The sequence below is a fragment of the Elgaria multicarinata genome, chromosome 3, assembly GCF_023053635.1.
Source record: "Elgaria multicarinata webbii isolate HBS135686 ecotype San Diego chromosome 3, rElgMul1.1.pri, whole genome shotgun sequence".
NCBI lineage: Eukaryota > Metazoa > Chordata > Lepidosauria > Squamata > Anguidae > Elgaria > Elgaria multicarinata.
The window spans coordinates 14,038,956-14,110,487 of record NC_086173.1 but is presented as its reverse complement, the minus strand read 5'-3'; the positions used below and the strand labels follow the sequence as shown (position 1 = coordinate 14,110,487).

At 47.5% G+C, this 71,532-nt stretch overlaps 1 protein-coding gene across 2 annotated transcripts; it reads right to left on the bottom strand.

Moving 5' to 3' along the window:
- Window positions 1-21,021: 21,021 nt before the first annotated feature.
- ZSWIM4 (zinc finger SWIM-type containing 4) lies at window positions 21,022-69,176 on the bottom strand. 2 transcript variants are annotated; one of them, XM_063119330.1, is made up of 14 exons: window positions 68,912-69,176; window positions 60,038-60,239; window positions 41,903-42,259; window positions 40,109-40,257; window positions 37,944-38,094; window positions 34,623-34,802; window positions 33,549-33,863; window positions 32,736-32,873; window positions 32,070-32,324; window positions 31,283-31,418; window positions 30,431-30,588; window positions 30,097-30,260; window positions 22,130-22,211; window positions 21,022-21,908 (listed from the first exon to the last, which is right to left on the bottom strand). In XM_063119330.1, exons 1-14 carry the CDS (start codon window positions 69,092-69,094, stop codon window positions 21,022-21,024), a joined length of 3,357 nt encoding a protein of 1,118 aa, XP_062975400.1. In that variant the 5' UTR covers window positions 69,095-69,176. The 2 variants fall into 2 exon arrangements, with proteins under 2 accessions (XP_062975400.1, XP_062975401.1); XM_063119331.1 differs by having other exon boundaries at window positions 34,689-34,802.
- Between the last annotated feature and the right edge of the window lie 2,356 nt (window positions 69,177-71,532).

The following is a 71,532-nucleotide window of genomic DNA, read 5'->3' as shown; positions in this document are numbered from 1 at the left end:
CTAGCAATCAGAACAAACAGGGTCTGGGACCAAATCCGGAGGGACACTGTCTGGTGCTAAAAATAACCCAGACAGTTCAACAACTCTCCTTCCCTTGTTCTGAATGAAGTCGTGCCAGATGAGAGACAGAACACCAAAGTTGCCATTGTAACTCCTGGCTGTGTGGATGAGGCCTAAGAGGCAGAAACGCAGGGTTGGTTTTGCTAGGGACCAGCTGACTGCACAGATAGAGAGCAAAAGGGTTTGGGTGAACTAGTTCCAGTGTTTCACATGAGCCCTGGCAACTGTAGTCCACGCCCTGGAATAAATACATGCCACAATTTTATTTAATAACCTTAACGGCATCCTAATCTTCCTCCAAGGCCCTCAGGATGGTGCTTCTTTTATCCTCACAATAATTGTGAGCTGATGTAAAGTAGCCAACAAGGTTGACGGCAGAGCAGAGATTCGAACCCAAGTCCCTCACCATCCAAGTCCAACATACTCTCCGCTGCACCACACTGGCACAACACTTTTAGATTGATCAGGAGACGTTCACTCTGCTGTCACTAAGGGCTTATGCATCATATACATCACATATGATTGGTGGTGTGCCAATTCAGCTGCCATGGCTTTCCCCATAGAATGCTGGGAACGGCTGTTTAGTCAACGCCCCGCAAACCGCAGATGCCAGAGTTCCCTGTGGAGACCAATTGGAGGCGAGGCCTGTAGTCATGATATTTAAACTACAGGTAGGCAGGTGGGGGCCCTCCAGTTGTTTTGGACTATCTGTTAGCTGGGGTTTATGGGAGTTGTAGTTCAAAACATAACTGGTGAGCATCGAGACACTTATCCCTGGTTTAAACCCTGACCGGCATCTCTCTTTTTATAAGTTACGCACAGATACTTCTCAACTTCCTCTAGCGCAGACCAGTCCCCTCACCCCCATTATGGAATACCTGGGCAGGATCTGTACTACTGCTTTAAAGCGCGTTATAACAGTTTTGACAACTCTTGGGGCCCAGGACACTCCGTAGACAGTTTTTAAAACGTTTGCAAAGTGTTTTATCCTGCTTGGTGTAGATCTGGCTCTCGTTGGTCATTCAACCAGGGCCAGGGCCAGACTATTTTGCGCCCTAGGCAAGGCGAACTACTTGCACCCCCACCCACCCCAAATTGCGTGGAAGTCCGAGCGTGTGCGCTGAGTGGAGAGCTGGGACTGGCTCACTTCGATTTGGGACCGAGCCGTCTGGAATTCACCGGGACTTACTTCCGTGTGAACGCAACCCGCTATGCAGCCTGGCGTCCCGATCCCCTCCGCACGTTTACTCGGGGGAATAAGGCTTCCGAGTAAGGAGGCATAGGCGGTTGGGGCCGCACTGGTGCCTCCCAGTGCAACGCTTTCTCGGATGCAAGTCCCGTTGATTGCGCACGCGCACAGGATCGGGAAGCAGGAGAGTTTGCCTTGCGAGGAGTCCACAAGTCCCTAGCTTTCCTGGGGGAAGGGAAAGGGAGTCCCGCTTGCCCGCCTGCCTGGACATCGCGGCCTGTTTGAGGAGAGAGGCGAGGCGACCCGGTGCCCTTTCCTCGGGAGTAAGGCAGAGGCTGGCTTGAACCAGGGTCGAGCTCACCACATGCTTTTTCTTCTTCTTCTGGTGGTGTCCTCCCGGTTCTGGGAGGGCAGCTTCCTGGTGGCTAGAGTGGCTCTGGGAGGGCAGCTTCCGGGTGGAAGTCCAAACGTGGAGCCGCCGCACCACCCCAGTGTCCCTGGCTTCACTTTGGCTGGACAGGCGCGGGGTGCCATCTCGCCCGCCCAGGCCCAGCTGAATCCTCGGCCTGGGCCGGCCCGGCTCACAACCAACAACGCGTGTGAGTGCTGCGCTGCATGGCGCCCCACTTAGCTTGGCGCTCTAGGCGGCCACCTGAGTGGCCTCTATGGTAGCACCGGCCCTGCCTTCAACAATGCCCCACCCACCCAGCCCAAAGGCCAAACTGCACATCACACTGTCAGGTTAGCCTTAATCCAATAGCCCTGTCATTGCAAAGCACCCTTGAGAGGGGACACTTCAAAGGGAGGAGGAATGCTTAGCCAGTTATCATCAGCACATACACACACACCAGAACTTCCCTCCAGCCAATTTCCTGTTCTAGCTCCACATTTGTGAATGAACGCAGGAGGAGGTGGGTGAGGGGAGGGGCAACCGGCACGGGAAGGACTGAGCACCCGCAATGCCCTACCAAGAACACGCTGCAACAAGGATGGGGCCCTTGGACTCTGCACACGGCTGCTTCCAGACAGATGATTCTTAGGGCATCTATTCCACCTTTTCCTCCTTAGCAGATATTTTTGTGGAAACTAAACTGACAAAAGTAGTGGTGGGGAAAGATAGGAAGGCTACAAACTAAGACAATGTTTTAGGCACACACACACACACACACACACACACACACACACACAATTCCATGAATGAGGCAAGGTGATGACACAATAAAAACCTCATCTGGAAGCACCCCAGGTCTTTTCTGCTGGAGCAAATAAACACACGAAGTACAGAACATTCTCTTTAGTACCCCAGACATTTAAAAAGACCACTGAAGTTTAAGCCAGCAGCACTCCCAGCCCTGTTAGAGAAGATGGACTTGATCAGAAAGCACAGTGTAAATGGTCTCTCCTGTGAGGTCAAGAACCAAGCCCAAGGTCACACAAGGAAGTCTAGGGAAGTCTGAGCAAGTGCACGGCTGAAGAGAAGCACACTCCATCCGCTAGGAATTTGGGGGATTGTGAATATGTATCATTATAATCATTCTTCACCCAGTGCCTAGTTAATACTATGGAATCCACTAATTTGATGGCTTTTAAAGGGGGGGTTAGACAAATTCCTGGAGGAGGTTATGAATGGCTAACTAGTCCTGATGGGTCTCTGCTGCCTTCAGTATCAGAGGCAGTAAGCCTAAGTACATCAGTTGCTGGGGAACATGGGCGGGAGGGTGCTGTTGCTCTCATGCCCTGCTCGTGGGGTTTCCCCGTGGGGTGCCTGCTGCTGCCTATCAAATGCCATTCCAGTTCCTCTGGCCTGTGAACCGCCCAGAGAGCCCTGGCTATTGGGCGGTATAGAAATGTAATAAATAAATAAATAAATAAATAAAAAAGAGGTTTTCTTCCCCGGCAGATGAACTGTGGTTGGTAAGTCGGTCACACACACACACACACACACACACACACACAGGCACAGCTGAGTAGCGGCTACTTTTTTTAAAAAAGATGTTATTTAATACTTCATACATCAATACAAATAAAACAATACTACATAATACACAAAATATAAGATAACATTTGATAACATATATCTTAGGTTAATTCTATTAACATAATCATACTTAACATAAAAGTGCTCCCCCCAACCACGGGATCTTATTCATGTTTCCAAAATCTCATTGCTTCCTCTGGAGGTGTTTTCCCACTCCCCTTTGATAATACAAATTCTAGAAACTGTATCCATATTCCCTCAAAATCATTTGTTTTTATCATTCCTCGTCTAACTTTTATATTACATATTAATTTATCATTAATAGCAATATCCCATATTTCTTTATACCAATCTTCTATATGATAATCCCCTTGAACCTTCCAGTTCCTAGATATCACTAATCTTGCTGCTGTTAACAAATTCGTTATCAATTCTTTTGTCTCTTTACTACAATTTAATTCTCCATATAATGATAACAATGCCACTATAGGTGTCTCTTCAATCTCCATTCCTAAAATTTCTTTTATCTCATTAAACACCATTTTCCATAATTTTTGTACAAATTCGCATTCCCACCACATATGTAAATACGTTCTTTTCTTTTGACAACCTCTCCAGCAGTTTGCTGAATTCAACTTTATTTTATTTAATCTCACCGGAGTTAGGTACCACCTCCATACAATCTTATAATAATTTTCTTTTATCCTCACAGACATATTTCTCAACACTCTTTGTTTCCATATCCCTTCCCAACTCTGTTGCCCTATTTGTTCCTTCAAGTCAGTTTCCCAAACCACCTTGCCTGCACTTACCGTCTCCCCCTTTTCCACCAATATTCTATATATTTCACTCGTTAACCCTTTTATTAATTTATTTTCCCTTTTCTCCGTTTCTTTTTTTAAGATCAGCTCCTCAAATTTCGTAATCGCTCGACACTCTCCGTTATCCTTTAGCCATTTCTTCGTCCATTGTTCTAATTGAAGATAGTTTAACCACGTTAAATTTCCCTCTTTTTGCAAAGCCCAATTTTTCAACTTCTCTGCTGTGGCACCCCGGTTGTGGAACGAGCTCCCCAGAGCGGTCCGCCTGGCGCCTATTCCTTCCGTCGCCAGTTGAAGACCTTTTTATTTTCTCGGTATATTAAACACCTAATTTCACTTACATTTAAATTTTGCCGTCTTCATCTCCTATTTTAACTTATATTCATCTTTGCGGTGTGGTTTTCTTCTGGTTGCGCTTTTTTTTATTGCATTTTGTATTTGGGGTTTTAAATCTGTTGGTTGTTTTTATGCTCTTCGTGGTTTTTAACTTTTGTGAGACGCCCAGAGAGCTTTGGCTATTGGGCGGTATAAACATGAAATAAATAAATAAAATAAAATAAAATAAAATAAAATAGTGAGCCCAGGGGCGCCTTTCTACCATTCACCCCAACCCAGCCCAGGAGCTGCTTGTGCAGCAGCAAGCAGTCATAGCAACAACCGCCACCCTTGCGTGCAACTCCGGCTCCCCCACCCCAGCGGCGCGGCGGATGAGCCGAGCCCAAGCGTGGGCTGCGGGAGAGCGAAGCAGCAGCGGCGGCGGCGGCGGCGGCGGCTCCTCTAGAACAGCCCCGGGCGAAAGCAGCGCCCGCCGCACGTAGCACACGGCCCGGGGATGCGTGTGGGCGCGGCGCCCTCTGCTGGCAAAGGATGGCCATTGCTGCCCCCAATGTCCCGGGCGAGACAAAGCGCCGCCCCAACACCTCTGCGCTGCTGCCGCCGCTGCCGCCGAGATCATCAAAGGGAGGAGGGCGGCGCCGTGGAGAGACGCCCGGCCGCTGTCAACGTCAAAGGAAAACCCGCCCCCTCCCCACGGACGGAGGGATCATGGGCAGGAGAAAGACCCCCCAGGGGAGGCTGGTGGCTCCGGTTTCGGTGGGGCTGTGAATCTATTCTGCGTTTCAGCCAGAACTCTAAAGCAGCTACCTCAGGTGTTACACCTATTTGGGGGATAGGGTTCACCGCACCTTTAGCGTGCTGGCTGGTTCTGACTGAAACCTGGAATGGATGCACGGCCCCGCCAAAATCGGAGCCACCAGCCTCCACTGAATATCCCTCCTCGGCTTTCACTTTGGTTGTCATCTAAATCAGTGATTCCATGATTTCAATATGTGGTGGACTTGTGAAGATATTCAGAGGTTTTGGCAAATGCTTTTCAAAGAGATAAATGATATAATGGGATGGAAGGTTAAGTTAGGTCCAAGGACAGCACTGTTATCAATACATGAAGGGGTTAAATGTACATTTATTAGATTGTAATTTATTAGATTGTAAGCCTATGCGGCAGGGCCTTGCTATTTACTGTTTTACTCTGTACAGCACCATGTACATTGATGGTGCTATATAAATAAATAATAATAATAATACACAAAATAGTAAAGAATTAATAAACAATTTATTAACTGCAGCTAGATTAATAATTGCCAGGAATTGGAAGGAACAAAGGGATTATCAAATAGAAGAATGGTACAAAGAAGTCTGGGATATAGCTATTAATGACAAACTTACATGTAGTATTAAAGTTAAGAGAGGATTATTGAAACGAAATGACTTTGATGAGGTCTGGAGTCCGTTTGTTAAATTTGTACTGGAAAAAGGGAAAGGGAGTAAACTGGTGCAGGATACATTACAATTTTGGAAAGGAGAATAAGGGTCCCAGGGGGTGGGGTGCATGAGATAGTTCTATATTACTTTATCTAGTTTTTTAATTTTATTATTGTGGTATATTGTTGATGTAACGTGATTATTGTATGTGTAATAAAATTCAAATAAAAACTATTTTTTAAAAAAACTCAGGGGTTCCCAATTGGTGGTCCGTCGACCCCAAGGGGTCCATGTAACCCACCAGGGGGTCCATGGCACCATTCACATATTAACTCTGCAAGGTCCGCATTTTAATAAAAGAAAATACGCCGTCTCCCACGCTCTGTTTGCTTCGACGGTAACGTCATGCGCCAAAGCACATGCATGGTTTAGCGACTAGCTTCAGAGATTACTTCCCTGCACCTAATCCTGAAAACTCATGGAGAAGGAATCCTTTTGAATGCGGTGATGTACAACTAACTATTCTATCTGCGGAAGAGCAAGATGCACTTGTTGACGTGACTTCTGATGGATCATTGAAATCATTTTTCAAAGAATGTAGACTGGACCAATTCTGGGTGAAGGTTTTTCCTGATTATAAGAAGTTAGGTGAAAAAGCTTTGAAACATCTAGTTCCCTTTTGTTCCACATATCTTTGTGAACAAACATTTTCGACATTTTGTTATATGAAGAAGAAGCATAGAAATCGGCTCGATGGTGATCCAGATTTGAGATTAAAAGTAGGAAATTCTGAACCGGATGTGGAAGGGATTGTTCAGGATAAAAAGAGGCATGATTTCTCCCATCACATTTAGGTTTAGTAGCTGCTAGACATGTCATAATTTGTTCAATTGTAAACTAGATGTTAGTAAAATTTAGTCTTTATATTACTAACTAAATCATTGTAATTTTTGCATGGCAATATCACAAATTTTATGGTCTGTTTTTTAGTGTGCCTAAAATCTTTTGCTTATTAGGGGCTACCCTTTATTTTCTCCAAAAAATTGCTTCGCACTGGTAACTACCATAGAGATAACAAATTTTTCAAAAGTAGGGGGTCCATGGCTTGGCATTTGAAAAACAAGGGGTCCACAGTACTTAGCTAATTGGGAACTACTGATCTAAATCGTGAGCCCAGGAAAGCAGCTCAGGGGAGCAAAGCATCCTTCTTGACATCAGCAGGGAGGAACTGCCAAACTCCCAGGCACCTCTTCCCATTTCACAGCTGGGAAAGGACAGAGTCAGCCAGGGCCAGAATGATGTCCCCAGGTATAGTTATGTGCCAGAGATTAGTTATGTGTCAGACACCCCTAGTTCAGCCTTCCCCAACCTGGGGCCCTCCAAATGTGTCTGGCTACAAGGCACAGCTGGCTGGGAATGATGGGAGATGTAGTCCAACACATCTGGAGGGTGCCAGGTTGGGGGAGGCTGCACTACACCACACAAACCAAGAGGCCTCCACCCCAAGCCAGCATCCACAAGGTTGCATAATGGCCGTGATGAGAAAAGGTGCTCACCTGTACCTGATTTGGCTGACTCATTGGGCGGAGTTTGGAATGGCTTTCATTTCTCAAAATCTAGAGTATTGCGTCCAGTTTTGGGCTCCACAATTCAAGAAGGATGCAGACAAACTGGAGCGTGTTCAGAGGAGGGCAACCAGGATGATCAAGGGTCTGGAAACAAAGCCCTATGAAGAGAGACTGAAAGAACTGTGCGTGTTTAGCCTGGAGAAGAGAAGACTGAGGGGAGACATGATAGCACTCTTCAAATACTTAAAAGGTTGTCACACAGCGGAGGGCCAGGATTGCTTCTCGATCCTCCCAGAGTGCAGGACACAGAATAACGGGCTCAAGTTAAAGGAAGCCAGATTCCAGCTGGACATCAGGAAAACCTGACTGTTAGAGCAGTACGACAATGGAACCAGTTCCCTAGGGAGGTTGTGGGCTCTCCCACACTAGAGGCCTTCAAGAGGCAGCTGGACAACCATCTGTTAGGGATGCTTTAGGGTGGATTCCTGCACTGAGCAGGGGGTTGGACTCGATGGCCTTGTAGGCCCCTTCCAACTCTACTATTCTATGATTCTATGAATACCCACTTCCTTCTGTCCCAATAGGGACCACAGCTGTTCTTTCCCATGTGGCCTGTTCCTGCCTACGGCCCACTCCATATCTGCTTCCCTGCACTCCTTCCTCCCAAATTCTGTGACTCCTACTCCGCACGTGTGTGTCGCCCAATGCAGCTTCCCCCAGGGAAAGAAACTATGATGTCAAAACATTGCAAAACAGAACTGCCAGTCACAGCCAGGCCCAACTTCGCCAACCTGAAGAGCCAGAGGCAGCATCGTGAAATGGGTAAACGAAGGTGCTGCATCCCAAACCAGCTGGCTCACCCCACACAATGCTTGACGAACAGTCACCCCAGCAGGAAGGCCAAGTATGCATCCCCCCCTCACAAAAAAAGAGGAAATGCACCACGAAAAGAGGAGTCACAAATTTGCATCAAATTTGCACATGCAATTTTTGCTAATTTGTGCATATAGATGCAAATGTAGAAACAGATTGCCTCTAGATGCAGGGCTCCTAGAACTAGCAGTCAGAAAGCATTTTGCAGCAATTCCAGCTTCCCTCCCCACTACCCTTAATGGATTATCTGAGGTAAGGGGGGGAAATGGACGACGTGGTGGAAAAACATGGGAGGGTTATGAGTGGGAAACGATGATATCTGGACTTCCCATACCATTCTGTGAACAAGGCAGGGTGAGGGCACTATGAAAGCACCCCACGTGGCTATGATTTAAATAGAAATACAACAGATCTCACCAGAGTGTGGAGGACACCATGACCAGGTGATCTGTGTGTCCGCTGTCTAGATGCTAACTGTGTGGGGGCAACTTCAGGGCCTCTGCTGCTCCCCCTTCTTAGGGTTCTTTCTAAGCCAGACTTGGACCAGGCAGGCCCACAAACATAAAACACTTTCAAATAGAGGACTCTCCTCTGACAGCCCTTCAAATAGAGGACTGTTCCCTGTTAAAAGAGGGCACCTGGCCATCCTACATGTCTGTCCCAAAATGTCATGTGATCCCATCCGCCGTTATGATCCCTGATCAGCAGAATTTCAAGGGTATTATAGAGTAACTCTATAGTTCCAATGAGTAGCTTTTCCATCCTATCATTCCAAACCCTGGGGGGGGGGGGGAAGTATCGTATTAGGAAATTTGGCATGAAAAATCTATCTCGTGAGGGGCATCGTTTGACCAACATTCACACAATCCTCATGCATCAAAGGGCAAGAAGACCTACATTTGCAACTGGTTTTGTGGCTACTCAAAACATACCTTGCATTTCTGGTTTTGTCAGTTTCGATTTGATATTTTAAAGATCAGGATATTTCAAGGGTGTGCTTATGGTTTGGTTAAAATTCATTATGCATTCCTAACATGAGGTTTGAAAGTTTCGATTTTAAATCAGTCCATTAACCAAGGGTCAGTATCGCAACTGATGTCTGTTTGGCGGAATGATGCTTTACTGGTGGAACCTACTTCCCAAAATAAAAATGGCCATTGCTGTAGATGGGAAAGGGGAACGTGTGTGTGTGTGTGTGTGTGTGTGTGCTTGCATGTGGCAAGCTCCTACACATGATTACCCATGGCATGGCAGCTCAAGGGTGATGTGTGCATGTGTGGCCTGCTGCATGTGGTGTGCTCATGGGTGTTGCTGCGCATTCTGCACGCAATGTGTGGTGACATGCTCCTCTGTGTACTTGTGCATGCTTGTGTGTGCTGTGCTGCTGTGAATAGCAGACTTCAAATACCTGAAGGGCTGTCAGGCAGAAGATGGAGAAGTCCTGATTTCTGATGTTCCAGAGGTCAGGACTAGAATCAATAGCTGGAAATTGCAGGGAAGCAGGTTTTGGCCAAATGTTAGGAGAAATTTTGTAATGGTAAAACTCTTTGACAATGGGTCAGTGACGCTGAAGTTGCACCCTGAATTGCAGATCCAGCACTGAGCAGGGGGTTAGACTAGATGACCTCTGAGAACCCTTTCAACTGTGCTATTCTATGTTTCTGTGCTGCTTTATGTTTGTGTGTTTGTCAGACAGAGGAGCTGTCCTGGCTTTACTTGATTTGCAGCCTATAGCTTGTCTCATTTCCTCTGTGTGGCCTGCCAGCACCAGGGATGACCCGTCTAGTGTTCCCACTGCCCAGCTATTACCCATTTAATTTCTCACACACACACACACACACACACACACTCCAGTGCCTCCTAAACTAGCCTGCTGCCTCAGGAACAGCGGAGGACACTATCCCATGTTAGTGTTGAAATAAGTTTCAGTTACCAGTCTGTTCCTGGGAGGAGGAAGGGGAGCCACCTTCCCCTTCCCCTCAGGAAGCCAAATATCTTGGGTCAAGCTTGGGTATTAGATTGTAAGCCTATGCGGCAGGGTCTTGCTATTTACTGTTTTACTCTGTACAGCACCATGTACATTGATGGTGCTATATAAATAAATAAATAATAATAATAATAATAATAATAATAGGGTTGCCATATGTCCCGGAAAACCGGGAATGTCCCGATTTCCAGGAGATTCTGAAATGTCCCGACCGTCTGGGCAAGAATCCCGGATTCCTGGTCCAGCTGGTCGGAGAAATTCTGACCTCCAAAATGGTGCCTTGAGCCTGCTCAGTGGAGTCACAGTAGCAGAGAAAAAGATGCATCAATCTGATGCCTTTTCCAGAACATCACTGCTCCTCCACAGGATCATCTGAGTCACTCACCATAAGATGCAGTGAATTTAAGATGTCTGGTTTTACAGTTGTTGATGATTTAATTAAAAAATTGGGCTTTGCAAAAATTGGGCTTTCTCTAGACCTTTATATATTGCTCAATTTTTTTTAAAAAAAAATCCTACCCCCACCCCTCACCCCCACAAAATTGTCCCAGTTTTGTGGATTCAGAATATGGCAACCCTAAGCTTGGGGAACACTACAAGCTCCATCCCACATACCTGTTTTCCTCGAATTATCCCCTACAGTGCTAAACTGTCACCATTGTTGTTGTTGCTACCGGGCGGCGAGATCCTTTGCATACCAGGAAAAGGGTTTAAGGGGGGAAATGTAAAAAAAATCATAAAAAATCAACCCAATCCGATTCAAATTTGGCATGCTTAAAGCTCTCCTTAATATCTATTACTGTGCCAATTTTGATGTCTTTATCTTTAAAGCTTACGCAGATGTAAACATTTGTTTAATTTTCCTTTAAATCCTGCTCCTGCGTCCCAGTGGCCGCTCGGAAAACAACAAATGATACGCTCGAAAACCACTAGCAAAATACGGCGAGTCTTTTGCTTGTATAGCACAATTAAAGCAGGATGCCTGGGAGTACTTCACAATCAAAGCAGATTATATGATGGAAAACTTCGGAGTCCTTTGCATGCAATTCACAATGATTGCACAGTATAACGCTGGTGTGATAAAGCTCTAAAGCTCATGACACTATGGGGCTGTGGCACACTGACCCTCTGTTCCATTTTGTTAGGGAGAATGACATATGTTAGTGATGTGCTGTATGTTGCAGTGGATAATAATAATAATAATAATAATAATAATAATAATAATAATAATAATAATAATAATTTTATTTATTTCTTACCCGCCTCTCCCTTTGGTTGCGGTGGAGGTGGGGAGGAAATAAAATTGATGAATGAAGGATGTTGTGTGGGTATCATTTACAGAAGAGCCCCTCATAGACAGGCTGACAATTCATAGTTTGTTGCTTTTGGAAAAGCTAAAAGGAAACATATGGAAGACAGACAGAGCATGCATCCCACAACCTCAGCATAAAACACTGCCACAACCAGAGATGAGCAACATCAGAAAGAAGGGAATTGTGTAGGCCCAAAAGGAGTTACAACCAGTGAAAGGGATGAGCGCTCTGGAAATTTGAGACAGTCAGCAAGAGGCGTCCCAGGATATAAACACGTCTTTCTTTGGCGCGCTTGTCATGTATAGTCAAACTTGTTTTAAAAGCACCACCAAACCCTGGCAAGGCAACGCAGGATGAGTGACGCACCATGAGCAGCGATTCCTCTTTAAAAGCATTGGCAATTGTTGTCTATCCCCAGCAAAGGTCTTCAGGCTTTGGGAGGTTTTGTTTGTTTTAAAAGAAGATACCATATTTCTTCGATTGTAAGATGCCATCGATTGTAAGACGCACACTAATTTCAGTACCACCAACAGGAAAAAAAACCCTAAGACACACCCGCGATTCTAAGTCGCACCCCATTTTTAGAGATGTTTATATGGGGGAGAAAGTCTGTCTTAGAATTGAAGAAATAGGGTAATACACATTCAGAGACTTTTGTTACAAGCAGGGGTCTCAGGGCCAAGACATTTTGCTTCCTGAAGACAAGATAGTGCCCCCTTCCCCATTCCATGTGCAAAAGAGAAGTGTCTTCCACTACATCTGAGGCCAGTTTAGGGGGCAGAGGGCAGGCAGAGGGGCCTACGCAGCTCTATCCCCAACAAAGGGGAACAGCCAAGGATTTCATGAGGAAGAGCCAGGAAGCTGGCCACCGCTGCTCCCCCGCACTTGCCGTCTGAGGCAATTGCCTCGCTCTGCTTCGTATTCAGACGTAGACTCAGAAAACTTTTTCCTAACAGGCAGCAAACACAAAACCAGCACACCCTCAGAAACATTTAACATTCCGAGATCAACTTCGCAAGAGAACATCAAGAACCCCAAAACAGCAGCCATTGATTCTACCCCAAAATTGCTCTCCCTGCCCATGTAGCACCCAGCTACATGTTTAGAGCCCAGGGCCCCTGCGATCATCTGCCTAATAATTAAATCCTGGATGCCGGTCATTACTTGCTACATAGCTGTGACTCAGGCCTCTGTAACTACAAGTAAATGCCCAAACTAGCATTGCTGGGTTTCACTCAAGTGTTAACTAGAGAGTTCTCAGGGCCAGAGCAGCCCTGGAGGTTTGCTAGAGACCTCACCCCAAATCTATTTCAGAAGTAGACTATGGTCTTTCAAGTCAGGCAACCATTTTGGTGGTTGAGACCAGTGGTGTTCAAATAGGGTGACCCTATGAAAAGGAGGACAGGGCTCCTGTATCTTTAACAGTGGTATTGAAAATAAATATATTTATTTATTTATTTATTTAAGGATTTTTATGCCGCCATTCAGCCAAAAAAGGCTCTCATGGCGGCTTACAAAAGTATTTCTTGACAGTCCCTGCCCACAGGCTTACAATCTAAAAGACATGACACAAAAGGAAAGGGGATTGGGAGGGAGGAGGAGGAGGAGGAGGAGGGGGAAAAGGAAAGCAAATTCAGGCACTACAATCTTAGTTGCAAAGTTCAGCAGTTACAGTTGACAGCAGGAGGGAGGGGGCGGGCTCTCAGCTGGAGCTGGACCCAGGCACGGTGGAGAGGTGCCTGGCTGCTGCTTCCTCCCTCACTGGTCAATATGGAGAATATATTGAAGTATATATGGAGAACCTGGTGAAATGCCCTCTTCATCACCACAGTTAAAGCTGCAGGTGCCCTGCCCTCTTTTTAATCTGGTCACAGTATAGCTGCAGTATAGCTCCTGCAGCTTTAACTGTGGTGATGAAGAGGAAATTTCACCAGGTCCAACATGCATACAAATGACACCTACTGAAATTCCCTTTTCTATGCAACTGTTAAAGATACAGGAACCCTGTCCTCCTTTTCATATGGTCACCCTAGTTCAAATTCACATTTCAATGTATATATCATTAATTGGCCTGAGCCTCTGCCTACTCCTCAAACTAATATAAGGTCCTTGCAAGGACTGTCTGCATAGCAGGAAACCTCACAGCCCTAGGCTGACTATATGGAAAGGAGGACAGGGCTCCTGTATCTTTGCATAGAAAAGGAAATTTCAGCAGGTGTCATTTGTATATGGTGAAATTCCCTCTTCATCACAACAGTTAAAGCTGTAGGAGCTATCCTAGAGTGACCAGATTTAAAAGAGGGCAGGGAGCCTGCAGCTTTAACTGTGGTGATGAAGAGGGAATTTCACCAGGTGCTGCATGCCTACAAATGACACCTGCTGAAATTCCCTTTTCAATACAACTGTTAAAGATACAGGAGCCCTGTCCTCCTTTCCATAGGGTCACCCTACACAGCCCAGGCAAACTGAATTAGGTCAATCAGGGCCAGCTCCAGGTTCAAGGGGGCCTTTGGCAAAGTGCCCACCGCTAGGCCTCCACCTATGTTGGCTTGTCCTTAATGAGCTTACCTGGTGGCAACAGCAACTCTGATCAGCACCAGGCGGCTGCCATCTTAATTTTCCACAAGGCCCTGCAGTGATGCTACTCTATTTCTTCGATTCTAAGACACACTTTTTTCCCTATATAAACATCCCTAAAAACGGGGCGCGTCTTAGAATTGCGGGCGTGTCTTAGGGGTTGTTTTTTTTCTGTTGGTGGTACTGAAATTAGTGTGCGTCTTACAATCGATGGCGTCTTACATCGAAGAAATACGGTATATCAGGAGCATTGTGGGAAACTTTAAATGGCAGCCATGTAGCACTGACTGGAGTATCAGTTTTAAAGCGCTGTGCCGAGGCTCTGGCATGCACATGGCGAGCCTGGTGTCAATAAGGCATTGGTACTTCTTTTTCCCTTTTCCTCATGGCCCTGGTCTGTTAGATGACTGTTAGGGCTGATTAGTGTTTTTTAAAGGAACTTCCTCCTGCTACACATTGAACTTTCAAAGCACAAGAGAGTTAGATCAGGATGTGGCTTTTAGGGTTGCCGGGTAATCTGAGATGCAAGAGGCAGAGACTGGGGTGGGTGGGGGATACCTCATAGACCAAGAAGAGATGGAGCTTAGTGGGTGGGAATGGCACTTAGGGTTTTCCGGCAGGGCAAAGAATGGGACCTGCTCTGTCGTGAGTGGTGTAGTGGATCGAAGCCTCACAGAGATGCAGCGCCGACCCTTTTTATTAGCAGGGACTGCCACCCCCCATAGGATTGCCTGTTCCCTCTGAGCTTAGCTGCAGTGCTCACATTAGCTGAGGAAAAATGAATTCTTTGCTGTAATGTGAAATACTTTGAGATGATGATGATGATGATGATAATAATAATAATAATAATAATAATAATAATAATAATAATAATAATTTCTTACCCGCCTCTCCCTTTGGATCAAGGCAGGGAACAACATTAGTACAGGAATCTACACATTTTAAAAATTCTTGATTTTACATTAATCTGGGTAGGCCTGCCGGAAAAGGCTAGTCTTCAAAGCTGCCTTAAAATCACAGAGAGAGTTAATGTTATGAATCTCCTCCGGCAGGCTGTTCCATAGTCCAGTGGCGACAGAAGAAAAGGTCCTCTGGGAAACTGATGTCAGCCTAGTCTTGGCTGACTGAAGTAAGTTCTCCCCAGAGGACCGGAGTGTGCGGGGCGGACTGTGTGGGAGAAGGCGATCCCACAGGTAACCTGGACCCAAACCGTTTAGGGCTTTAAAGGTAATGACCAACACTTTGTACTTTGCCCAGAAACTAATTGGCAGCCAGTGGAGTGATTTTAATGTTGGGGTAATATGCTCACCCCTAGATGTACCGGTGACCAACCTGGCTGCCATATTTTGAACTAGTTGAAGTTTCCGAACTAGGTACAATGGTAGCCCTATGTAGAGCGCATTGCAGAAGTCAAGCCTTGAGGTTACCAGTGTGTGCACAACCGTCTTTAGGTCTTCTGACTCTAAGAAGGTGGCTTGGTTGTGTTAGATATGTTAGAAATATTGTTAAGCGTAGCCTGATTCTAGACATTCTAACAGTATAAAGTGTGAGGAGGTTTTCTGCTCTGTTCCGTTGCAGTTGAAAAAGGCAGTTCACTGCTCTTCTGTGTTGATGTTGTCTGTATAAAGGAAAGGACAGACTGTGTTTTGTAGTCTCTCGTTAGTTGATGTTACTACTTTCTTCAAGCTCAACATAAAGAAACACTTTTATATCCTCTGGTCAAGTATATTCCTTTGCTATCTTTCTATATGTCACATATAACTCCTAACAGAGTTATATAGAGAGTTTCTAATAGGATAGGCAATTAAGATGTGTCGGAAACTCCTAGAATTGGTTTTCTGATATGGGTCAACGCAGCTGCCTGCAATTTTTAGGCTTTCCTTGGGGATGGGGCTATGAGGGCTATCATGTACCCCTGTACAACAAAATTTATCAATTTTGCCTGTCAAGGGAAGATCAGAGCTGTGCCTGCTATCACAGGTTGGGGGCAGAGGTGAGAGTCTAATTCAACATGATGTAGCAGAGTAAATTGCAAACACTCTCAAGCCAAAAAAAATCACCTCCCACCCCTGAATCAGTTCCCTCACTGTGAGATTTTACTGCTTCTCCAGAAAACACTGCCGCCACCCCTCAACCCTCAGTTCAAACCTTGAGGCATGGCAACCGTAGGAATGAGCTAGTAACTTAAAATCAGGGAATCCAAAGTCTAAATTAGGAGATACCTTTTATTTTATTTATAATTTTCACTTCCTCCTCCTGTCTCTTCTCTCCTCCCAGTTATCCACTCTAATAAATCTTTTTGCTGATTGCATTTAAGGAGTGTGTATTGGGATGTCACAAACTAGCCATGGAATAGAAATTTCACCACCAGAAGCCCAGCAGGTGAAGGAAGTCAAAGCATTCTCTACTATGGCACTGAAGTTATAGAACTCACTCCTGTGGGATGTCCACCTGGCCAGGATCACTGCTTGTATTCTGGTAAGGATTGTACCCTTTGAAAAGCTCTCAGGTGTGCATTTGCTATGGCTGGTAGTAGATGAATTGTGGCTTCTGATAACAATGTTAGTTTGTGCTGTTTTGTTTTTTAATATTTCAGCGTTTTGTTTTAAACTTTGAATTGTGGCTTATTGTTTCACGTGTTTTTATATCAATGTTGTAACCCATGGGATATGTATTTATTGAAATAAATGAACATTTCAGATGCAACCTCAACCATGAGTCAAGGAGGCAACCAAATCTGACCTACTGGGCACAGATCAAGAGGAAGCGTTTTCCTATGCAATCCTCACCAAAATGAAAGAAAGTAGTGCGCTTCTGCATGGCTCCTGTTCATTCCAATAGGGCTTGTGCAGGAGAACTTCCCTGTGGATTAGACCTCACATTAGTGGTTAGGTGTTCTTTGGACTTTCTGCCACAGATGCCAAAATATCTTGTGACAGGTGGGATACAATGCATTTGTAGGCGTAAGCGTCTTATGCTTCTATCCTGCACTTTCAGTCCAAGACGGGGTTCTCTTGTGATGCTTCAGGGTTGAGGAGACATCGTTCCAGGTCCCAGCATGACAGAAGTCACTTAGCCCAACTCTTTTCCAAATGAGGGTATTGGCTCAAATGAGATTCTTATCTTGTAAGAATGAGTCCTCAAGAACACCAACTTGACTGCCAGTTTCCCCAGTGGCATGGAATATGGACAAACCTAGACTGGAAAAATCAAGTCTATTTTGGGTCCACCTCACTTTTGCATGAGTTCAGCCATAAATCCAGTCTAGCCCATTTCCTCATTAATCTATTTTTTAAAAAATCTATATGTAAGAACATTTGCATTCCAATACATATTTCTAAATGTATTTTCTCTAAAAACATGCACTTCCAATATTTTCTCCCAAAATATACATTTTAAAACATATTTTGACGGGGGTGGTGGTTTTGAATTGAGAACTGTGTTGGCACATCTGCAAGGTGCAAAACCTGATGTGCCCCTTAGGCTGGGAGGTAAGGCTCAGACCCATTTGCTTCAGAATTTGCAAAGACTGAATTCCTCATCCTTAACAGCTTACCTTCTAACTGTGCTTCTGTTTTCCATGAATCTTTTTGACTGCAAATACACTGTACAGTTGCAATGAAGTCCAGAACGAGTCGAGTTTTCATTTCCACACACAGACGCCATAATGTAAGAAAAAGTGCTATTCCACAGTAATCAAGCAAACTGGTCTGCAATACAACTAAGTATGGCAAAAATGTTTCTTCACTGTCCCTTTGCTGGGACAAAGAGACTTCATAGAAACATAGAATAGCAGAGTTGGAAGGGGGCTACAAGGCCATCGAGTCCAACCCCTGCTCAATGCAGGAATCCACCCTAAAGCAGCCCTGACAGATGCTTGTCCAGCTGCCTCTTGAAGGCCTCTAGTGTGGGAGAGGCCATAACCTCACCAGGCAACTGATTCCATTGTCGTACTGCTCTAACAGTCAGGAAGTTTTTCCCGACTTCCAGCTGGAATCTGGCTTCCTTTAACTTGAGCCCGTTATTCCGTGTCCTGCACTCTGGGAGGATCGAGAAGAGATCCTGGCCCTCCTCTGTGAGACAACCTTTTAAGTATTTGAAGAGTGCTATCATGTCTTGGCTTGGAGTAACCTAGGTGAGCCGATTTATTCAGGGCTCTTTGCAAGAAAATGAAGAAGCCGAAAAACAAAACCCACACAACATGTCCAAAAGAGAAGCCAAAAAAACCCAAACATTGCGGTTTATGTTAAACCTTTTACAAAATAATACAATAAATGATTCAATAAATAGAAAAAAATTACAAAATTACAGGATTTTTTCTTTTAATACAGGAAAACAAAGAAAACCGAAAACTTTAAAACTAACTGACTAGCTGGCTCCAAAGTAGAGCTGTGCAACACACCAACATCTCCACCAACACTAAGGGACAAGAGGCGCTGAGCCCAGGGCACAGCTCTCCCCCCACCCCCAGCCCCATGCGCACAAAAAGGACCCACTTCTGGGCCCCTTGCCTCTTCATATATATTAACTTTTAAAACATTATCTTGTCTTCACAATAATCTAATTAGTAGCATGAGCTTGTTGTGGTTCGTTCCTGAGTAGGTTTTATCCAGCAGAAAAAAAGTGGGATTTTGGAGCGGGATGTTTGTGGAAATGTCATTTAGCACCCCGCGAGTGGCCACTTAGAACTCCCCCCCCCCAATCCTCCATGGGAAACATTAGTCTCCTACGCAGGGCCAAGCTGACTGCCTGAGCTACCGACGCGGTTGCCTACGGCAGCAGTGTCTTACAAGTGCCAACAAAGCAGGTTTGATCCAAGCGTCACCCCCCAAGGTCCTCAACAACATCAAAAGGAAATACTGGGGGGGGGGCGCTTCTTGGACTGCATGGCACAGCCACCCGGAGTGGCAAGTTGTCTCAGGCAGGTCCGGCACCTAGCAGCGTTGTCTTGGCCCAAAAGAGGGGGGGAGGTTTGAGGTATGAGCTGTCTATCCACCAGCAGCTCCAGAATGACATACTGGAGGAGACAGGGAGTGGGAATCCTTCAATTGCAGGAGTCTGAGGGGCATTAACTGGAAACAAGGTTAAAGAGGACCAACTACAGAACAGGGCACCGGCCCCTCGAGTGCCCTTGGTCCCCGCCACCACAGCAAGCAGAGTCTGGAGCCAGTCTGTGACCCACGAGCACAGCCAAGGGAAAGCTGAAATACTGACAGATTTGGGAGATGGAGTGTTGGGGCGGGGTAGGGAGCCATGCCGAGGAGAATGCGGGTGTGTGTGGGGGGGGGGGGTGCGGTCGCCAACTTTACAGTTGGAAGGGAAGACGAGGTGACTGAATGGAGATTCTGGTTTGCTTGGAATGAGATAGGCTGTGGTTGGCGTTATTCATGTGGGTTAGCAGGCCTGAGTGTGTGGAATGTAACCTGTTTGGGTTGAACCTAGGCTGAGGCCTTCTGCTCTCTTCCAAAAATACCATCCCATGAAAGACACAGCAAGCTCCTAGCCCATCGCATCTTGTCCATCTCCTCCCCGCACACACACACACCCCAACACCTTCTTTGTAGAATTCAGCCTGATAAAGCCCAGAATGTATTCCATCTGCCACCGGATGACCAACGCCAGTCCTGTTCAGAAGACACCTTAAACCATGCTGAGTAAGGCAAAAAGCCTTATTCCCTGTGGTTAAAGCCGTGGTTTAAGGTGTCTTCTCAACAGGGCCATTAGCTCTGCTGCCAGTTATCCGGCAGGATGTCGCTCCATCACACTAGTCCTGCTTGAGAACATTTGTGCCAGCCAGGCCTAGGCACCCCAGGCAGTGAGAGTGTCCCTCTGGCACAAGGGATTCTGGGCCACTTCCTTTCAACACAATGCCATCAGTGCAAGGAGGCATCAGAGCAGGAGCAGGGAATGTGTGGCCCTCCAGCTGTGGTGGAACAGCAGCTCCCAGCATCCCCCACCATTGGCTATGCTGGCTGGGGCTCATGGGAGCTGTAATCCAACAACAGCTATAGGGCCACACATTCCCCACCCCGGCATCAGAGCTTCGTGGGTAAAGTACGCTAGTCCTATAAGGATGCTCAGGCCCCCCTCCCCCCCCCCCCCCGGCCCCTCCGCCTTCTGAATGTCCAGACTTCAACACAAGTTTGGTATTTCAGACATAAAAGAATTTGGAGCTATGGAGAAAGTGAGATCGGGGTGGGGGTGGGGCAAAGACCGTTTGTGGGGCTCTAAGCAGGGAAGAGGAGGTACGTGTCCCCATGCATCCCACCCTGACTTGAATAAATGAGGCCAAACCAACCCCCACCGGATTTGAAATATAACATTGGAACAGCAGCTGTGAAATTCCATGGGACTGGACGCCCACCTTCCGCGAGACCCTGCCGGGGCCCAAAACCTTCAATCAAGGTGGGGAAGTGCCTGTTGTCATCTGGCATGAGATAATACTGAAACTGGCAACTCCTACAACCAAAGCGCAGGCCCGGTTCTTTCCTGCCCCCACTGACGGAGCCAGTGGAAGGGCCAAAGCTGCAGCCTTTCAAGAGAGGCTGTGCCCAGCCAAGGTGTTACAGAACCCCCCTCCCCCTCCCGGGCCTCCTCCAGCCTGAACCCCAGTGGAAGGGCAGACCCATCTGCTCAGTCCTAGAGCCCTGGAGCACAACCTCTGAAGGGACGAGAGACCTCACTGCTCTCCCACCCCACAGGCCGAGGGGTTTCCGAATCCCGGCAGAAATTCAGTTTCTGCCTGGCCGCCTACCCAAAGCACTTGTGCCCCGCAAAGGAAAGAGGTCCTTCCACCCCGCCCTCCAAGCCAAAGTGCTTCCGATCAAGGCGGAGAGACGTCCCTCCGGCTGCCCACCCCCCCTTAGCCAAAGCAGTCCCTCCCCAAAGTGCCCCCTAGCCAAAGCGCTCCCGCACAAGCAGCATAAGCTTCTTCTTGCCCTTGTAGGTCTGTTTGAGGTTGTCAAGGAACTGGCTGAAGCGCACGTGCCCTTCGTGTGCCATCAGGAAGGTCTCGCGGGCTTTGCCCAGAAACTCAATGAATTCGCCATAGTGCCGGGGACTGATGTGGGTGAGGCGCGAGTGGGTGGTGCTGATGTAGGCAGCCATGGCGGCTTCCAGGAGCTGGCAGAGCGGGGCCTTGTCCATAGCAAAGAGCTTCCCTCCAGCACCGGCGCCGCCTGCCCCACGGCGCCCCCCTCCCAGCGAGGCAAGGCCTGGAGGCGGGAGGCTCCAGCGGTGCAAGATATCAGAGAGCATGGGGGCGCACTGCACGCTCTTGATGACGAGTGGGACGATGGCAGCCAGCTCGTTCTTCCCCAGGGACTGGCTAAGGGAGCAGGCCCAAAGGACGTCATTGAGGGCAGGGTGGGTGTCCTGGTTGAAGGCAATGCTGAGGTGCGAGAAGGCCAGGGTGGCCAGCTTGTAGGCGCGAATCGGCAGCCCACGGTGCTCCATGTAACGGGCCACGGTGAAGAGGTGGGAGTGGCCCATGCCAGCAGAGGCCGCCGAGTCCAGCACGATCTGGTAGGCCGCCTCGAAGGCCGCGTGGTTCTTCTCGCAGAGCGTCAGAGCTGGCAAGGCACAGTTCTGCGGGTCCTTCATGGCGCACTGCAGCGCCAGCGTCCGGGCGCAGCTGCACAGCTCGTCCCGTTGCCCCGTGCTCAGGCTCAGCCGGAGCAGCGTGGCATGCGTGGTGCCGGTCACGGCGACGATGGTCGTGGCCTCAATGGGTGTGAAGAGCGTGTACCAGTTCTGCATAATGTTCATCAGGGCCTGGACACCTAGTAGTGAGGAAAAGGGGAAGAGGGCAGGGGTTAATCACAAAGGCCCATGTGCCAAGAGGAGGCCCAGAAGCCCCTGACGGAACTCAGAGCAATGGGGGGCAGGCTGAGAGGGCTTGCCTTTGTACATAGGGCCAGGGGGTGGGGGGAGGAGCCAGCCCACAATTTCCTTGCGCCCGTGTGACCTTCTGTGGCAATTCCCAGCATTTATACCCACTCACCTATTTCCGTGGCACAGCTGACCAGCCAGCGAACCATTTCTCGGCGACGCCAGGTCATGGTGTTGAGCGTCATTCGCATCACCTAGGGGAAGAGCAGTGGCAAACGGATGTTTTCAAGACAGTCCTAGTGCCGAGGGAAGCACAACTCCTAATAGGAGCCACATGGCATCTGCCCTCCAGCCACCTGCTTCCTAGAGCATGGTGACAGAGTTTGCTGCTAACTGAAGCATCAGGCGGTGTGATCCAGTGGCAGCCGCGATGGTAGGCATGGAACTGGGAGCCTTGCACCCAAATCCCCATGCCTGGGGGGCAGGGGGGCTTGGACGGATCCATCCCTCTCAGCTCCCTAGCTGTAGAATGGGACCTCAGAGGAGCACTGGATGAGTGAATTACAGCACAGTGCCTTGCACGCTAAGAAGTGGTATGATGGCTCACAGGGGAGAGAAGCACCACCTGAATACGATGAAGGAGTTCCATTACTAAGTCTCTGCTCCAAGCAAGTGGACTCAGTGCCCTCCAGGAACTGGAAGCAAAACACAGAGGAACTGGAGGGAGGGCCCCGAAGTGCATCAGCAGAAGCCCCCAGCCAGACACTGTGGTCCAACTTAACAGCTCTATGTCTGTTCAGCCCGTCTAAAGACCCGATGCTCGTCATGAGCTGCAGCCACTCAGACAAAAATGTGCATCTGATCTGTTGTTAGCGGAGATCTGACAGCCCTCCTACTATTTTATAGAAATGGGTAGACTGGAACTTGGCTCTCTGTGAACGAAGCATCAGCTAAAAGAAGGACAGGTTGCTTACCTGTAACTGTGGTTCTTCGAGTGGTCATCTGTGCAATCACACACATGGGCTCTGCACCTGCGCGGAGCCTCGTTCGGGAAATTTCTATAGCTGATAGAGATTTTGGCGGGAGCCCTCCCCCAACGCTCAGGAGGGTCCCTGCCTAGCTCCCCAGTTCTCAAGGGACCGCCATTGCGGTCCCCGGACTGAAGAAAAAAACAGTCCCCAGAGAATGCCCAAAAGAAAGACACCCAGAGGGGACGGTGGGTGGGTTGTGTGACTGCACAGATGACCACTCGAAGAACCACAGTTACAGGTAAGCAACCTGTCCTCCTTCTTCGTGGTCTCTGTGCATCACATATATGGACGACTAGCAAGCTGACTTACTGGTGGTGGGTTGGTGTCTCATTGCAGAATCGCCGACAGGACAGCCCGTCCAAAGGAGCAATGCGCTCTGGAACATACATCCAGTCTATAATGCCTGATGAACGTTGTCGGTGTAGACCACGTTGCAGCACGACACAGCTCGAGTAGAGAGAGTCCACGTCCAACCGCCGTTGAGGTGGCAACTGCTCTCGTGGAGTGAGCCTTGACTGTGTTAGGCAAGTTGATCTTAGCCAACTTAGAGACCAAACAGATAGTCTGTACTATCCAAGCAAAGAGCCTTTGTGTGGATACTGGGTGGCCTTTTCTATGTTGTCCATAGCAGAGAAATAAGCCTGGAGACAGGTGAAAATTCTCTGTACGGGCTTTATAAAAAGCCAAGGCACATCGTACATCCAATGTGTGTAGAGTAGATTCAAGAGACGTAGATGGTGATGGAAAAAAGGTTGGTAACACCAGGTCCTGATTTACATGGAAATCTGAAACTATTTTGGGTAAGAAATTGACATCAGGGCGCAGTATTACTTCGTCACGATGGAAGACAAGAAAAAGTTCATCCACACGCAAGGCTGCTAGTTCACTTGCACATCTTGCTGAAGTTATGGCCACAAGAAAAACAACCTTCCAAGTCAGAAAATTTAGATCTGAAGTGGCCATGGGCTAAGCGGCTTTGCAGAGAGAACAAGTAGCACCACTGATAAACTCCAGGAAGGTGTGGGTTGTCTAGCTGGTGGCTTAATGTTCCATAATCCCTTCAGAAATCGACGGACTAGTGGGTGGGAGAATACAGAGTATCCCTCTACAGCAGCGGTTCTCAACCTGTGGGTCGGGACCCCTTTGGGGGTCGAATGACCCTTTCACAGGGGTCGCCTAAGACCATCGGAAAACACATATTTCCGATGGTCTTAGGAAACTGTATTGACTGAACTATGTCATGTATCATCTTTTGTATTATTAAAGCTATTGTTATGCATTATTTTCATTAGCAAACCAGCCCATGACAATGGATCATGTAGAGAAGAATGAAAATAATTTTATGGTTGGGGGTCACCACAACATGAGGAACTGTATTAAAGGGTCGCGGCATTAGGAAGGTTGAGAACCACTGCTCTACAGGGTAGTGGTATGATGATATGGCTGCTAAATAAACCTTTTAACGATGGAAAACTGGAGACCATTGTCCCCTAACGTTAACAAGAAAGACAAAACTTGTTGAACCGATGAAGAAAAAGGTTCAAACTGCCTGGTTAAGGCAAACTCTTTAAACTTTAGCCATTTCCTCGAACAAAATGAGTGTGTGGATGGCTTCAATGCTGCATCAAGGACCTCCTGTATCTTAGTTATCATGTGAGTGTCCTCCTGCAGGGAAACAGCCTCCACGCTGTCAAGTGCAAGGTGTCGATTTCGGGGTGGTAGACACGGCCCTCCTGTCGATGTAGTAAGTCTGGGCGCCTCGGAAGGCGGTAGTATTGTCCCCGAGACCTGATGAGGAGTGGGGCAAACCAGCCCTGCCTGGGCCACCACGGTGTCACCAGAATGCAATTTGTATTGTCTATTGTGATCTTCCCCAACACCTTGGGGAGTGGTGGGAAAAGGAAGTACAGCTCGTGAGAACAGGTCAGGAGAAAAGCATCCCCCCTGGAGAATTGTCCCAGACCTGCCCTACTGCATACAGAACAGGCTGTACCCTGAGTTCTCTTGTGTGGCGAACAGGTCAGTGGTTGGCGTTCCCCAACGTTGGAAAATGGCATAAACTACTTGTTGGTGGAGTTGCCACTCGTGCGATATTGAGATGGTTCTGCAGAGTTGATCTGCTAACTCGTTGTCCTTGCCCGCAATGTGGACTGCTGTAACAGCAATTCGATGTCGCCATTCCAGAATCTGGATTGTCAAGCTGACTAGTCGGATTGATTTCGTCCCTCCTTGTTTGTTGAGGTGGAAGACCACCGTGGTATTGTCTGAGGTGTCTTGAATGTGCTTGTTTCTGAGAACTGAAGCAAAGGCTTTGAGGGGGTTTTGGACAGCAAGGAGTTCCAGGATGTTGATGTGACTGCGTTTCTGACTGTTCAACCGAGCACCCTGAATTGTCATGCCCTTGCAATGAGCACCCCAACCTTGAAGGGATGCATCCGTTGTTAGAATGATCGACGGGGAACTGCGATGAAAGGGTATCCCCATCAACAGATGATCGTGTTGAGTCCACCATACCAAGGATGTCAGGACCCTGGTTGGTAATTGAAGAATTATTCTTTTCGCGTTCAAGAGGGGATTGAGAATGGCACCTATAAATTTTATAGATTGGGAAAGAACAAGATTCGACTTCTCCTCATTGATACAAAGTCCTAGGTTGGTTTACAAACTCTGGATTGTTTGGAGTTGCTGTGTGAGAAGTGTTTTGGACTGTCCTACGACTAGTCAGTCGTAGATATACGGGTATAATTGGATTCCCAATTATCTGCCACAGATATGCGCAGACCACCGCCATGCATTTGGTAAAAATGCTTGGTGCGGCCGATAAGCCGAAGGGAAGTACCCGGAATTGAAAGCAACAATCGTCCATCATGAACCGAAGAAACTTTTGACAGGACTCATGGATGTCTATATGAAAATATGTATCTCGGAGGTCGATGGATGCAAACCATACTCCCTTTGCGAGGAGCAGGAGGATAATGGCTAGTGAAGTCATCCTGAATTTCGTGGTTTTTACGAAAAGATTTAAGTTCCTTAAGTCTAAAGTGGGACGTAGACCCCCATCTCTTTTTGGCACAGTGAAATAGCGGGAATAAAAAATGTGTTGAACAAGGTTTTCTGGTACATGCATCATCGCTCCCTTTTGCAAAAAAGCTTGGATCTCCTCCTGTAGGGCTAACGAAGGCTAGGTGAAACGTATTAACCCCAACGGTGGTGTTGCGAGGAATTCTATGCGGTACCCCACCGCTATGATCTTTAGTACCCAAGAGTCGGATGTTATTTGGGACCATGTCGAAAAGAAAGGGGAGAGTCGGTTTCCGAATGGAGTCATGTGAAGAGATGGAGAGTCAAAGGTGATGTCTGTCAGCACCATCCATCTTGCGGCGTTGCGGACGGAACTTGTATGAAGGTTGACTCTTATTTTTGTCTTGATATTGTTGGTTTTGCTTAAAACCCTGCTGACCCGTTTCGAAGCAAGAAAATTGTGTTGGTTGGCTACGGAAACACTTTTTCTGCTTGAATTGGTGAGGAGGAGGTGCGAGGCCCATCTACTTTGCAGTCGTTCTAGCCTTCTGGACAGTGTCCATAGCCTCGTCTGTTTTGGCATTGAATAATCCTATGCCATCAAAAGGATGATCTTCAATACGGGATCTTGCCTCTTGTGACAAACCTGAAGACCTTAGCCACACGTGCCTTCTAAGTGCCACGGCACTCACCATAGATTTCGCGCCACAATTCATCTGGTGTCGAGCGGTATTTATCTGCTGTTTAGCTAAGCGCACTGCTTCAGAATGGAAGACGCAAGCTAGTTCTCTGTGGTCCTCATCTAGGTGATCGATAAGGGAGTTCATTTTCTCCCACAGGAAAAGCTGATACCTCGCCATTGTTGCCTAGGAGTTGGCTACTTTTAGGGTTAGAGATGTGGAGGACTACATTCTCCGACCCATTAAATCAAGATGGCGACCTTCTTTGCCCACAGGAGCAGTATGAGTTCGTTGGAAACGGCCTTGAGCTGATTCAACCACTTGAGTTCGGTTGTGGGTGAACAAACAAAAATTCTGCGTCCTTTTCAAGAAGTTTGTACATATTTTCCAACCTCTTTGATGCAGGAGGTAGAGTTGCTGGTGATTTCCATGCTTGTTGTATTGTTTGTTGAAGTGTAGGGAAGCAGTGATATCGCTACGGGTAGCGTAGTCTCAGAATGCACAGCATCAAAAACAAGGTCTGTGACCTTCTGTATCGAACCCTGAGATTCCATTCCTAATGATTGTGCCATTCGTTGGATTAGATCTGAGAAATGTCCAAGGTCCTCCGAGAGAGAGACTGGATCCTGTGATGTCACAAGGTTATCGGGGGATGGAAGGGAAGGTGCTACTGAAGAACACGAGTGCGAATCTGATTTGAAACCGTCATGATCTGGCTGAGATATGAAATCGGTTTCCTTTTGCTGTGGTACTTCCCTTGATGTCGATGGAGCTCTTGGCATCAAGCACGTTGGATTTGGTTGCGTCAGCATCGGGGGGAGGGGGCAAGCATGGGTAGAATTGAGGGCTGTATCGGACGCGATGGTTCCGGAGGCTGGTCTCTCGGTATGGAGATCGATGCCAATGGAGGTTGCCGGCGTCAAGGAGACAGTGGATACTGATAAACAGCGTCATAGGAGGGGTTCCATGGCACCCAATAATAGGTTGGCCTTGGAAGCATAGACCACTCAGAGCGCCGCTTCCAGTCGGAGGACGGTGATCGAGACCTATATCGGCTGCGTCGATAGTGAGGTTCGAAGTCTCGGCGCTGAGGAGAGCGTCTAGTCCATTCCGGGGGAATCTCTGTAGCGGCGTTGCCGGTGTCGAGGGGAGTTCCTGGTTGACTCCGGGGAGTCTCTATAGTATTGTTGTCGATCCCTAGGCCTTGGTGGCAATGTTCGGCATGGTGAGACTCTTGGCTCCCTACGGGGAGTGCATTGAGGTCCTGACAATAGAGGTGCATGTGGGGACGAGTCAAGTATCTCCCCCTCAGAGATCGATACCGTCGGAACGGCGTCGACTGTTCTGATAGAGAGCTCATCTACTGACTGAGCTGGGTTATCCCCTGATAACAGCTGTTGATTTAACACCGGTATTGGAGAGTGGAGTGGAGGGGGTGTCGGAATGCACTTCAACACTTTGTTGGCAACCTCGGCAGATGCATCTGAGTGCTTCCTCTTCTTCTTTTCAATTCTAGAAGGGGTGCCAGCTTTTTAGCGGCCGTGGAAGCCAGAGATAACATCAATGTCGACAGTCTCTCGGATTTATCTCCTCTTTCAGGTGTTACGGAGACCGGCATTTCTAAGCTTTTGGTAGGGACTGCTTGTAATGCCTTTTTCCACAGTTCTGACCTTAGTTGGTCCGCTCGGTGTCAATGAGTCTGCCTTGAAAACACTTGGCAAAAGGAACAGGCTTCGACTTTATGACTTTCTCCAAGACAAAGGAAACATAGGCGGTGGCCATCTGAAAGCGGCAATTTGCTGCCACAAACGGAGCACTTTCTAAAAGGTGCCCAGAGAGCCATACGCCCCTTCGTAGATTGCGATAAGAATCGTAAACAGTAGTAGGGAAAGATCATAGATAATACTATAAAGATTTTTTAAAAAAAATTAATTTTTTTTTAGGGAAGAAAAAGGCTAGAAGAAGAAAGAGTGAGAATTAGAAAGAAGAAAGAATAGAAATCAGCCAATGAACATGTCCGAAGATAGCGAAACTCCCTCACGCTGCAGCCGCAATGGCGGTCGAAGAGGAACTGGGGAGCTAGGCGAGGACCCTCCTGAGCAGCGTTGGGGGAGAGTTCCCGCCAAAATCTCTATCAGCTATAGAAACTTCCCGAACGAGGCTCCGCGCAAGCGCAGAGCCCATATGTGTGACTGCACAGATGACCACGAAGAAGAACACCCTATTTCCCAAAATTTAAAGATGTTTCGCTGACTTGAAGCTAATGAATTCTTAGCCGGGGCAAAAGAGAATTCCCGTAGAAGGAAGGTGACGGATAATTAAAAGGAGATTTGGATTTGCTATCTCCAGCCAACACCCCACGGCTTATGCTCGTACATGGCGACACTTAGTGACCATATATCTGAGGAAGTAGCACGAAACGGGACGCTTATCTGGATTCCTGTTATAGAAGTAATTTGGTCTATTGTAATAATTTCATTGTCATAAAAATAATCCCTTATTCTATGTTGTTTGATTGAACCGCTTTATAACTGAGGTTACTATTTTGTTTGATTGAACTACTGTATAATTGTCGTTATTATAGAAAATAAGTCACCGTTTTGAAATTTCTTACAAATGTGGTTTGATTCAACTGTTATGCGGTTGTGTGTCTAGGGGCACTCCTTACCATTACTATTATTATTATTATTATTATTTATTTATTTATATAGCACCATCAATGTACATGGTGCTGTACAGAGTAAAACAGTAAATAGCAAGGCCCTGCCGCATAGGCTTACAATCTAATATTACAATTACTGAAAGCTTAGTAACAGTGGGGCATACGGACGGGTGCATGAGAACTTCATTTGTTTGTATATCACTCGAAAACGCCCCCATTCACAACTCTGAACACGAACAGAAGTACATATCCTCCCCAAAGTGTTCGCAAATTCCCGAACTAGTGTTTGCTCTCCCAAAGTGCAACTTTTTCAAAATGTGCAACTTTCGAAGGGGAAATCCCATTCAAATGACCCAAAAACACAAATGAGAGAACAGGCATGAGCTGAACTGAGTTGTGAAGTAAAGTTCAGAGATCTTCAAAGAGCTCAAGCATCCCATCCCTGGGCAAATGTTGCCCGCATCATGAAAACGTCAAGTGGAAATGGTCCTGCCAAAAAGAGCACGCATTGTTCTGGATGCTCTAAAACGGAGTTAGGCAACCTAGCGTCCCTCCAGATGGTTCGGACTACAACTCTCATAAGCCCCAGCCAGCATGGGTTATGGGGGTTATAGTCCCAAAAAATCATCTTAGAGGGCACCAGGTTGCCTACCCCCTGCTCTAAAACCTGTTGCAGTGAGCACAGGGCAGCCCCGAACCCTCTCCTCAGAGGGCAGGGGCACCACCTCCACACACATGCCCTCACCTGCAGGCCAAGCTCCAGAGAGATGTTAAGCAAGGTGGTGTCTGGAGGGGTGTTGGCCGGTGTGGCGGTCTTGCAAGCATCTTGGGCCAGTTTGAACAACAAGGCTGGAGAGTGGATATTTTGCTGGATGGAGGCCAGGACCATGCGCAGCCAATTGGGGTCACCTAGAATGAGCCAAAAAGACAGAAAGCACCCAGGATTATACCTTTCCCAGCGCTGAGGACGGAATCCAACCTTCTGCTTCATTGGCTCTGCATAATAAGCCCTCCTCCCTTCAGAAGGGGAAGGTTGTGGCCCCCAAATCTCTGGGCTCCAACTCCATGACTGGAGCTACCTTTAGCAGCCGTAAGCATGGCCGACGCAAGCTCGCACTGCCGGGTTTCCAGGTGGCCCAGGGTAAACCAGCGGGGGAAGCGGTTGGCCATCATCGAGTCCAGGGGGTTCTGATGCAGGATGTCGCTCGCTGGCAACACCGTCTCCAACACAGGGAGCCTGCGGAGATGAGAGAAAGGAGCCTGGTCAAGTTGCTACCGCTTGAGCGAAAGATACCCCCTCACCGGCCAGAATTAGTGGACCCCAGTAAGGGAAGATTGGCTTCAATATCAAGAAATGGGGGTTGGCTAATGTAAGTCACTCGCTTCCCGTGAAGAAGCGCTACTTTCAATATTGCGATCGACAGCGTTTAACAGCAGCTGGAAAGCGCAAGCAAAGGCCCGGGGGAAGGGTGTGTGTATGTGTGTATGTATTGGAAGCAGGGATGGGGGACACAGCAACCGCCCAGAGAGCTTCGGCTATTGGGCGGTATAAAAATGTAATAAATAAATTGGCACGTATACAAGGGCCAGCAGTCACAAAGAGTGGCAAGAAGAGCTGGAGCAGCAAGGGGTAGGGGAACGTTGAGAGCCAGTGTGGTGTAGTGGTTAGTGTTGGCCTGGGACTGGGGAGACCCAGGTTCAAGTCTCGACTCTGCCATGAAGCTGCGCCATTGGTTGACTTTGGGCCCGTCCCTGATTCTCAGCCTAACCTACTTCACAGGGTTGTTGTGGGGATAAAATGAAGAGGAGGAGGGGGGGGTCATGTGCACCGCCTTGGGCTTCTTGCGAGAGGAAAAGGCGGGGTATAGAGGTAACAAACAGAGTAAATAAATAATAAACACTGGTGGAAGTGGAGGAGGGGGTTTACATACCTCATGGCTCGCAGCGCCAAGCGATAGGCCAACTCGGGGTCATAGGGCAGCATGGCAGTGAAGAGGTAGCGGGCAAAAGTGTGCATGGGGACACTCTCGCGGAACACGACCTCCCCAAATCCACTGAAGGGGCCCCCTGGAAGGAACAGGCAGGCAGGCGGTTTTTAAGAGAGGCAGCACAACAACCTAGCTCCAGGCCCGCCCGCCCGCCCGCCCGCGAGATACCAGAGGAGAGCAGCGTGAAGGGCACATCAGTGCTCCCAAGCAGAGGACGAGCCAGCGGGCACAGGCTCCCCCACCTGCTGGCTTGGCCTTTCTTGGACTCTCAGGGTCGGGTAAGGCCAGCATCGCCACCACCTCCAACCCCCACGGAAGCTGCATCCCAAAGGCCGTTTTTGTGCAGGGCTCGCATCCCTGCGGCACGCAGAGCTCTCCGCTCCGACGCTGCAAAGTCTGGGGAGGACGCTGCTCCTTTGGCACTGACCGCATTGCCTCCCTGTTGCCTGCCTGCTAGACGCAGGGTCTCGCTCAGGCCCGGGGGGACTGGCGCTCCCTTAGCACCAAATCCAGAGCGACCGGATTGCGACTGTGCCGATGCCGCACTGGGAGGCAGAGGGGCAGGGTGGCACTTTTTTCCTCTGCAGCCCCTGGCCTTTGGCAGCCCTGCTGCATAAGAGCAGCTGTCATCCCTCCCCACTAGCCACCCTGCCTCCTCGGCTATCTTCTTCAGCGGCACGGTGGCGGGTGCGCGCCTCCTCTCACAGGGCCCCGGCTCCAGGCCGCTTACCGTCCAGCAGCAGGGTGGCTTGCTTGCGGAGCACGGGGACCAGCCGCTCGTCCAGCTCCATCTCGTCCAGGAGGCCGATCAGCTGCTCCTCGCTGCGCACCACCTTGTCCTGAGCGTAGAGCCCCTCCGGCATGGACCTCTGCTGCCCCAGCCCCAGCAGCGCCACCTCCAGGGCCAGCGTGAAGTACGACTCGCCAGGGCTCGAGGGCACGGGAATGTGCTGGTAGAGGGCCTTCTTGGGCTCCGCCGCAGAGTCTGGGGAGGGGCGACACGGACGGCGCGGCTGAGCAGAGGGCGGCAGATGGAACAGCCCGCCGCACCTGCAAGCGTGTTGGGGCGCAGTAAGGCAACCTGCCTTCCTCTGCCGTCCCCTGTGGGGACACAGCGTAGCCCTGCTAGGCAAGAGGGAAGCTCTTGCACAGACACCGCCCGAGACGTGCAAAGCCCCTTGATGGCAGGGCCACAGAAACCCAGCGCCCTCCGTCCTCAGGCTAGCGAGGCCTGGGCCAATTCCCCACAGGGGCAAGCGGGCCCTGGTTCGCACGCCACGGTCGTCGTCTGCTAATCCAGGCGGGATACGTAGGCTAGGCTGGTGATGCAAAGCAGCTCCGTTGTGCAGCCGCCCCACACGCACGCTTGCTGTTCTTGTGCCCTGCCCTGCAATACCTGGGTACAGGGCCAGCCCCTCGTCATCCATCCGGCAGGCCTCCAGGAAGGTGCGGCAGAGGCAACCAATGGGGTCCAGAGGGTGCCCCACCCATCCCTCCAGGTTGGTGATGCTAGTCGTGCCTTTGTGCAGGAGCTCTGCAGGGGGAAAGGGGGAAAGACCCATCAGGAACCAAGCCCAGTGCTGAGGCGGCCCAGCCCCACCTGACCGCTGGCACCCAAATGCACTTCTATGTATCCATGGAAAAGGCTGGCAGTTGCACCCGCAATAGCTAGGGAATACAGGAGACAGCGTCAAGGCAGGGAAGCCCGGGCCCCGCCGCCAAGAGCCACAGGGCTGTGCTCTCCCTTCCCACAGTCTCTGCTGCTTTAAACCAGAGGTGGGCCACTTGTGGACCTCTGGATGTCTTGGCTTACAACTCCCACCAGCCGTAAGCAGCATAGCCAATAGTGAGGGATGCTGGGAGTTAGTTGTACGCCAAAACGTCTGGAGGGCCACAAGTTTGTCCACCCGTGCTTGAAAGCAGCAGGGACCCACAAATACCCCTGGCAAGAACCCCCGGCCTCCTTTGGAACATGACCTCAGAGGCGCTGGGAAAGCCACGGGATCGTGCACAGATGGACAGGAAGAGCCCCTGCCCTTCTCCAGGCTCCTGGGACTCCTCACCAGCCCTGCTACAGGAGACGCGTTCCCGGTGATGCTGGGGCCTTGCATGTGCAAAGCTTGTGCTCCGCCGAGCCGGGGCCCTCCCCAGAGGCTCAAGCCGAAGCCCGGCGTCTCCCTCCCGCCCCGCTCTGCTCAGCGCTCCTTGCCTTTCTTCTGCTGCTTGTAGCTCTCCAGCTGGTGCCGCCGCTGCAAGCGCATGGCATTGACCACGGCCACAGCCAAGCGCAGGGCCTCGCGGGGGTAGCCGTGGGAGCGCAAGGCGTCCACCCGAGCGCAGGCCATGGGGAAGGCGTCCCCCAGCCAGAGCGGGTGGCCCTGGGGATCAAAGCCCAGCTTGTCACTTCCGCTCTTCAAAGAGACGCCGCAGCAGTCGCTGTTCAGGATCTTCTGCAGGTGGCAGTCTCCCCAGCGAAGCTCCGCAGCCTTGATGGCACGTCCAAAGACCGTCTGCCGGACGCCGGCTGCCAAGGAGGAAACAGGTCAGGGCAGAGCTTGGGAACATTGTGGAAGCACTGGGCTTGGAACGGCACCAGGGTTGCCCTCCTCTAAGGAGCCCCCGTTTGCATCTAGGGAGCACTTCGCCCTTTCTGCAGCACTTCACGTACGATCTCTCAGTCATCCGTACAGCAGTCCTATAAGGTAAGCCAGCAGTACGACCACATTGCAGGTGGCGTGCCTGAGTTAGAAGCCTGCCTAAGGCCGCCTAGTCAGTTTGTGGTGGAGGCAAGATTTGAACTGAGACCTCCCGGTTCACAGCTTAACCTCAGCTACTATGCAACACTATTTAAAAATGAAAAGACACTCAACGACACGGGGATTCTCGTGTTCTGCCGTCCGAGGTAAACATGTTTGCTCAGAGAAGAATAAGGAGACAGGAGGGTGGCACGGCCAGTTTTGATGGAAAGGTCTGATAAAAGTTTAATAAATAAATAAACAAGCAAGCAAGCAAGTCTCAGGACCGGGATCTATGACATTTCCCCTCTAGAGGGCTGGACATCAGGAAAAACTTCCTGACTGTTAGAGCAGTACGACAATGGAACCAGTTCCCTAGGGAGGTCGTGGGCTCTCCCACACTAGAGGCCTTCAAGAGGCAGCTGGGCAACCATCTGTCAGGGATGCTTTAAGGGTGGATTCCTGCGCTGAGCAGGGGGTTGGACTCGATGGCCTTGTGGGCCCCTTCCAACTCTACTATTCTACGATTTCGGCATGGGTTTCCCTACCTGTGCTGCGGTTTGGGTTAGATGGCAAGGTGCTGTTAGCTCCGATGCTGTCGCAGGAGTAGTTACCCTCCTCCAAGGGACAGATGTCTTGCTTGTTCCACTTCTTGAGAAGCTGCAGCCAGAGAGCCCGCTCTTCCAGCTTGCAGTGGGGGCTCAGGACCACACACACCCACAAGGCGCCTGGGGCACAAAGAGAGAACGACAAAACGGCCAGGTGAGCCTGCAAGCAGTCCAAAACAGATGCAAAGGAGAGCTCTAACAAAGAGACCTAACTTGGAGGGGAGGGCAGGGCTGTGGTCTGACGGCAAATGAAGCAGCAATTCCACTGAAGCTAAGCAGACTCGGAACTGGACAGTGCCTGGATGGGAGCATCAGCATGGGAGAAAGACCAGGATATAAATGCAGTAAATTACAACAACAATGACAACAAATCTTACTGTCTAGCAAATTTATGGTGGCAGAACCGAGGAGGCTCATCACCAAAGCGGGGATGAGGGATACTGGCATCCAAGGCAAGCTGTAGGTGAGGGGAAGGCAACACGCCCCTGGGACATCTTTTTTGGTGCCCACCGAGGGGGCCTAAACCTTCCCACTTTTTTTCTTTTTTAAGAACAATTTTTCTTAGCGGCAGCTGGGATCGCTTTAAAGCAAAGTGAGGGCCTCCAGCCCCCGCCATTTCCCATTTCCCATGAATGCCTCTGGGCCACACAGGGGGCTCAGAGACGTTCTTAGGGATTGTTGGACAGCTGTTTTCCTCTGCAATGTGCCCCAGCCACCAAAGAAAGGAAGGGAAACAGTTTTCTGTTGTCACTAAAAACTGTGTTTTAAAGGAGTCATTTTGTATGTTAGGAGCTCAGACCCCACCTCTGCCTTGTCCTAAATCTTTTGGGCAGTTTCCTTGCCTTTTGTAAGTAGCCACCTCTTCCACGGCAGCCTTTAAAAGGTTGCATTAAAAGGTGAGAAAGACCACCTGCTGTCTCAGGCTCCAAATCACCGTTTCTGGTTTGGAGCTGGAAAGTTGTAAAGCAAAAGGATATATAGAAGGATGGTTTGCCGTCTAATATAACCACTAATACTGTGTTTTTATGCTTTTTATGTTTTTAAAACTTTGTATATTTGTTGAAAAGTTTACTGTTTTTAATTTTTGTAAACCGCCCAGAGCGCTTTGGCTATGGGGCGGTATATAAATGCAATAAATAAATAAATAAATTTTGTGGTGGTGCCCAGCACAGTTTCTCAAAGTGCCAAATTTGCCCATGGGCCCAAAAAGGGTGCCTACTCTCCGGCTGTAGGTCAACCTCTATATCCCACTCAATATTACGGAAGGGAGGTTGGGGTTTTTATGGCACAGCAATAGGTAGAGCAGTTCCTTTGAAATCTGGTTTTCACCTGACTATGGTTTGGCTTTTAACAGCTGAAGGCTAAAATTCTGGCCCAGTTGTACACTATCCCAATATGGATCCAGGGATTTAATACAACTGCCGAGAGTGTTCTGTCAAACTTCTTGCACTCACTTTTTGGAATGCCCAGGTGTGTGCCATCTGCTGCATTGTGCCTGGAGGCTGGCCTAGCATCTATAGGAGGCAGGGCTTGGTCCCTTGCCTTTCGATATTGGCTAAAGGTTGTATATGCCAATTCATCCCAAAGCTATCTTTATCTTTTGCAAAGGGATGTTTTCACCAGTTCATGGTTTAAAGGTTTTACTGTCAAATTGCGCATATTAGGTCCATATCAATGGATTTTCTACATACACAAGTTTACTCTGTGGCAAAATCCATAGTAGATTGGAGGTTCGCTTGGCACCTACATTATATGCTTTCAGATGCCAGGTGAAGACCTTTTTATTCTCCCAACATTTTAACAATCTATAAATACATTTTAACATGGCGTTTTAAATTTGTAATTTGGCATTGCTGCTGTTTTTATCTGGTTGAGCTTTTATATTGTATTTTATATTATGGTTTTATACTGTTGTTTTATACTTTGAATGGTTTTAATTTTTGTGAACCGCCCAGAGAGCTCCGGCTATTGGGCGGTATAGAAATGTAATAAATAAATAAATAAATAAATAAATAGTAGAACAACGGATTAAGGATATAGATTTTCAATGTGCTATGACAAAGGCACGCAGTTTCTGCTCTCCAATACACTCTGGTCTAATTTTTGAATTTCCCAGATGTGCTAGATATCTGGACTATTTGACCATCCCCAAGTACCGACATGCTTTTACAAGGGCTAGATTTAACTGCCTTACTTCTGCAATCTTGGAAGGGCGTTATCAGGGCATCCCATATGAGGACTGCTTGTGTCCCTGTGGTGACAAAGCAGTCGAAACACTAGACCATGTTTTTTTTTCCAATGTAGCTTCCACAGGGAGGAGAGAAATAGATTTCTTGGCCCTCTTATGAGAAAATGCCCTGGAAGGACACCCAAACAGTATTTGGAGTATTTTCCGGCAGGTACAAACAAGTTAACAACAGAGTTAGTGGCTAAGTTCCTCCTCTCCATACAAAGGTCTCGCAAATCGACTTCATCTTAATTGTAACTTCTATCCCATGCTGCTGTTGCTTATCTTTTGTACCAGGTGTTCTAACTATGCCTATATATTTTAAATATGTGTATGTTTTAAATAACTCTTTTAGCCTGTTTGTATAATGAACAAATGACGGTGATTTTATGGTTTTAAATTAACGATTGTGGGTATAGTTTCTATTGGGTCTGTGACCGCATAATAAAAATGTATGTATGTAACAGCTGAAAAGATAGCTGCTAATCATCTCGCTCTCCCGCAATCTGTGCCTCAACACTGTCTGGAGGCTGTGCATTTCTTTATGTTTTTCTCCCAATTTTCCTCTTCGGCCAAAGCACTCCCTCAAGTCAAGAGCACCTCTCTGTGTACAGACTCAGGACATCAAGTGCATAGACAGAGCCATTCCCAGTGGCTTCCCCAAGGATTGGCCGAAGGTGGGGAGATAATTTCAACTGGCAGCATTAAGCTGATCATGGAATTCGCAGGTGTTGCCCTTTTAAGGGGGGGAATGACTTCTTTGATGAGTTTAAGCATTGCTAATCATTCACAGCATCGTGACATCACGTGAGCTTAAAAGCTAAACCTTCAAAATAAATTATGGAAAGGAAGACCCATCCTCTGGCATCCGTGATTTCGACAAGCCCTGCCCACGCGTTTCCAACCTTCTCTCTGCAGCTATACGGACTAGAAACTGGCCTTTTTAAAAAACGGAATTCTGCACCAGTTTCCAGAATTCTGCTGATGTCGATTCCCTTGGGCAGAGCCCTCCCTAACGCAAGGGGACTACTCACCTAGTTCATCCCAGAGCTGCCGGCACTTGTCAGTCATGCCTGCTCCTTGCTGCCGCCAGAGAGCCAGGCGTGGATCCTGCAGGAACTGCTCTGTCATCAGGATGAGCATTCGTGCCCCATTGGAGTCCCGCATTCTCAGCATTTCCCGCACCTTGGGGGGAGGAGAGAAGTCACGAATGGAGAGTGGAGGGAGGGGCCAAGGGCTCCAGAAAGTAAACCCCTTTCTCTCCCAAAGCCACTGTGGAGTCTCTTGTCTTGTCGCAACCTCTCCCCCACCGATAAGAGCCCCAAGCCCCCCTCCTGGCCATGCTGAAGGCCAGCAGGCACCTCAGCACACAAGAGTCCTCCTGTTCAAAGCAGCCAGCTGATTTCACCCAGCTATCAGACAGGTTCGAGGTCATCCTCTGCCTGCATCATTCCATAGCTCCAAATGTCAGCAACCCAAGGCCTGTTAACAGCTCTGCCTTGGCAGGAACCAGGCACTGAAAATTTCCCCAAAAGCCCTGATCCAAGAGGGAGGGGATGAAGGAATATTCTAGCAATTCACCCTAAGTAAAGTGACTCTCCTTGATATTTATTTATTTAAAACATTTCTTAACCTGAAGGAACCCAGATAACTAAGCTATCTGAAGGAACGCCTCCTCCCATATGTATCTGCCCAGACCCTAAGGTCATCCTCAGGGGTCCTTCTCCGTGAGCCCCTGCCAAAGGAAGTGAGGCAGGTGGCTACCAGGAGGAGGGCCTTCTCTGCTGTGGCACCCCGGCTGTGGAATGAGCTCCCTAAGGAGGTTCGCTTGGCACCAACGTTATATGCTTTTAGACACCAGGTGAAGACCTTTTTATTCTCCCAATATTTTAACAGTCTATAAATTAATTTTAACTTTGCTGTTTTAAATTTGTGTTTTAAATTTGTATTTTTTGCATTGCTGCTGTTTTTAGCTTGGTTGGGCTTTTATGTTGTATTTTATATTACAGTTTTATACTATTGTTTTGTTTTGAATTGTCTTAAATTTGTAAACTGCCCGGAGAGCTTCGGCTATTGGGCTGTATAGAAATGCAATAAATAAATAACCGCCTTTCAGGGCAGAAGCCCTCCCAAGGCAGCTTACAACAATACATAAAACAGCATAAACGTTAAAAAGCAATAAAAACATACACGTAAAATATCAATTAAAAAAAATAATGACAACAAGGGCAGTAGCAGCAAAACAGTATTCATTTATGAGAAGGCCATGGTAAAATACAACATTTTAAAGGCTTTCTTAAAAAGCCTGCAAGGATGGTGCATGGCGGACCTCCAGCATGGCGGATATAACCAGTATCTCTCAGATCTAAGAATATCTAAGTGCTCTAGGAAGAGCAATGTAAGCTCTTCTCACTTGTCCACCTCTGTGGGGGAGTTCACAAGAGAGGGCTTTTTCTGCACCTCTGCAATAAGTTGCCATTGGGGGGTCTGCCATGCCCAATCCGTGCAGGCTTTTAGGGCGGCCCCAAAGATGTACTTGTTTACTCTGGCCTTCGCCTGATTATATTTTATCAGGCTGGCTTGTAGCTGCAATTGTCTTCTAGATTCTGTCTTAGGCTGGTGTTTTTACTACTTCATTACTTCCTTATTATATGAATTTTATTGTCGTATGCCACCATGGGAGGGCTCCTGCTCTCAAAGGTTGGTCTAGAAATAGTTTAAACTAGCTTGATTCGAGCAGACCATCTGCACACTAGTACTTCATTGCTCAGTATTTCCTGGGTTTTCCACAGGCACACGGAAAGGCCGGGCACGAGGCCGACTGGGAGTTCACTGGACTCACACACACAAACACACACACACAATTCCTCCCCCACTCCCTGATCCCAGGTATGTTTACATATCCTGTAGCTTAGCATCACAAACGTCTTCTCATAGCTAGGAACCTCCAGCACGCCAGGCATCGCCTTAGCGTTTTAGACAGATGCCCCAGGGCACAGAGACAGCCCCAAAGGACAAAGTGAGGCAGTGGGGGGGTATTGCCAGGCTCTGGGGGTGCATGCCAGTTCCACAGCATGAGGGGAAAAGGTCCTTGTTCCAATGGCCACCCGGAGGGAGCAGTAACACAGTTCAGAGAATCCCCGCAATAAAAGATGAGTGGCGGAAGCAGGGCTGTGTAGACCCACGCCACTGCCTTTACCTTGTTGAACATGGACTGCAGCTGCTTGCTTGCCCCGTAGTAACCGCCATTCGACAGCAACTGCTTGACTTGCTCTTGGATCTGCTCCTCATCCAGGTGCCAGCAGTTTGCATCCTCAATGCCAGCACCGGCTGTGGGGTCAGGAGCACCTGGGAGGAGAAGACCCAAGATTTACTGTACCATGGCTGCATTCAGCAGGGTAACCCGGAGTGCATGGCATCTTAGCAGAAGTCAATTCGGCTCGGCCTCCTATCTGGGGGGGGGGGGGAGCACAGTGATCGCTCTTCCAACTTCACTACGAAAAGAGAGCATTCGCAATACTAGGCCATGGTCCCTTCAACAGATGGTTTGCGGAAACGATTTTGAAGAAGCTCATGTTCTGCCACCTGAGTTGGGAGGATGGGTCCTGCTGCTCCTCCGCATCGCCACTGCTATGCACCCCTATCTTTCGCTCTGGGTGCTCCCTCAGAGCAGAAAATGGATTCTCTAGAAACCTGGCCAGGCCCCAAATTCCTTGCTTTGAGGTGGGGTCCTTCCTCAGAGCAAGGCATTGTGGACAAGGTGACCCTGGAGACTGCCTACGTAAGCAGGGAGCCCTTGTGAGCCCTTACCCGAGGACCCAAATGAGAGAGTGGGCAGACAGCTGCTCTGGGGATTCTTACTGTCCGATCTCCCACATTTGCCGGCGCAAGAGAACAGCACCAGTCAGACAGCATGGTAGTGGGTGGCCTTCCCATAAGCAGGGCATGGGAGAAACTTGCTGTATGACTGCATGAAGTGGGGGATTCAGCCTGCCTAATGTGAGGGCTGGCCCTGAATGAGACTTAAATTGAAATCACTGAACAGACCAGCAACCTGTGCACCTTAGCAGAGTACTGAAATCTGTACTGGAATTGTAAGAGCTGCGGTGATTGGTGTGCGCTTAGCTTGGAAAGAGAGGGGGGGGAATCCGCACGTCGTTCTGAGATTGCTTCTAAGCGGCCCCAGTGCGGCGTGAAAGCAAGCGTGTAACTTGCCTTTGGAAGGGCCGACGAAGAGACGTCCTTCCCGCCGCCCCCCGCCGCTGCCACCCGCAGACCTCCTCGCCGACCGGAGAGGAGACCTCGGCTGAAGAAGGCGGGGTTGAGAGTGGAAGAAGCTCTCCACCCCGCCTTCTTCCCCCGAGCTCTCCGTCCCAGCCGGCGAGGAGGTCTGTGGGTGGCAGCGGGGGCGGCGGGAAGGACGTCTCTTCGTCGGCTCTTCCAAAGACAAGTTACACGCTCGCTTTCACGCCGCACTGGGGCCGCTTAGAAGCAATCTCAGAACGACGTGCGGATTCCCCCATAGAAACAGCTAATATGACCGGCCCATCAGAGGAGCTGTTTGTGTATCCTTACTATGATTATATGAATGAAGGTTACCTGATGATCATGGAATTTGATTGCCACACATGCTAGATTTGCATCACTATCTCATTATATAACTGTTGCAACATTCGCAGCCGTGTCCCATTGCTATTCATTGATACTAATTCTCTCTCTTCACAATACCTTTTATTTTGTATGTAAGAGGGTTTGTCTATGTGCATTGTTTTAAGCAGAGTGGTGAACTTGGGCAAACCAGATTTTTAGGCTTAGCTCAGCGATCAGTCAGGCAGTGGCTTCTGGGTTCCTTTATGGCGGAAGCGGCAGTCCCCGCCCCCCACCTCCATCTTTCTGATGGACAGGAGCAAGCAGCAATGGACGCCGGCAGCGACCCCCTCCCCTCCCAAATGCTGTTGCTGCCTCTCCCCGGGACCCAAGCTGAGCTCCGTACCATGCACTCGGTTAATCTCAGAGCCCAGCAGCAGAATCTCATCGGCGAGCCTTTGCGCCGTCGGCAGCACCTCGGTGTGGTGGGCGCTGATCAGGTACTGCACAAATTTCTGCAGCTGGTCCCGGTTCATCTGGGACAAGGTCTCAGAGATGGGCAGGCGCAGCTCCACCTGGCGGGCATGCCGGATACGGTGCAGGGACAACGCCACCACATGGGCACAGTAGAAGATGTCCCGGTTGTCACAGGCGCAGCTCACAGATGTGATCTTGCAGCGGTCAAAGCTGATGGAGACGTGGTAGCTGTGCTCAGGCTCACTGGGGCCTGCAGGTTCTGTCACAATACCACTCAGATGGAAACCTGTACGTTTAGCAGAGAGAAAGGGGGGGGGGGACAGCCAGTGAGCATACAAAGCAGCTACTCCTGAGCAAAAAGTCCTGCAGACCTAAAAGGCTAAAAAATGAAGGAATGGCAATCACAGCCACCTTGATTACTGAGCAGGGACTGGAATGTAGTTCTAAAGCATATATATGTGTGTCAAAGCCTCAGGGCACTGAAGGAAGGAACGCCACATCTCTGGGCAGAGAGCGGTAGCACCACAAAAGCCAACTCCATGCCCCTGCACATAGGGATATCTCCAGAGGCACTCGTGTTGAGCCATGGACACTAACCCTTATCCTGATACCAACTTTGCAGCGAACAGAAATTGGGAGAACGACACTCCAGCCGCTTGACCTTCATTCTGCTCAATGTGGACGAGGAACATTATTGGTACCCTTTGGCTAGAGAAACCTTACCAGGCCATTGTGCGAACAGCTCAACTGTAAATATTTTATTTATTTATTATTTACAACATTTATATACCACTCCACATCTAAAGAGATTCCCAAGCGGGGAACAACGGAAGACACTAAATAAGATAAAAGAATAAAACTCCTTCTTTAAAAAGAAAAAGAAAAAAACAGAAAAGAAACCTCTTTACAACTCTTATTCAAAGTTTACTACTTACCTCCAAGCAGAAATGTGGAGCAAAGTACACACAGACCTGCTTAAAGCGGATGAAACCCCACCCATTTCCTCCCAAGCCGGAGATTTTAGCCCAGGTTGAACTGCTCAGTTCCGCTCTCAGCTGCACCTCCAGCTTTACTATTTCTGGAAGGGGTGCCAGACAGGTGGCACACAACTGAGCAAGAGAGGTGGAGGGAGGGACCACAGCACAGTATCATGGGAGGAGCCGTTCAGTTGCATTGACCAAGCAGGTGAGTCACACGTAATGAAAGTGGGCACCCTCCTCACAAAACCGGTTGGGTCCACGGCCACACCTGCAGCCCCTGCTACGTCACTGTCAGGTACTGTCAAGAAAGGATACCTTGCTGGTACTGCCAGCTCTGCAATGTGGACCAATAGATGACTAACTGCCAGGTCCGGACGCCACACCCTGCAACCTGCAACTCACCTCTCAAACAGCGGAAGCTGCCAGATACATAGGTGGCAGGTGCTATAAATAGAAAGGGGAACTTGCAGAAGAAAAAAGGAGCTGAGGCACAATCCTGTGTCCCTAACCCTGGGGATGGATAAAGCAGAGCTCAGTGAAATCATCCAGACTTCCTGTCTAACACTGAGAGCCAATGTGGTGTAGTGGCAAGAGTATTGGGCTGGGAGTCAGGAGATCCAGGTTCTAGTGCCCACTCAGCCATTGAAGCTTTGGGCCAGTCACAGACCCTCTGCCCATCCTACCCCACAGAGGGTTGTTGTCAGGATAAATGGAGAGGAAGAGGATTATGTACTCTGCCTTGGAATAAATAATGCACCATATTGAGAAAAAACAACTCCAGGGTGCGCATGGAATTTTTCCAGGTGAACTGAGCTATGGGGATCAATAACACCTAGAAATTTCTAATATCAGTGATCACATACACTATTTTGGTGACTTCAGTCCTGTCTACAGTCCATCTGTGGTAAAACAGCAAGTGCCATGACATAAATATGTATCAGACACATTTAGAAAATTGAGCACATTTGCACATCATGGTAAGCCAAGATTCCTGACATCCCATGAATCCTGGCTTACAGTCACCAAGCTTAATGCTAGTCCATGTAGCCTGTTTGTTCCTGCTTGGCTCCTCCCACCAGCGGGTAAACTAACTAGAATTTGAAAGCCTACTTGTGATGAGGAAATTTAGACTCCTGGTTTGTTGTTCCTAAACAAGCCAGGATTCATAAGCCAAGAACAAATCTTTGTTTACCATCTTGACTTGTAAAGGAGAACATAATGGAGACTTACAAGATGATGGAGTCACATTTTCTCTGTCTCATTACCAAGAAAATCAGGATTATCCAATGAAATTGGTAGGCAAGTCAGACCAAAAAGTATTTCTTCAACACAAGACACAGTTCACTTATAACTCTCATTACTAAGAGATGCGGTGAGAGCCATGAATTTAGATGGCGTTCAAAACAAATGCATGGAGGAGGAGGAGGAGGAGACGTGGTATTAAAATGAAACATCAGTACACAGAGACAGCCTACTTCAGATGCTAAAAAGAACAACACAATTTGCGGCTCTCAAGAGTGCCTGACCCCTGTTACAGAGGGGAATGTCAGACAGGCTGCAAAACAGTTCTATCCAGCAATGTAGGTGTTACGCTCTTAGACGTGCAGGTTGCTTCAGTCAGTCATTGCCATTATGCTGACAAAGAGCAGGGTTGGACCAGCATGGACAATTCACATAGGGGAGGATGGGCTGGGTGGTATCTCACTTTGAGCTTTATCACACCAGCGTTATACTGTGCAATCACTGCAAATTGCATGCAAAGGCCTCCGAAGTTTTCCAGCTTATAATCTGCTTTTATTGTGAAGTACTCCCATGCATCCTGCTTTAATTGTGCTATAAAAGCAAAAGACTCGCCGTATTTTGATACTAGTTTTCAAGTGTATCATCCAAGCGGCCACTGGGGCGCAGGAGCAGGATTTGAAGAGAAATTAAACAAATGCTTACATCGGTGTAAGCTTTAAAGGTAAAGACATCAAAATTGGCATAGTAATAGATATTAAGGAGAGCTTTAAGCATACCAAATTTGAATCGGATTGGGTCATCTGTTGTTTTTTAAATGATTTTTTTACATTTCCCCACTTAAACCTACTTCCTGGTATGCAAAGGATCTTGCCGCCCAGTAGCAACAACAACAACAACGCCGACAGCTTAGCGTTGTAGGGATAATTTGGGGGAAACAGGTACGTGGGATGAAACTATTTATCCTCCAACAAACTGGTTGCTCAAGATCACCCAGTGAGCTGTGTGATTGAGTGGGGAAACTGAATCTGGGACTCCCCCATCAAAGCCCAATACTTTATCAAATGTATGCACACATTGCCTCAGTCTCACACAGGATATAAATAGTAATTCACCAGCAAACATCTTTAATGGAACATTGACTGACTGAGGGTTAATCATGCAACTAGATTCAAGAAATGTAATAAATATGTCGCTGTAACTTCAGAGCTACTAGCTCAACGTCAGGGTAGATGAGGTCAGGGCAAATAATAAAGGAGAATGAAAGAATAATTAAAATGTGGGAAAGAACATAACAAATAAAATGAAAGGCAGCATGGACACATAACAGCAGAGAATTAGTTTTCTACACCAGAGAACTGCAATATACCTGGTCTAGCTGAATTTTAGAAAAAGTTTTTAATCGTTGGCCACACAGCAAATGGTTTCAACTGGTCAAGATATTTATTTATTTATTTATTACATTTTTATACCGCCCAATAGCTGAAGCTCTCTGGGCGGTTCACAAAAATTAAAAGATGAGCCTCAAAAAGCAGAACTTCCATAAAAGCTCACTTTAGAACCATCTAAAAGTAGTAACATATTCAAACACGGTTCTTGCTTTCAATCCTAACAACTTACGAAGGCTAGATTGCAATTCTAAGTACACCTGCTAGACACAGCCATCCACAGTAAAAGCAGTAAAACAATGTGTTAAACTGGAAACTTCTGGGCTGAAGAATTCCTCTAGGTCAGAAATCAGTCTTGGGGCCTATATACATTTTTCTTAAGTAGGAGTGCACTGATGAAATCTATAGATGCCAAGAAATAAAATGCCATTCTTTCTACAGAAGCAGGAAGGTGAACTGGATGATCTCATTGAACAGAGCAACCGAAATGGAATGAAATCCTACCGTGATTTCAGAGAGTTAAAGTCATACTCTGAAACTACAACATTTTATATTATTAGTGGAGGACTCATCATCTGAAAATAACAGATGAAGAAAGAACTGGGCAGAACTTGTTCAGTTACAAGATGACTAGGAGCCACCAGTGTGATGCAGTTGCAAAGCAGGCAAATGCAATCCTTGGTTGCATTAGGTGGGGCACTTTTGAGCAGGCACCAGGAAGCATGAATGCATCTGTACAAGTTGCTAGCAAGACCTCCTCTGGAATGCAGTTTTGGTCACTCATTTTCAAGGGGAACAAATTTCAGATGGATCAAGTGTAAACCGGAGCCAACTAGAAATCTTACAGGAAGGTGGAATTAACCCAATAACAAACCATGGGCAATTGTTGGGCTAACTCTGGGTTGTTTACCCTTAACAAAGCCAGACAGCTACTTTGTTTTTGCTTATTTTGTCTTCTCTCTTCTCCATATTTACTACTTATCTAAGGGGCCACCTGTCTTGCTATGAACCTGCCTAGATATTGAGATCTGCAGCTGAGACCTGTTTTGAGTGTGAAGGCTCTTGCTTGCATTGCTTCAAACTGTGGAATGCACTCTCTCAAGAATTATTCCCCCCCCCCCCCATTCTCTTGGCCTTTAGAAAGCATGTAAAGATTAGAGATGTAAAATTTCTGGAAATTTTGACGCCATCGGAAAAAAAAGTTTTTTTCCGTTTTTTTCCGGGGGGAAACGGAAATTTTCGGAAAAATTGAACTAATGCAATATTTGCACTTTTTACAGATTGAAAGTCACTTTGTTACTTTAGGAACATAAAATGTAATTATGTCCAAGTTGGTTTGGCATAAAATTATTACATTTGGTATATTAAAACTAGTGTATTCAAACAATTATTACAAATTTAATTTACTTTTTGTTACTTTTTTTGGGGGGGGGGGGTAACAAATGGAGCTACAAGCTCCTGAACTGTTAGGAACACCTGAACTGTAAGGAACCTCTTTGGTTCTGCCAGTTTATGAGGCGCAGGCAAAAAATCAATTTAAAACAACAAAAGTAGAAACCACCAACATTAGTAACAAAGAAAATTATTTATGTTTCAGCTTGTCCTCCAGTGTCAAGACATAAAAACCCCATTCCCATAAAAAGAACTGAGAAAAATGGGGGGGGGGACCAAGATTCAATGAATATGCTTGAAATTTAATCAGACTCATTTTCTGACCTATAGCTATGAGTATTAGTTTGTCTCGGCTTCCATGGAAGTGCCCCCTAGAGGCAGAAATGCATCTTGCTCTTGCATTTGAGAGTTGTAGTCTCAGTTTGCAACCTAGGATTTGCTTGTCCTTGGAGAACTAAATATCTGAACACCTTGTCTTAAACATTTTATTCATCATGCTAAAATAAAACATCCCGTAATCCGTTTTTTCTTCATTTTTCCCAATTTTTCGGGGAAAAACCAAAAAAGGGTTCGGGAAAAACCCAAAAAAAACCCTGTTTTTTTCCAAATTTTTCCAGTTTTTTTCCGGGCCTTCACTTCTCTAGTAAAGATGCACCTTTACAATTAGCCTTTTAAAGTGTGTAATTCTAGTGTGTCTGTGTTTTATTGCTTTTAATTATTTTGGTTTTATTGTTTTAAGATTGTTTTGAATTGTTGCACACTGCCTTGATGGGGTTGTTGTTGTTTTTTAGCAGATAAGGCGTTATATAAATGCTGATAATGCATAAATAACGAGCACAAGTGTGAGACAGAGACAGCCTTCACACTTTTTGCACAGAATCCACTGCCTAGAGATGGGCTGGGTTGCTTTCCAGGCTTTTTTTAAATATGCAAACCCTTTTAAATAAAAGCTCTTGACTATGGTTTATAAAAAGATGCTGAGCCACTTACAGGCAGACACATTGGCTTCTCTTCTGCAGACATCCACTCTCAAGGTGTGGATATCAAGGGAAAAGAAACGCGGTGTGGTGTCAGCAGGGCCCCATAGCCTCTTGTATTTGAGGATATCTCTTCATGCATTTATTGCCTGAAAGTGTGGGGGGAAGCAGGGAAGATGATGTTCCATTAAGATAAGTAGAAACACCCATCCATCCACCCACCCCCTACACCAGAGCTTTCCAAACTGTGTGTCGCAACACGTTAGTGTGTCGGCTGCAGCGTGTAGGTGTGTCATGCGAACGTAACGAGAAACCTCTGAGTCTATGTGAAATAAGCAATACCAACTTGCATGCATTTTCACGCAGCAAAGGTGCCGATTAGTATGGTGCACTAGTATATTCCCCTTCCGTCGTGTCCGTGTATGCACACCACAGTCGAGGGATCATACAGGTACTGCTCATGCACAGTCTGCATAATCGGGTCGAAACAGCTGATTCTGCGTTACTTCCGGTGACGCAGCTGCACCTGAAGTGACGCATTCAAGAAATTCCACGGGTCCAGTTTTTTGATAGAACACCGTCTCAACCGCCGTTCGATCGCAGCTCGACAAAATTGGTTCACTGTGAAAAGTCTTGGAAATGGATGTTATTATCTTGCAAATCATATATTTTAAAAAATATAAATGAAAGGTTTTCATGAGATATGTTGTGTCCCCATACATTTCGTTATTACAATTTATGTATGTGTCTGTCTCTCTTATAAGGGGTTAGTTTAACCTCCGGTTTGCTAGTAAAACTGAATTACTGTGTCGCGAAATGATGCATGTCTAAAAAGTGTGTCGCTAACATGAAGAGTTTGGAAAGCAATGCCCTACACAGTTGTTGTACATACAATTTTCTTTCCACAGCTGGGCAAGCTCTTTTAGGAATACCCCAAATTCCACAAAAAGTTGGAAGCTTTTTCCTAATCAGGTTATGAGGTACAAAAAGTATGAGATGGGAAAAACAAACAGCAAAGTCCCAAAATTGGAACAGCTGTTATGGCCATGATGTCTGCCGCTTAGATAGACCCAGTTTCAAAAAGGGAAATTGCAGTCTGAATGAATTGGTCAGTGGCAAGGTGTTGTAATTTCCAGGTTACACCTACGAGTCTGCTTGTGCACATGCAAATGCCATGCATAGGTTTAGAGTTAGAGTAGGATTGGGAGGGGGCATTACAGCCCAGGGCCCATCATGGCCTTGATCCAGCCCTGGGTGGAGCCTGGTTGGATAAGGGCCAAGCTTAGTGCCACCAAATGGTGGCAGAGGGTGACATCCTGGTGGATTAGGGGGGAAACCTGGTTGTGCCAGATTGCCTCCAAGTTGGAGCTTGATGGGCACAGAAAGAGAACCCAATAGCAACAGCTCTTAGACCAAGCAAAAATAGCCTGCCTTCTTACACTGAGAATGTACTCTTTCCCCGGAATACCGTGAGAAGACTGAAAACTCTGCAACTTCAGGTCAAACCTTGAGACCTGACCACCCTATGCCCAAGGAAGACCTAGGCTGCTGTCAACATCTCCCACCACAGCTGAGCTTCTCAAAAGGCAAAGTCACCACTGCCATAGCATAAAGGAGGTGGAAGGAAGCTCAGTATCACGATTGCCACCGACTGTTCCAATTTCGCCTGTTCCACTGAGAGGGCCTGCCAGGAGGACTCCTGCCACAGTGCACCTGTCCCATTCCTCCTCTCTTGTCAATTGCTGTGGACTCTACTTGAGGTCTAGAAAACTCTTCTACATGATAAGGAATAAAACAAGATTATGATGCGACTAGTAAAAATGGGCTTATTCGTGTTACATATTAGGATTTTTCTTGACTAAAAGACAGACTTTTTCTTTTCTTTTTCTTTTTTGCATTTTCAGGACTACTAATGCCAAACATTCAACTCCAGCTTGCCTGACCTGACTAACATTCCGCTCTGTTAGGCCGGAGAGCCCTGCAGATATTTTTGTGTGAGTGATAACCCAAGCCTTAGAGGGAGGCCAGCGGGGGAAATTATCCACCTACACCTTTCTCTTCATACATAATCAGTCCTAGCTTGGGGCTCGGTTGAGTGGAGAAGCCTGTTGGTTCACCTAGACTAGTACCCACATTTGAGGCAATGACCTTCACCTCATCCCAGTGTTTCTAATATTCAGGTTTGGGAAGGATGTGAAATGGAAAGACACTGTGGTGTTGTGGCAAGAAGGTCAGACAAGAATGAGGGAGTTTCAGATTCAAATCCCCACTCAGCCACAAAGACTACTAGGTGACCCCGGATCAGTCATTATCGCTCAGTCAAATCTACCTCACAAGGTTGTTGTGGGGACAAATGAGATGAGAAAACCATGTTGAGCTCCTTGGAGGAAAGACAGAATTATTTTATTTCTCTATTTGATGTATTTTTATGCCACCTTACTAAAGCTAACCAAAGTGGTTTACAAAAGGTCCAGAAAACTTTAAAAAAACATAACCAAATAAAAAAAGTAAAACATTAATATAGAAATAAATAAATAAATAAATAAAAATGGGGAGAAAGCAAATCATGGCCAGCTCCCTAGGGTTTTAGCTCCATGCTTTCCACAGCTAGTGAAATGGTAACTTGGTTGAAGGATACACAGAAGGATACACTAAGCAAAGAGCCAAACTAGATGCAATGGGGACAAAACAGCCACATGTATTGTTCTTATATTGGGGTGGGGTGGGGGACCGAATCCTCTCTCATCTTACACTTTGTCATACCAGGCACTTTTGCTCACTTGTAGCATCCAAGCTGGGATGGAGAGAAGGGAGCCTGACGCTGCAGGGCGTGGGAGGAAGATTTCAGCTCCCATGATCTGTATATTCTGGGTAGTGTCCAATGTTAATCCTACATAGAGAAGACCCACTGAAATTAATGAGATCGAAGTTAGTCAAGAATTCAACGGCTCTACTCTCTGTAGGAATAACGGATACTGTCTGCTGTCCCAGCCAACGCTGACCAACATTGCAGCACTTGTTGGTGGCTGTATCCATCATGACCAGGTCCACGTGTTGCGTTTCCCCAAGGGAGCCCACAACCAAAGGTTGCCAGGACTGCTCGTGTGTAAAAGACAACATCATGTGCATGACCCATCGCCAATGCTAAGCACTTTTTAAGCCCTACTGAACTGCACTATGGAGTTGTAAAGTCTGGGCAGAATTCCTCCACTGAAATCAGAGTTCAGCATGCGCTTAAAATCCTTCCATTGCCTTCAGTCCAATAGATGAATGCTCAACTTGGGCTGGATTGAGCACAAGATTAAGGACCTTTCTCCTTGGTTGCTCTTAAAGGCTAGGGGAGCTGCTTAAAAGATAGCAGCAACAAGGGAATGATGGATTATTGTTAACTGAGAAATGAATGACAAATAATTACAAGCCTTAAAGATCTGTTGTCTCAAGCTATTTCAGTTGTTTTAGGGCACAGAACTAGGTGCAGGAAACAGATTTCAAAGTGGGAGGGGGCAGAAGGAATAATGACTGTACAATTGCCAATGAATTACTGAAACATTTGTTCTCAACCCTTGTTGTATCCTTTTATTATCTCGTTCAGTGAACATTGCAAAAGCAAAGTAAAATTATAAGCTTGTAGCATTAGGATCTAACTCTACAGCTTAAAAAAAAAAAGCCCGTTAGAAACTGAAAAGCTGTAGGAGGCACACTAATCAAATGTGTGGGTTTTTATCATATGGCTTAAGCAGGCCACATTTTAAAGAGAAAAGTGTTACAGAAAGTTTTGGTGGATAACAGAAGTTACTGTATCATGAGACTGTTAGTCACTGAGCACAGTTATAATAGAATTAAATATGCAAGTATGAATTATTTTTACATTAAGCATTTTGAAACGGAGGAAGCATCAGCCGGAGAAAGATAAGCGGCCCCTGAGGAAGAAATTTTCTTTCTGAAATGTGTTGGGCCCAATAAAATGTTTTTCCAGGCACCTGAGAATATCTTCTATTTTTAAATAAAGTGGCATCCTTTTATTTCCTAGAGTAAGGGAAGCAATGGTTTTAAGACAAAAAAGCAGAGTCCGCCTAAAGATGGCAACACAGTCCGTAGGCCCCCAGCGTAAGGGACTTTTAAAAAGATTAGCACCAAGGTCCCGCAGGCTGCAAGGTGAGATTTCCTTCCTGCACTTTTTTGGAACTTGGGTTAAACATCCCCCACAAAATTTCCTGCAGTTGATTGGTAGGACACATTTAAAGGAGCAAACCAACATTTACACCATTTACATATCAACCAACATTATAACAGCCTGCTATAAGAAGCTATGCACTACTGAGGGATGATCGTTGAATTTTTTAAAGAAATGTACAGTTTAGAAAAAAAATTCTGAAAAAAACCACAATTTTAATCTCCATTTCAAAATCACAACATCAAGATATTTAAAATGTGCACAGTTTACATTGCAAGCATAATGTTTCCTCAGATAATATATCCTCACTGAGAAAAAGAATTGATACCTTCTGTGTTAGACAGTTGGATATGTTTATTTTTTCAGTAGCTTTATGCCTATACATTTTCTTCAATATGTGAAAAAGATGGTCTTTCCCATGAAAAATCATGGAGTTGTCATTCTTAAAGAAATCATTCTGAAGTGTTCATGGATCAACTCTCCAAATAGTTAATATGGAAAGAAAATGAAACACACATGATGCAGTAAGATACTGTGAACGCTGCAGATGGTAGAAAAGGTGGAGGAACAAGTGATGTTTTGCCCTAGCAATCATACCTCAATAGTACATTGTCTGGTTCTTCCTTCCAATAGCAGACTAAAAGGAGAAAATGGTGGGTGTATAATACAGGGGTGAAAGACCAGACCACGGGACTAAGAGATACTTTTTCCCTTACGTGAAATCTGAAAAATAAGATTTTTTCCACATACATTATACATAGCTTGTGCTGCCTGTTCTGCAACTTTTCCATGATACTCCCACAAAATATTTCAACATGTTGCAGTTGTCTTCCAGGCATTCTGAACCCTCTTGGGTCCAAAATGGCCATAAACTGGGAAAATCTATAGCCACAAACTCTTACATTGAACGGGTACAACATCATTTTAGATCTGTTCCTTTAAATGGGTCCTACCAAACAACTGCAGGAAACTGCAGAGGGAATTTAACCCAAGGTCTGGAGAGCAAATACCTACTAAAATAAACAAACACATAAATAAAGAAGAGTGTGAACTCATTGGGAGGTGCCATGGAATTCATTTTCCCCAGTTTAATTCATGGCCTACAGTGATGGCTTAGAGCCCTGGAGGCCAAAGTGCAGTGCCCTAAATACTAACGCAGGACGGACTGCTGGGCCACCATATTTGGGACGGAGCCTCAATTGCTCCAAATCCAATACAGACCCTTATAATGTTATGCCTTCTGCAGTGCACAGTTTGGTTCCATGGCTGGATCGATCTGGAATTCCTTCTGCAGAAGGACACTGAGAAATGCACCTGCTCTCAGCAGATGATGTAATTTGCTGCCCGCCACCCTGCTAGAGATCAATGAATGGATGGTTCTGCCTTTGAACATAGGGTCAGACCAAAGTGAAGGAGCCACATGTTAAATACTTTGTAGCATCAGCCATTCATCTGATGCAACGTGTGTCTTCGCCTACAGTGGTCAAGTCAGTAGAGCAAGAGCCACATGCCAGGACCCTGCTAGTCATCTTCAAAAATGCTGACTCACTCTTTCAGACTGTACACAGGGTGATTCAAGGGGAATCTAACAGTTCTTTCTCATTGCACTGCAGTGCTGTTTCGCTGCTTTTTTGTTTAAACTGCAGTTCTGCAAGACTTCAGGCTGGCATAGAGGTTGCAAAGCCTCTGGAGTCCTCTCTCAGGGAAGTTATTGCATTGAATTCTAATGCTATCCTTCCTTTGTACTTTATTGCCTGTTCTGCTAGAACTACTCAAGATGCAAGCTCACATTTGGGCCAGAGTTAGGAATTATTCACACAAGCATGTACACAACTTGGTGACTCTCAGATGAATGTGTAAACTGTCTCCATTGAAAAGCGGGTTTCAAGCCCTACATGGCTAGGGACCGCAATACCTGATGGAACGCCTCTCCCGACATGAACCTACCCATACACTGCGCTCAACATCTAAGGTCCTCCTCCAAGTGCCTGCTCCGAGGGAAGCTCGGAGGATGGCAACAAGGGAGAGGGCCTTTTCGGTGGTGGCCCCCCAACTGTGGAATGATCTCCCCAATGAGGCTCGCCTGGCGCCAACATTGTTATCTTTCAGGTGCCACGTCAAGACTTTCCTCTTCTCCCAGGCATTTAAAGGCATTGAACGCTAAGTTTGTTTTTTAATGGACTCCAGAATTGTTGTTTTAAATGGATGCTGCTGTTTTTTTACTGTTGTTTTTATGTCTTTGATGGTTTTTAAATTTTGTATTTTTAATGTTTACTGTTTTTAGCTTTTGTGAACCGCCCAGAGCGCTTCGGCTGTGGGGCGGTATATAAATGTAAATAAATAAATAAATAAATAAGACGACAGCTCTGCAGCGCTTGTGCTAAGACATTTATTAGCAAATGAAGCAAGTGGGTGCAAGGACTGGCAATTGACTATATACATAGCTTATGGGGGATTACCCCACAGTTCTGTTCCCTTAGGTATGTCTGAGTTTGTATGTCTAGTGACTGCATAATGTTGGATGGACTGGGGGTGGCTGATGATGCTGTGAAATGGAGGGGAGAGGAATAAATATGTTGGGAGTCGGGAGTGTCAGTGAGGATTGTCAGTGGTGCGGGGAGTGAAAGGAGATAAGATTTTAATAGATTTAAGATTACTGTTTTCATCAAAACTAGTAAATTAAGCAGGTTAACTTGAATTTGAAGTAACTAAGATGGGTTAAACAAAAATAATCATTTTATTCTATTTTGTTACCTCAAACCACGTGTCTGCTTGGCTTTATCACCTGCTCTACAGTTACTATTGTAAACACTTTATATATATAACCTTCAGCACATGCACAGTAAAACCTTTTCAGATTCCAGCCTTTACCCTCTCATATCAAAGGTTGTGTTTTCCCCCACCCCTCAGGTTGTTCAAGTGGTGGCGCTTGGCTTGAGGAGGGTTTGTGTGCATCGAGGCCTGGTATGTGAGGCCTGTGTCGTGAAGGCCGCCCTTAGAAAAGGGGTTGTTGACTTCAAGTCCCCCTTCTCCCACATTTTATCAGAGGCGCAATCAGAGGTACTAAGGCCACTAGCTCAGCCTTCCCTAACCTAGAGCCTTCCAGGATGTGCTGGACTGCAACTCACATCATTCCTAACCCGGTTGGGGAAGGCTGAGCCAAAAGATGGTACCAATTTATTTATTTATTTCATTTCTATACCACCCAATAGCTGAAGCTCTCTGGGCGGTTCACAAAAATTAAAACCATGAAGAGCATAATAAAACAACCAACAGTCTAAAAACACAAATACAAAATACGATATAAAAAGCACGACCAGGATAAAACCACACAGCAAAAATTGACATAGGTTAAAATATGAAATTAAAACAGCAGAGTTTAAATTTAAGTCAAATTAGGTGTTCATTTAAGTTAAATTAGGAGTGAGCCTGTCCAAGGGACAGGCTCACTCACAGGCAGACCCCAGCATCTGCTGCTCAGATGTATCCTGCTTCTGGACATGAAGATTTTATTTAGCCATCTTGACTAATGGACAGTTCTGTCAATGGCTTTGATTAAGTTGCCTTTTTAAAAAATAAAAAAAGTTATCATCACAGACAAATTCCATAAGCTACTTCCTGAACTTTGATATGTAAAGACACAGTTACTTTTGTTTGCCTTGCCCTTACTATCCGCCAATTTCATTGGAGAAGCACAGATTTTATACTACACTGTGCAGTTCTTGTTTTTAAAAAAGTCATAGAATAGCAGAGTTGGAAGGGGCCTACAAGGCCATTAACCCCCTGCTCAATGCAGGAATCCACCCTAAAGCATCCCTGACAGATGGTTGTCCAGATGCCTCTTGAAGGCCTCTAGTGTGGGAGAGTCCACAACCTCCCTAGGTAACTGATTCCATTGTCGTACTGCTCTAACAGTCAGGAAGTTTTTCCTGATGTCCAGCCGGAATCTGGCTTCCTGTAACTTGAGCCCGTTATTCCGTGTCCTGCACTCTGGGAGGATCGAGAAGAGATCCTGGCCCTCCTCTGTGTGACAACCTTTTAAGTATTTGAAGAGTGCTATCATGTCTTCCCTCAATCTTCTCTTCTCCCATTAGTCTTTCCCCCCCCCCCCTTTTCCTAAAAGATGGCCATGGGCGGCTCTGGAGACTCGATGACCCATGGCAGTCTGCTGAGCTCTAACAGCTTCCAATATCCCTTGAAAAGTTTATGCGGAGTTGCAGGCAGGAAACCCAGTGCTATGCCGGCCTTTTCACTACCAGGAGAAGCCTAGGAGGTTTCTTTGTCAGTACACCACCCACAATTTGACATGATCATAAGATTGGGACTTCAAAGTCAAACACACAGTAATGTGGCATTTCTCTTCTAAACACCCTTCTAGCAAAACAGTTTGGCATCACACTCGCAATAGTACCTCCATCACTTTGCTCAAAGGGTCTCCCGGCCAACACCTGTGATGCCACCTGGAAGCACTTCAGAAAACATAACTAAGCTGAGAATGCCCAAGGTCTAACATGCACAGAGCAAAACATGCAGGACAGGTCTGGTCTGTAAAGGAGAATTCCAGGGACTAGTTCAGACACACACCGGGGAATTCAGACACTTTTAAGGCAAGAGGCAGTGGAGCCGACACAGGAGGAGCCAGAAACCAGTGTAGAAAACGGGCAAAATTCTGCATCCCAGCTGACATCCTTCCAGCCTAGAGCTGCTAGTCAACCAGGCCTAACCACTGCGAAGGGCCACTTCCACATTCTCCACTGCCACTACGCAACTTGCTTTTGGCAAAAGACAGGCAGCCGCCTCGCAAAAAGAGGTCTCGGTGGAAGAGACCATTTAGCCTCATGGCTGGCAAATTCTGACTCACTAACAGCCTGGGAGAGCTACAGGAAAAAGTCACTGGAGCAAGAGTGCCAAGAATAGTACATGGCTGGAGGGTATTCAGCTATGAATTGGATGCAAAGCTAGGTGAGTGCAACCGGGCTGGTGGAAGCAGATGCCCACGACCTAGCCTCACAGAAAGTGCCACCTCCTGATTTTGGGGGGGAACCCTTCTTCCTACACCACAGCCTACTCCCTATTCAGCAGGGTTCCCCAAACCCAAGGGGCTGCCATGGGGAGGAGGAGACGGGCCCGTCTGCTTCCGCCAGACCTGCTGCACATGCCTAAAATCTAAATCCAGCCCAATGACCACACAGCACAGTCTCCACCATGCTCTACGAGGCAGGCACCAATTATCAAAATACTTGATGACCTGATCAAAGCTGTGTATATTCATTGCATGCTCTCCAAACAGGTTTTTAAAAAATGTTCCTGAGGCTGCCATCCTGGGAATTAGCCCCACTGAACTCAATAAGAATTACACCTGAGCAGACACATGCACAATTGCACCGGGAGCCATTTAAAATTCAACTGTGGCATTTGAGGAGATAAAGAATTCGTGTGCAGCGATTTGTTGCTGGTTTTTTTTAAAAGACAGGAGCATTTACTTTGGAGTGCTTAGATACAAAGGCAGAGCTCGACTGATGGAGCTGTTAAGGAACTGCCAAATGCACTTCCGTCAATATGGCAGCAGGCAGACTCAGCAGCTCTTGTGCTCCAACATGGCCTGGCACAGGGAAGAGAGGCAGGAAGCAGCCAAGTCTCAGGGAACAGAAGCAGAGCAAGGAGTCCTTGTTCCTCGGTGTAGGAGGGCTGCATCGTGGCCATTTATACGGGGTGCTGCCCACACTGTTTGTTTATGGAAGTCTGTGAGCATCAGGAGGATAGCTGAAGGAGTACGTGCGAGCCAGCTGCTGAGATAAACAGTCTCGTGCTGGTAGAGCAGCAGAAATAAATGGTTAAAACAGTAAACGCAGTAAAATCAGAAAGTGAAAATACTTTCTCAGTGGCCAGAGATCTTTTGTCATAGAGAAGTCCAAGAGAAAAATCGATTTGTCGGCTGAGTCAAATAGCAACTGTCCCGCCTAACCCAGTACATAGCTCGTCCGTTAAAACTGCAGCAACAATGATCAAGGATCCGCAGGCAATCATGAAATTAGAGAAACGTCTCTCTGCCAAAATTGATCAACAGAGTGAGTATCCTGCCTGATCAGGGCTGTGTGCACAGTTATGCATGCTCACTGCACTAGAATCTGGGGTAGAATTCAGCAACTTGCAGAACTCTGCACTTATTAACGGACGCCTATGGTTGTACAGAAATGCTTGGCAAAAATGTTGGGGGCAGAGCTTCCAGCTGTAACAAGACCTATGTAGAATTTCAGGGTCTTTTTATTCTTCTCATGAGGCACTGCTCAAGCCACCCGGGGTGCAAGCTGGAATCATCTCCTGCTCAATGCCCCCATCAGGATCTCCTAAAACACCTTCTTTCAATGTACGTGGCTGTAGAGGCCATGCAAGGAAAGTACATCATGAAAATAGCACACAAATGAATATCTTAAGAGAAGGGGGTACAAAAATGTGTACAAATTTCCGTGCAAAGCTAAACAACAACAATAATAATAAAGCCACAACAATCCTTAACATTCTGGAGGAACCGAATGTAAGATTTTAAAAAAATGGAAAATTGAGAAATGGAGATAAAGCAAAACTGAGGCTCAATCCAGACAAGTCTGAGATCCTGTTGGTCAGTAGATAGGTCAACCTGAGACTGGGAGCACAACCTGTTCTGGATGGCGTAGCACTCCCTCTAAAGGATCACAAATGCAGCTTGGACATGCTCCTGGATCCAAAGCTGGTCCTGGATGGTCAGGTGATGGCAGTAGCCAAGAGGTCCTTTGCCCAGCCTCAGCTGGTGCATCAGCTGGGCCCTTCCTGGGGAAGGAGGATTGGACCACAGTGATCCATGCCTTAATCATCTCTTAGCTAGATTATTGTAACATGCTGTATGTGGGGCTACCTTTGAAAAGTGCACAGAAACTACAGTTAGGGACCAGACCATTGCCGACTGTGCATTTTATAGGCCATGCAACACGGATCTTGAAACAGCTTCACTGGCTTCCTAATTGTTTTTGAGCCCAATTCAAGGTGCTGATTTTTACCTATAAGGCTGTAAAAGGCTTGGGGCTAGGTATCCAAAAGGTTGCCTCCTCCTGTGTGAACCTGCCCAGAAATTGCATTCATCGTCTGAAGCCTTGTTACGCGTCCCACCTCCTGGACAGGCGAGGCTGGTGGAGACTCCAGATGGTCTTTTGAGTCTCCTTCCCCAGGGAGGCTGGGTTGACCCTGTTGTTACTGACCTTTAGACAGATAAAAACCACACTGTTCTACCTAACTTTTAGTGGTTAATGCCACTCTTTGATTTTCAAGGTTCCAATTTTACTGTAAAATATTTATCAGCTGTTTTCCATTTTTTGGGAAATTGTATTTTATTGTTTTGTGGTTGTATTGAAAATCACCATGAGCACATGTTGTGTGGATGGGTAATTTAAATATATATGTGAAAATGGTAAATAAATAGGAATATTTTGAGCACAAAATTCCTCCTTGGTTATTATCCCACTATATAGTAGTTCACAAATGGCAGTAGAGTAGAAGTGCAGCAACCTGCTCTATGGCCTCCCATAGGCAGCTCTCGTCTCGCTTGCCCAGTTAACACAGAGACCTCCACAGCAGTTAACGTAGTGCAAAGCTGGGCACTCGCTATTGTCATCTGGCAAACTAAGAGGAGCATGGTTTCCCCAGCCCACCCATATGAGAAGACTGGCAGCCAGCCCTATGCAAATTTACTCAGAAATAAGCCTAACCAAGTTCCAAACCAGATTAAGTCCCCCCACCCTTTCAACTACGTGCAAGCATATTTCATCATTGCTTTAGCGATGCCACAAATGGAGGCCAACATAACCCTTAATGCTGTTACCCATAATCCAGTGTGCCGAATCCATGCCAAACAAAAGCCTCTGAACCAATTAAGTCACTTACCTACTTGCAGGACACGGTCAACAGCCCCTGACTGCAGCAAATTCAGGCCACGGTTAAAGGGCACACGAGAGTCTCGCTCACCCTCTGGGGGGTGATAGCCAAGGGATGAATACATGCATATCTCCCGTTCGCTCCGTGGGAAGGACCAGAACACGATGCGCTTCTGAACAGGTTCCGGGACACGGGAGAAGCGCTCTTCCACCTGGAGAAGATGGAGGGAAGAAAGACAAGACACTGTTAGAACTACGAAGCTCTAAAGAACTTGGAGCCAGGGATCTGAAAGACCTTCTCCCAGAAGGAACACGCAGCTCCAACTGACTTCCCCGAGACAGCAGACTCTGGCCTCATCTATCGATCAGAGAGCCCAAGGACCCCTGGGAGGCTGCACCCATTGCCTACTAGGAAGAACATCACAGCAAAGGGAGGCCAACCTAGTCCCATACATCAGCCAGAAAAGGAACAGCTATAGAGAGCTTGTTTCGCCTTTCCCTGCTAAGAAAGAAACCTATAATTACTTTGAAACTAAAAACTGGGGGCTCCATTTGGCTTTTTCTCTGTTTCTCTCCCAATGCCTTTACTTTTGTATTATGTCTGCTTGAGGGCATCATTGTAAGCCCCTCTGTGAGCCTTTTGGTGGCTGAAGAATGGGATGAAAATAGTGTGAATAAATGAAATGAATATAAACCTGCCAATTTCTTAAGATCATTCCTCCAAGGCCATGCCCCAAGTCCTGCCGCCTTCTGAACCATCACCTAGGACCAGTCTCTTCTTATGGAATTCCCTTCCTCAGGATATCTGATGGGCATCAAGTCTTAGCTTTCAGGTACCAAGTTAAAGTGTGTGGATGGGTTTTCAGTTTTCTAGGGCTTTTAATGATTGGCCCGTTTTTTTCTCACTGTTATTTAAAGTTGTATATTTTGACCATTACGTTTTTATTGTTATTGATATGGCTGTCAAAGTCACCTTGAATGCTTTTGTAGGGGGGGGAGAGCAGCAAAGAGAAATCTAAACAAATAGATGCATCTTCCAGGCTCTGGGCCTCTAGGGACAAGTGAGCTAGTGCCCTTCCAATGCATCCATGGACATGTAAACAGCTCCCCACCGCCCCTCCACAACTCCATGCCAGAAAAAAATATTTCAAACACATTAAATGTCACATTTTCACACACTAGTGTATCACTTTAAACCAGTGGTTCCCAAAGTGGGCGGTACCACCCCCTTGGGGGTGGTGGGATTGCATAGTGGGGTGTTAAGAGGCAAGGGGGCGCTCGAGGTGGTCTTTTCCAAGAAGCGCCTCTCCAGAAGGTCTTAAAACCCAGGGACATTTTTATGGGAGAAGGTAGTTTGGTCCCAAGCCATATAGGGGAAGAATCCACACATGTATTAATACCGTTTAAGAAGAGTCCTTTTAATTGTGAATTGAAAAGTTTCAAAAGCACCAAAATGCTAATGAAGAGACATACCATGCTTGGTGTGCCCCGCCACGCCGGCTGCAAAACAGAGGCGTTCGCTCTCTTTTCCCTCCCTCCCTCCCTCGGCAAGCCTGCGGTGGGTGCTTCGGATTTTGAATAAATATTCAATTAATTGTTGCTGTTTTGAATTTTATTGTTATTATCTTCCTTAGTGGGTTGTTGAAAACCTCTATTCTGAATAATTATTTTTATAGTGTAGGGTAGGGGGCACTGGGCATGAGTTTGTGGAACCAAGGGGGTGGTTACCTGAAAAAGTTTGGGAACCACTGCTTTAAGCAAACACTTCAGGTTCCTAGATGTGCATTTCAAATGCACCTGGATGGTCATGTGCTTGGGATTCTACCCTTTCCACAGCTCTCTGCATTGCATGAAGGGGCTGAGTAATAGACTAAACTTACTGAGCTTTACCTCCAGTTTTGGGAGGGGGGGGGAAAACACGATGTGGGAACAGGGATACTGGAAGCCACAACATTGTGGCAGGGCTGGGAAAGGAATGCAAATAGATATCCAAAGATGCGGCCTCCAAGCAACATGTACTGTAAAATAGAGGCATGAAGCCAACACATCATGGCTAGTTAGTAGCTTGCAGCTTAGAAAGAGGAAAGGCACTGTGGCGAGGTCTGGTCTGCACCCAGGTTCCAGACTGTCTTGCCAGTCTCCCTCAGTGGCAGTAACGCCCATGCCTCTCAGAGAACAGAGCTGCAGAAAGGAAGACAAAAGTGAAGCCAAGTACTACCACCCACCATGTGAGTCTCACACATCCTACAAAGGCAGCTTGTCAGGAGAGAATCGGGGGGGGGGGGCGTGTTCATCTCAACTTCCTCATGTCATCATGGTGGATTTGGGTGGTTAGTTCAAAGAGTTTGCAATTAGAACCTCTTCCCCAGGCCTGCACAACATGCAAATGGATCCCCTCCCCTCCCAGGAGCAAGGGGGCACATCTAATGGAAATATTTAAGGCCCACCCAAGCCCATCAAAAGCAGAGTGAGGTTGGGGGGAAGTTTGTATCACTACTTCTGCATTGCTTGAAAATAGAAGCATGTGGTGGAGTCGATACTCATTTCCCCACAAAGTTAGCTAGGCTGCACAACCTACCCACTATGTGCCCTGCTGGAAGAGTAAAAGCCTTGTGTTCTAAAGAGCAATGACTGGGGACTGGGGCTGCAGAGATAAGGAAACAGATAGAGTGTAGGGAGGGGAATGCATGCACTGAAAAAAGGAACAGAGGGTTAAAAGCATCAAGGTGTAAAAAAAAAATGGGGGGGGATTTTAATATAATTAAATTGGCCTCAAGTTATTTAAGTGACCCTCAGTGATTTGAGTTGTGCTCCTGCTTTTGGGCTTCCAGGGAAGCATGATACTGATCCAGAGGGGAGAATTCTTGTCAGGTGTGGCTTCTCTCACCAGTGCTGCCAAGACAGGAAAAGACACACCGAGGGAACTTTTCCTTTACTTCAGTGCATCCAGTATTGTAGAAAATGAACCTGGAAAATTCTCTGCCCTTTGACTCCGGCTTTCTGACCCCCAGCTCATGAGCCTGGCCATTCCTTCCTATCCCTCAGCCCTCTCTAAAAGTTTGTCCCGTCCCACCCCTATTTTCCTTAACCTTTCCTCCCTTCAGGCTGATGTCTCTGCCTCCCATTGTTCCGGCATTCCTCAGTTTGCCTCCCACCCAGGCTGTACCGCTTCATTCAGTCGCCTTGGATACCAGCTGGCAGTCCAGCATTTCCCCATCCGTCCAGAGTGAGCACTTGACCACTGCCTTGCCTTTACAACTGCTTTCCTCAGTTCCCGCCTCTTTTCCTCAAGCCACTCCCTCCCCCAAGGCCGGCGTCAGAGGTTGGCATTGTTGGGAACCTGCCGGGGCCCACACCCTAGCAGGGGCCCCTCTGCCAATCCCTGGGGCCCTCTGGCTCTGCTGCTCCTCCTCCTCCTCACTGCTGTTTCCTGTTCAGCTTGCTCCTGTCACTGCTCACGTCCCTGGACAGGGCAGGTGAAGCCTCTGCTCACCTTGTTCTCCCTCTGTGCAGAATGGGCCTGAAGAGAGAGGTCATGTGCATGGGCAGTGGCCACAGGAGCAAGGAGGAGGTGGGCCCACTCGGTGCGGGGGACAGCACGGCACTGAGAGCATCTCGCCAAGCGTCCGTCCCCGTCCCCCCATCCCCTGCAACCCTAGAGCCAGTACTGACTCCTCTCTCAGGTTTGTCTCTCCTAATCTGTTGCTGAATCTGCTGGGCACTCTGCCTCCGTGTTCCCTGCCCTTTAGCCCCTATCTCAGGGGTGCAGAAACCCTTTTCATGTGCCAAATTCCAATTTGGAGACATTTCCGGGGGCTGCATTCCAAGGGCGGGTGAAGCCAAAGGCAAATGGAGCTGGTCCAAAAATACAAGCATATTGGAGCTTAAAGCTCTTACTGCCAGTAACTAAGCCTTAGGAGAGGCATTCAGCCTTTTAGAACTAGTGGGGAAAACGGCACAAGGGCCAGGAAAACACGAAAGAATTTGTGGCAGAGAGGGGAAGGGGGCACAGCTTTCTGGGTAATCCCGGAGGGCCAGACTGGGACCCCAGGAGGGCCGAATGTAGCCCTTGGGCCTGAAGTTCTTTCTCCTGGGCCTATTCTCACTGAACTTGCCTGTTTCATCCACACAATTCCTCCTGTCCTAAAACCAGCAGACAACTTAAGCCGTAGCACGACACTTCAGCCTTAGCTAAACTGACCTCATCCCTTCTCCAGCCATGCAGATTTTATCCAAACATTCTGTGTGGCCCATTTCGATCACCCACTTAGAATGCTCGAGACTTGTGGAAGAGATTGTGATCTGCTTAACTAACAGGTGCCAAAGGCTTCATCATTGCTGCAACCAGATCTCTTAAACGCATCACATCAAACACATTTAACTTCTAAATCTGAATTTTCCATACAAAGGGCACCCAAAACTGGCCTCCCTTGCTATTTTTGGTGCCAGACGTCCACACAGTTGCCACTAGCAAGCACTGATTGAAGCTCACTAGCAAAAGGCTTTCTTCCACTTCAGCCTAAATGGCGGCCACACAAAGTCCTGGCATTCAGAGAACGGCCAGTGAGGATCAAACAGGCTCCTAAAGGTCCTACTGCTGAGTTTTCTTCCCAGTGAAGGGTAGGCAATATGGCTTTGAGAACACAAATGCCAACTCTGCCCAGAAAACAGAATTAAGTTGCCACTTAACTAGCTAGCTTATCGAGCTGCATCTACATAAAGCAATAGTCTGCTTACAAATCTGCTCAATCTCCTCCACCCTCCTCTTGCCCACTACCCCACCCCACCCCACCCTTCTCAAACTGAAGATGAAGGGAACAATTCAGCTTTCAGTCTAAATCATCCCCCCATCCCCAATTCTATCCAACAGTTTCCTCCTGTCCCTCATATAGGCAACCCGGTGTCATCAGTGACTCTTGGTCCACCACAGTCAACAGACTCTTTGGCCGAATCAAATGGACAAGTCTCGCAAAGTTTGCCAAGCTCTCCACTTCTTATGACGGACTCAAAAAGACCTCATGGGCGATGTAATCAAGCTGTGCAGAATTGGATTTGCACAATACCTACAAGATACATCCAGACTTAAGCTGACATTACCTTTCAGCAACCTCCTCCATACAGCCACCTCAACTACTGAAGCGTCTCTTCAGTCAGCTCAGATATATTCACTAAATTCATCTCCCCTGCACCCTATTCGCAATGCTCCTGCCACCCTTCTGGTAGGACTCCATTTTCTTTCCACATCGCGCTCCTCATTTAAACATCTTTTACCAGATGTTTCTCTCCATTCCTCCTCACATGCAAGTTCTCTGCTAACACTCCATTTTCTCACACATCCCCAACCTGGCTTCACCCAGAATCCTTTTTTCACACTGCTCTTGACACAACCTCCCTGTTTCACTAGACTATAGTCTGATATAACTGAAGTGGGAAAGAGTAAGCGAGCACCAGGGTTTAGTTCTTGCCAAAATGGGCAAACCATGTGCACCTACTTCACTTTAGAATGCAGGGGCGGGGGGAGCTGATATGACAAGACCCCCTCGTACAAAAGTTTCCTGCACATGTCAGGGAAAAAGCTACTCTCAACCCTTTCTCCCCAATATGCTCATCTTTTTTTCTGAAAGGAATTGTTTTGTATAGAAGAACATTCAGTCTCGCAAACCACGTAACCTGCAGTCTGACGAAAAGCAGGGCAGACACAGGTTTACCACTCTACTGAGATGGTAGGGACAAAAACACATTAATAGTCCAAAGCTACAACCCTGCCAGTTTCAAATCAAAGGTATTGGCTTGCTAGTGTCAATTCCTTTGGCCAATTTAGGATGATGCGGTACCAGGTTCAAAGGTCACTTTTCTGGAATAGCTACTCTGGGCAAATCCTCCTCTGCATTGCAAGATGAGAACTATGCTTCCACTCAATGAGAAGGCATTGAACTACAAGTTCAATCGCAGCTTTTAAAGCTCAACTAAAAACTTTTCTTTTTCCTAAAGCTTTTAAAACTTGATGTTGTGCGGACTTTATACTGTTAGTTTTACCCTACCCTGTACCTGCTTACCCTCCCCTGTGCCTGTTGGCATTCTCTTCCCCTCCTTATTGTTTTACTATGATTTTATTAGATTGTAAGCCTATGCGGCAGGGCCTTGCTATTTAGTGTTTTACTCTGTACAGCACCATGTACATTGATGGTGCTATATAAATACATAATAATAATAATAATAATAATAATAATAATAATGGAGGAGGCCCAGCTATTGTCCCATTTTTTAACTCTCCCTCCTCCTCCTTAGCCCAATTTATTAAGTGCCACAAAGTTTTCACACCTCAGGGGCAAGGCAGGTGGTAAGATTGACAGGAGTGAGTGGGGGGGGGGGAAGAATGGCTACGTATAGACTATTTACATCAGCCTTGGTGCCCTCCATATGTTTTGGACTACAACTCCTAGCATTCTTGACCAATGGCTAGGGCTGATGGGCACTGAAATTCAAAACATGAAGAGGAAAGTTTTGGGAAAGGTTGGCTACACTCACTCTAAGTGCAAGCATGGCAGGAGATGGAAGGTTATGCCGGACAGCTTGACAGCCACCCATGTTGCTTGGGCCATCAGATGAGGAAAATTCAGGATTGCTAAGGAGCTCTTAAACAGTACACCAGCCTGAAAAAAATATCCCCATTAAGGAAACCTTCCCAGCCTTTTACGTTTAAAATGAAGAAGAGAAAACGGGGGATGTGCTTTATTATCAAGCCGGGAGAGCCTCTGCATTCCCTCCCATTTCAAGCGTATGACTTGGAAGTTTTAGTCACTGAGGTCAGTGACAAGTGACTCGTTGGACTAGTTTCCCAAGCCAGCACTGAGATTAGGTTGTCACCCTGCATGGAACTGCGGCTGCTTACAAGGAATTCTCAGTTTGTGGGAAGGAAGTAGTCGCTGATCTCTGATGTCGAAGAATCATAGTGAGCAAGGCTCTGACAAATTTCAGCAAAGGAGATGGGGGAGAAAAGAAGAACACGTGCAGCAAGCCTAACCTCTCCCTCCCTCTGCAGGATAGTATCACAATCTTGCTTTCTCCTGGGCTTCGCCCAGACTAGCCCTTGATCTCTCTACCTAGTTTCAACTAACCCACACTCCACCTACTTCTCCTTATTTACATCCAGAGAAAGCCTAGAAAAGACACCCTAGCTAGCAGCCTTCCTCAACCTAGTGCCGCTCAAATGTTTTGGACTACAACTCCCAGGATTCTTGACCATTGGCCACGGTGGCTCACGCGGATGGGAAGCCCCATACATCTGGAGGTCACCAGATTGGGGAAGGCTGCCCTAGCATAACCACTTCCTCCAGACCAAGCAGCATAAAGACATCAGCCTGTGAAAGGGAGAGCCTAGTACAGAAAAGAAAGCCTAAGAGGGGGTGGAGAGAAGAGAACCGCAAATAGAAGTGGAATGGAATGCATAACTGAGTGCAAGAAGCAGGCAAGAGAAAACCAGGAGTCACATAATGCTTATGCTGCCCCACATTTTCAAATCCCTCAATGGACCCTGGAAACACGGCAGCAAATCCAGAGGGGACCAGACCAGAAAATATGGGAGAATACAAGCTGCCCTCAACTCATCGGGCAGCAAGCAGGGTTCATGGACTCAAAAGGGACACCCAGAAAGCAGTTATCAGTAAGGCTGGGGAAAACTGGAGAAGTCCAGTAAACCTCAAGTTACATATACCATCACATTTGACCCTTCATCACCATCCCCCCGCCCGCCCCCCCCCCCGGCATATGGGATAAGCCTCTTTCCCCCAGTGCAAATGCTATTTAGAGGGGACCCCTTAATAGGGAAGTAATCTCAGTCAATCAGAACTTGACCATCCCACCCCACCCCCAGCAGAGGATGCTACAAGACTATAGAGCATGCAAAATGAAGTATAAATAGCGAGCTGATAGCTTGGCAGGAGGAAGAGTGGGGGGGGGGGGGAAGAGGTCTTTCCCCACAACCTAGGAAGAAAGGGGTCAGCTCCAGAAGAAGACAACTACAGAGCGGGGAGGGGAAGCCAGGAGGGGGGCAAAGGGGAGGGGGAGAGAGAGAAACAGACAGATTAGGACAGGCTTTGTTCCAGCCAGGCTAATAGCTAGGATTGCCAACTAACCTACCTTTCCCTGCCCCTGTGCTTTTCACAGCAATTTAAGATGTGCATTACACGATTTATTGTACTCCACCTGTGATTCTTGTATATGCTCTGTTAATTTTTTTTTATTCCTGCATTGAGCAGGGGGTTGGACTTGATGGCCTTGTAGGTCCCTTCCAACTCTGCTATTCTATGATTCTATGAAGTCAGCAAACGATGTGTTCTCACCACACTGGGCCATAGGGACCACCTGCCCATCTTCCTCACCTCGACCTATTTATTGTTAAAAAGGTCAGCCACAGTGGCAGTTTGAAAAGCTGGCAAACCTACTACCCCTCTCGGCCTTGCCCCCCCGCCCGGAATGCCTTTTCCAAAGCCAGGGCCGTTAAAGAAGGAGAAGTCTTTTTAAAAAGGGAAGTCCAGGTGCGGAAAGTAAAAAAATATATTTAAAAAGCGCTCCTGAGGATGTGCAGAGTGGCTTCCTCATTTGGAGTTCAGGGAGAGGGAAGACTGATGGGTAAGTGTTATTGAAAGGAGAGGCCGATAAGGGGGGGAGGAGGAGGAAAGCGGAGTGGGGGGGGGGTTGAAAGCGGTTTAAAGGGACGCTCCGGAGCTGGACGCTCCCTTCCCTTGCACCGGCCGGCATCTCAGCCGGAGCCCGTCAAAGACAACCGGGGGCGGGGAGGGAGGAGGAGAGAAGAGACGAGACTGACGAGCTGCCCCCGCGGAGGGGTGGGGGTGGGAATAGGCGCCCCCGTCTTTCCCCTCACCTGCTCGAAGGCCCAAGTCTCGGCCACCCGCCGGGCGCTCAGGTCCAGAAGCGTCTCGACGGCGGTGGAGATGGAGCCGGAAGGGGGGGACGAGGAGACGGTGGCGCCGGCGCCTGGTCCCGGTCCCGGCTCGGGCTGCTCCCCGGAGGCGCCGCACCTGCGCTTGGCGGGTGGGGGCTCCATAGGCCCGGCCGATCCCCAGCCTCTCCTGAGCGCCTTCCCCGGAAACCCACCAGCGGCGGCCCGGGCCCGGCCCGGTCAGTCGGTCGTTTCTCTCTCCGTCGGCAGCGGATGCGGCCCCTTTAAGGAGCTCCCACAACAATGAGCTCGACGGCTGCTGGTTTACCGGTCCTCCCTTTTCCCCTCACCGGCTTCTCATTGGACGGACGGCGAGGGATAGAGACGAGGCGATTGGGCGAGGTCGGCTGCCGCTCAAGAGGGAACAATGCACGCCCCCATGTTGTGGGGGTTCGAAGAGGCGGGGCGGGGGGGAAGAAGAAGAAGAAGAAGAAGGGAAGAAAAAGAATAAGGGCTGTCTGGGAAAAAGATGTCAATCAAAGGTCGGGAGGCCCCCAGCCAATCAGGCAAGGCGGGAGGTCAAAGCCCTTCAGATGGGGGTTCTACGTGGGCGTGGCTTGAGTCCGCGGTTCTTCCATTCACAACATTCTGGAGCCGGCTGGAATGGCAACAATGTAGCAAACCCGGGGCTGGGACGCATTCCGGCTCTGGCGGTCTCCCTCCACCCCCGTCACTTCCCAGGGATTCATCCCCGCCGTGCTCTCTCCCGTCTTCACCAGATCTTAGAGGGAGGGGAGGGGAGGGGAGGGGAGGGGTGGGGTTGGGTTGTGGGGTTGCTGTTTTAAACCCATTTTCATTATTTAAAAAAAGTAAAAATGAAATGAAAACCTATAATTTCATATCTTAAACATACAAACTCCGGTTGGTGGCCCAGCTACGCCCCTATCTGGACAGGGATAACCTGGCTTCATTTGTCCATGCTCTGGTAGCCTCCAAGTTAGATTACTGCAATGCGCTCTACATAGGGCTGCCTTTGAAGACGGTTCGGAAGCTGCAGCTCGTGCAAAATGCAGCGGCCAGATTGATTTCGGGCAGGGCCGGTGCTACCATAGAGGCCACTTAGGCGGCCGCCTAGAGCGCCAAGCTAAGAGGGGCACCGAGCACAGCGCAACACTCATGCGTGTTGGCTGTGAGCTGGTCCGGCCCGAGGATTCAGCTGGGCCTGGGCTGGCGAGATGGCACCCCGCGCCCGCCCAGCTGAAGCGAAGCCAGGGATGGGGTGGGGGGGGTGGGGGCGGCTCCATGTTCGGACTTCCAGAACGTGCCCGGAAGAGAGAGAGAGTGAGAGAATGTATGGGTGAATGGGGTGCAGGGGGTCTTTGAGTGAATGTATGTGTTCATGCGTGTGTTTGTTTGGAGTGAGTGATGCTGAGTGTGTGTGTGCACGTGCGCGTGTGAGTTGGGGGGGAATGATTTGGAGGTGATATTCCTATTAAATAATGCATTTTAGACCCATAGACATCCCTTTCCAATTTGTTTGCTATAATTGGCATGACGTATTTCTTGCACTTTCAAATAAATTTAGCAGTTTCAAGTTTTGTGCTTCTTATTTTTTCCAGGAAACACATGTTCTTAAAAATCAAAGTTGGCATTTTGGTGTGTGTGTGTGAAAGTAGCTCACCTTGCCTAGGGCGCAAAATAGTCTGGCACCGGCCCTGATTTCGGGAACCAGAAGGTTCGACCATATAATACCTGCTCTGGTCCGCTTGCATTGGCTGCCTGTATGTTTCCGAGCCCAATTCAAGGTGCTGGTTTTGACCTATAAAGCCTTACATGGCTTGGGACCACAATACCTGACGGAATGCCTCTCCTGATGTGAATATACCCGGTCACTACGTTCAACATCTAAGGTCCTCCTCTGAGTGCCTACTCTGAGAGAGGCTCAGAGTGTGGCAACGAGGGACAGGGCCTTTTCGGTGGTGGCCCCCAGACTATGGAACGATCTCCCTGATGAGGCTCGCCTGGCGCCATCGCTGCTATCTTTCCGGCACCAGGTTAAGACTTTCCTCTTTGCCCAGGCATATGGCTTCTTAATCACCCACATGTTTAGTTTTGTTAACAGTTTTTAATGCTTTGTGTGTGTATGTTCTGTGTTTTAAAATTTTAAATTTTGTATACTCATTTTTATCTCAGTTTTAGAATTTCTGTAAACCGCCCAGAGAGCTCCGGGAGAGTGCAATAATCCTGCCACTGGGGCTAAGCAATCAAGGATAACAAGGGATTTTTTGTTTGCCACAGTGCATTGCAAACAGAGAGAGAGAGATAAGTAAGCCCTATTGAGCTCAGTGGGTCTTACTCCCAAGTAAGAGTGAAATTCAAAACAACTCATTGTCCAAGGATCACCATCAATCACTACTACTGTTTATTGTCTCCCATGTGATTATAACCCCCCCACCCTCAGAACAAGCAATGAGCAACCACACTACAATCCTATACATGTCATGACTACTCAGAAGTGCCGTTGATTTCAATGGGATTTGCCAGGGACTTGCCAGACTATTTTGCGCCCTAGGCAGGTGAGCGGCTTCCAGCCGGGCGCCCCG

Excerpts from the sequence above, each read along its gene's own strand:
- ZSWIM4 (XM_063119330.1), bottom strand. The coding sequence starts at position 69,094 with ATGGAGCCCCCACCCGCCAAGCGCAGGTGCGGCGCCTCCGGGGAGCAG. Across the intron at positions 40,258-41,902 it reads TGAGATTAACCGAGTGCATG|GTGCTCCTGACCCCACAGCC; the intron begins GTACGGAGCTCA and ends TTCTCCTCCCAG. Across the intron at positions 30,261-30,430 it reads CATGCTTACGGCTGCTAAAG|GTGACCCCAATTGGCTGCGC; the intron begins GTAGCTCCAGTC and ends GGCTCATTCTAG.